Here is a 56,730-nt window from a genome sequence, read left to right as displayed (position 1 = left end):
ATAATCACACACTAACCTGTATACACACTTTTAGACAAATAATCACACACTAACCTGTATACACACTTTTAGACAAATAATCACACACTAACCTTCATACACACAATGACACACACAAACCTATGTACACATTTACACACACAAACCTAAATACTCACACACAAAAACATACGTACACATATTGACACACACAACAACTTGACACACACAGTTACAAACAAACCTACATACACACATTGACACACACACACACAAACCAACACACACACATTGACAAACACAATCAAACAAAAAAACCTAAACACACACACACAAACCTGCATACACACATTGACACACACAATCAAACAAAAAACCTAAATACACACACACACACACACACCTGCATACACACAGACTTACATACACACAATTGGAAAACATAATGACACCTAACCTTACCTTACCTTACCTTAAATAAATAAACTAAACTAAACTAAACCGGCATACACATATTTACATACACAAACCAAAATACATACACAAAAACCAACATACACACATTGAGAAAAACACAATCACAAAAAAACGAAATACACAAAAACACAAAGTTACACACACATTGACACACACAAACCTAAATACGCACATGAACACACAAACCTAAATACATACATTGACACACACACAAACCTAAATACACACACAAAAAACAACATACAGACATTGACAAACACAAAAAACCCAAATAAGCACATTGACACACACAATCACAGACAAACCTACATAACACACAAAATTGACACACAATCCTACAAAAACCCACATACAAACACACACAATCAAAGACATGCATCGAGTAAATTTGAGTCACAGGACTTTTAGATGAACAGGAAGTGATGTCATCATTCAGAAGAGAGAGGACTAATTGTTACTGAGCTGCAGAAGACAAGTTGTGTGTGTGTGTGTGTGTGTGTGTGTGTGTGTGTGTGTGTGTGTGTGTGTGTGTGTGTGTGTGTGTGTGTGTGTGTGTAAAGTGATGAGGACCTGAGGGAGAAATAACTGTTATTACGATGTCTCTCAGTGGACAAACACACACACACACACACACACACACACACACACACACACACGCACACACACACACACACACACACACATACACACACACACACACACACGCACAGGTCAATTTACTGTTGGCAACTGTAGACTTGTTCGCTTCCCAGTGGGCTTTATTACCGTGTGTGTCGAGCCGTGTCCTTGATGGCCTTTACACACACACACACACACACACACACACGTGTCAACACACACTTGCGAGTTTAAACATGCAACAAGCGTGTGTGTGTGTGTGTGAGCGAGAGAGAGTCAGTGATGGATAAAAAAAAAAAGATACACACTCCGTTGACCCTCATTCAGCGGCTCGTTCTTCTCCATCACCAGCAGGGGGCGCTTTCGTCCAGAGAGTCGCTTTTTCCATCACTGATGCAACTGAACAACAGATCTACTCCTTCATCTCTACTCCAGATCTTTGTGTTGTGACACCGAACAGTGGTGGTGGTTCTGGTCCACTCCAGGGCCCGTCGCCATGACGACGCCGATCGTCTCCCTCGACACCCCTCACGACTGTTGTGCCTCCGGGGCCTTCGTCGGCAAACTTTCTGCCCAAACGTTTTGAAAACAACCGGCAGCGAGTTTTCATCGGAACGACTTGGCTTTTCTTTTTTTTTTTTCTCTTTTTTTTTTTTTTTTTATTAACACGTCCCCGGCTTGGCGACACCCACGAGGGAGGGGCGGCGACACACCACGGGGGGTGTCAAGTCTGTCAGTGTGTTTGTGTCGCTGACAGATGTCTGCTTGTTAACTTTCTCGCCGCTGCCTTCGCTCGAGCCGCAGGTTTCCGTGCGGTCGCGGCTCCTGCACTTGTCAGGTCAGGGGTCAGAGGTCAGAGGTCACGGCTCCATCGGCTGTGACCAAAAGCTGTTTGTTGTTTTTTTTTTTAATTTCTTGACAAGTTTCTTTCCGACACGTCGACGCTGCAGCTGATGATGTTTTCAACACAACAGCTCACACGCTACACAACAGGTCACACACGCGCACACACACTTTCCCTGACCTGTGAGCTAGTTTTCTAACACTGTAGTGATGATGATGTATTGATTGGTGGAACACATTTTCACCAGCAGGTGGCGCTGCTGAAGTCAAGAAAGGAAAAAAAAGTCAACGTCAAAACAACATCTAAAATCTTCGTATTTATTGAGTTGTATATTTAGCTACAGGTTACAATACTGACGAGATTGTTGGTGCCTTTTTTTTTTTAAATTTTTTGTTTATTTTTCATAAATATGTATTAAATATAGAGCTTTCATCCAATCATATTTGAGCTGTCGCAGGAGAAATCTACCCGAGGCCTTCAGTCGTTTCAGAGGTGGCTCTTGTCCATTGAAATAAATAAGGCCGCCGAAAGGATCGTGTTAACCAATCAGATTCGAGCATCTTGGCAGCTTCCCTTCTGATAGCTGAACGCTTTGAACGCGTTGAACATGTGACGATTTAGGTTTTTTTGTTTGATTGTGTTTGTCAATGTGTGTATGTTGGTTTGTGTGTGTGTATAGGTTTGTGTGTGTCAATGTGTGTATGTAGGTTTGTTTGTAACTGTGTGTGTCAAGTTGTTGTGTGTGTCAATATGTGTACGTATGTTTTTGTGTGTGAGTATTTAGGTTTGTGTGTGTAAATGTGTATATAGGTTTGAGTGTCATTGTGTGTATAAAGGTTAGTGTGTGATTATTTGTCTAAAAGTGTGTATACAGGTTAGTGTGTGATTATTTGTCTAAAAGTGTGTATACAGGTTAGTGTGTGATTATTTGTCTAAAAGTGTGTATACAGGTTAGTGTGTGATTATTTGTCTAAAAGTGTGTATACAGGTTAGTGTGTGATTATTTGTCTAAAAGTGTGTATACAGGTTAGTGCGTGATTATTTGTCTAAAAGTGTGTATACAGGTTAGTGTGTGATTATTTGTCTAAAAGTGTTCATGTCTTCTGATTGGATGGCACTGAGACGAGTCACATGGAGCTAAAAACGTTGATTTGGGTTAATTTCACCGTTTGTTTTTCAACACGCAATGACTGAAGAGCTCGATCTGGTCGTCGATATACTTGCAAAGCCATTTTCAAGAAGGACTTTTCAAGAAAAGCTGGACGTTGTTAAGAAAGTTATGTTAACTCCGAGACGAGTCTTTCACGGGATTCAAAGGATTTATCTGCCACATTACCTCCATGAACTACGCAAGTAAATGCATTTTTTTCTAAATAATGTTGCGATTTTTGAGATCAATACTGGCGCTTGTGTGTGTGTGTGTGTGTGTGTCGCTGCAGTTTAATGAGACTCAGATTTTGTTTTCTCACTAAATACATTTATTCTGGTAGATTTCATCGGCGTCAGAGACGCTGCTGACGCTTCGTTCTGGGCTGTTGTGTGTCGATCATTGATATATTCGCGACTCTCAACGTGACGTAGCTGCTGATTTAATTCTAGCTTTTGTTGTTCCCCCGTGTGTTTCATGCAGTTTCCATGCAGAGCGTGTGTGTCGTGGCCATGGAAACCACACAGACTGTAGTGGGAGTGATATTTTGATATAATGCACTGATGTTGTGTTCATTTGATGATGATCTAAACGTCTTGTTGACCTATAACAGTACACGCTCAGATCTCTGTGGTGTATAAAGAGCCTAAAAGTAGTCATTGAGAGGTGGATTAATTCAAAGGTGCGCCACTGACTGGCCTATGTGTGAAATGCACGGCCCGCCACTGGATTTGAGTGTAGATTTGCTGATCATCCGATCCATGTCCACAAAAGCTCAACTTATTAATTAACACATATCAGATAAAAGAAAGTGATTAGTTCCACTTAAAGTGATAGTTCACCCAATATTTCACTCGATTTCTACTCACCCTCTTGTCGACTTAAGAGTTGGGATTATTTTCAATCCATTTCTTTTTAGAGTTATAGCCAAAAATGTATGTTCATTTTAATAAAGCGACTGAAGCTCAGTTTCTCGTCCGAAAAGACACTTAATTCTCCTTGAAAAAACAAACTTATATAAATAAGCCCAGATCCACTGATTCCTGTGTCGAGGCGACTCTACACATAGTCACCATGACATTGATAACAATGTGGAGGATTTACTGACTCGCTACACAACACGCTCAACTTAACTGCACCATTAACTCAAAGGACTGTAAACAGAAGGCGTTCTGCTCCCTGGTTTACTCAGAGAACAACTTTAAATAGACAACTATAAAAAATGACGTTCTACAAAAAAAGGATGAATTCTAGATGGTTAGAAAATGTACAGGGCAGCTCTATGAACAGCCAGAGTCAGCTATTACTCATCCCTTGTGGAAGAAAATAAGAATAACTCGGGGGGCCTCATGTACTAAGGGGTTGTACGCACAAAAAACGCACGTCATAGTCCATATGTATCAATAAGGAAAAGAGTGTTGAAAAGATCGCAATTCCAGACACGTTTGTAGGTGGCGTACGTCCTTATTTACTGCACACGACACACACACACACACACAAGTGTTTGTCGTTACACGAGTGGATAATAAATGATTCACAAACTTATAAATATGTTCACCAAAGGGATGATCTGTATTTATTAAGACAACGTCGATATATACTGAATGTTTTAATCCACCATTTCACGCTATTAAGAAAAAATGTAAAGGAATTTTGAGCTTTTTTTTTATAATATAGTGAAGCTGCAGAATGAAAGCAGTGAAAGTTTCCATCATGTGATCACATGATCAGAGCGATCTCCTTGAAAAACAAACTTATATAAATACTCTGTCACATGATTTGTTCATTTGTAATTTGTAAACAAACGCTCAGACTATCTTCACAACATCATCCATACTCAGTGCTCTAAGTGACTGATTTACAGTTTTATTCTTGTTAAACTCTAGTTTTACATGTTTCAAATAAGCCCCTGATCCTCCCTGTAAATAAAGTATTCGCGGTAATAACTGTGTATGTAAAATGTAATAATATATAAACATTTACACCGGAGCTGGTCTGCACTAAGTATGTGATCCACGTCATAAATGTTTAAAATGAACGAATATAAACTGTTAAACCAGTTTAAATTCATGTTTTCATTCGTTTTTTCTGATCGTGGAGAGAAAACTCACAGACTCTGGTTCATTTAAATATGATTAAAATATGTAAATGAGGACGTGGAAAGGGACAAACAAGTCTGCGATTAATTCCACGTTGATTGGATGTGGATTTGAGTGAAATTCTTCTACAAAGACTAAAACACAAAATAGATATACGTAAGTGGAACTGCTTTAAACTGGTTTACATCTTATCAGTCAGAAAGCTTTATGTACATGTCAACTGACTCTCATCGACACACACTCAGCTATGGGGTACCACAAGGTTGTGTTCTTGGCCCGATCCTATTCATGATCTATGTTTTTGTCAATGAAGTCAGATGAAAGAAATCAGTTACACGCGACTACAGTCCTGTATTACAGATATCTAGTCCTGAACTCAGACAAAACTGAGGTTCTACTAGTTTTGTCAACAACATCTCAGACAATCACCTATTTTCCCTTAATCTTCCCTCTCTCTTTTCTCCATCCCTTCTTCTACCCTCCTCTCCCTTCCAAGCCAGCAGGTCATAGCAGGAGGCAATCAACACCGTGTCTGGTTCTGCTCAAGGTTTCTGCGATCTAAAAAAATAAATAAAATAAAATAAACTTCGCCACTGTCACACTGTGATTCCCTCATTGTTGATATTTCGAAAACACAAATTACTAATCACAATATGATGATACACAAAATGACACAACATGATTCAACACATTGTGGCGTTACACAACATGAAACTACACATTTTAAGACAATCCTCCTTTTACATATGACACTACACACCATGACACGACACACCATGACATTACACAACATTTTAACACAGTGCTCATTTTACATTTGACACTACACAACATGAAGCTACACACCATGACAATACACAACATTTTAACACAGTGCTCATTTTACATTTGACACTACACAACATGACACTACACACCATGACACTACACAACATTTTAACACAGTGCTCATTTTACATTTGACACTACACAACATGACACTACACACCATGACACTACACAACATTTTAACACAATCCTCATTTTACATTTGACACTACACACCATGACACGACACACCATGACACTACACAACATTTAAACACAATGCTCATTTTACATTTGACACTACACAACATGACACTACACACCATGACAATACACAACATTTTAACACAGTGCTCATTTTACATTTGACACTACACACCATGACACTACACACCATGACACTACACAACATTTTAACACAATCCTCATTTTACATTTGACACTACACAACATGACACTACACACCATGACACTACACAACATTTTAACACAATCCTCATTTTACATTTGACACTACACAACATGACACTACACAACATTTTAACACAATCCTCATTTTACATTTGACACTACACACCATGACATGACACACCATAACACTACACAACATTTAAACACAATGCTCATTTTACATTTGACACTACACAACATGACACGACACACCATGACACTACACAACATTTAGACACAATGCTCATTTTACATTTGACACTACACAACATGACACTACACACCATGACACTACTCAACATTTTAACACAATACTCATTTTACATTTGAAACTACACAACATGACACTACACACCATGACACTACACAACATTTTAACACAGTGCTCATTTTACATTTGACACTACACAACATGACACTACACAACATTTTAACACAATCCTCATTTTACATTTGACACTACACAACATGACACTACACACCATGACACTACACAACATTTTAACACAATGCTCATTTTACATTTGACACTACACAACATGACACTACACACCATGACACTACTCAACATTTTAACACAATCCTCATTTTACATTTGAAACTACACACCATGACACTACAAACCATGACACTACTCAACATTTAAACACAATGCTCATTTTACATTTGACACTACACAACATGACACTACACACCATGACAATACACAACATTTTAACACAGTGCTCATTTTACATTTGACACTACACACCATGACACTACACACCATGACACTACACAACATTTTAACACAATCCTCATTTTACATTTGACACTACACAACATGACACTACACACCATGACACTACACAACATTTTAACACAATCCTCATTTTACATTTGACACTACACAACATGACACTACACAACATTTTAACACAATCCTCATTTTACATTTGACACTACACACCATGACATGACACACCATAACACTACACAACATTTAAACACAATGCTCATTTTACATTTGACACTACACAACATGACACGACACACCATGACACTACACAACATTTAGACACAATGCTCATTTTACATTTGACACTACACAACATGACACTACACACCATGACACTACTCAACATTTTAACACAATACTCATTTTACATTTGAAACTACACAACATGACACTACACACCATGACACTACACAACATTTTAACACAGTGCTCATTTTACATTTGACACTACACAACATGACACTACACAACATTTTAACACAATCCTCATTTTACATTTGACACTACACAACATGACACTACACACCATGACACTACACAACATTTTAACACAATGCTCATTTTACATTTGACACTACACAACATGACACTACACACCATGACACTACTCAACATTTTAACACAATCCTCATTTTACATTTGACACTACACACCATGACACTACAAACCATGACACTACTCAACATTTAAACACAATGCTCATTTTACATTTGACACTACACAACATGACACTACACACCATGACAATACACAACATTTTAACACAGTGCTCATTTTACATTTGACACTACACACCATGACACTACACACCATGACACTACACAACATTTTAACACAATCCTCATTTTACATTTGACACTACACAACATGACACTACACACCATGACACTTCTCAACATTTTAACACAAATGTGTTTTTTTCGTGGTAGTTAAGACGAACTTGTCTCTCATACATTAAGTAATATTTGTGTTTGGTTAAATAAAAACACACACATTACGATTATAAAAGATTTGTTTTTATAACTTGTGATGCGCGCGTGTGTTTGTGTAGCCGAACATGGCGTGACAATCAATATTTGATTGGTTTTGAAAAAGCAGTCTTGTGACGACATCAGATGATTCCAGGACTCACAACAACAACACAACGTTTGTTGTGACAACACAAGAGACACTTTTGTTTCCTTCTCGTTCCCTGAATTGAAGTTCTTAGATCCACTGGGACAAATAAACGATTGAATTACATTTTTGACTCCATTTTCATTTGCTCAAATAAACTATAAATAAAAAAAAGGTTGGATGACGTCACGGCTGATCGATATCAGTCAAGGTGACGTTGTGATCAGGAGTCACGTGACCGCGCCTCCACTCGCGCGCTCCCTCTCCTCGCTCGTTGACGTGCGCGTCTCTCGTCACCGCCTGCTCCAGCTTCCTGCCTCCGGTCCGGTCCAGGACTCGTCTGTCTGTTTTGGGTTCTGACCCGGATCATCATCTAGGGGGGGGGAAGGAAAACTCATCTTCTGCTGGTGGTTCCGACAGTTCCTCGACGTGATGGATCCCCCCGCGGAGCGCGTGTCCATGAGTGCGCCTCCGCTGATTCGGGCTCCGAGCCCGCTCCAGTTCTTCGGGGGAACACCCGGCACCGGTGGTACCGGCAACACGGCGGGGGGCAGCGGGGGAGGCGGCGGTGTCATCTCCTTCCAGATCCAGATCGGACTGAGTCGAGAGCCGGTTCTGCTGGACGCCGCCGATCTGAGCCTGAGCCAGGTCCGCGAGGTGGCGTGTTCCATCGTGGACCAGAAGGTACCGAACGTCCGAAGGTTTTTTACGCGTCAGTCGACTTTTACTCTTCCGTCAAACTTTGTCTCACTGACGTCAGAGATGCATACAGCGTTACCATGACGACAGATGCTGAGGCCATCAGTACAGATGACAGATTCACCATCTCACGCTGCAGTTCACTCACAAGTCACTCTTTCTGTTCTTCCAACACGTCACACTCTTTTACCTAGACGGTTCCACTCATCCATCCATCCTCTCATCCACCCATCCTCTTATTCATCAATCCACTCTTCCATCCATCCTCTTATTCATCAATCCACTCTTCCATCCATCCTCTTATCCATCTATCCTCTCATCCATCCATCCTCTTATCCATCCATCCTCTCATCCATCCATCCTCTCATCCATCCATCCTCTTATTCATCAATCCACTCTTCCATCCATCCTCTTATTCATCAATCCACTCTTCCATCCATCCTCTTATCCATCTATCCTCTCATCCATCCATCCTCTTATCCATCCATCCTCTCATCCATCCATCCTCTTATTCATCAATCCACTCTTCCATCAATCCTCTTATTCATCAATCCACTCATCCATCTATCCTCTCATCCATCCATCCTCTTATCCATCCATCCTCTCATCCATCTATCCTCTCATCCATCCATCCTCTTATCCATCCATCCTCTCATCCATCTATCCTCTCATCCATCTATCCTCTTATCCATCAATCCACTCTTCCATCCATCCTCTCATCCATCCATCCTCTTATTCATCAATCCACTCTTCCATCCATCCTCTCATCCATCCATCCTCTCATCCATCCATCCTCTTATTCATCAATCCACTCTTCCATCCATCCACTCATCCATCTATCCTCTCATCCATCCATCCTCTCATCCAACCATTCACTCATCCATCCATCCACTCATCCAATCGTACATCCACTCATCTATATATTATCCAACCATTCACTCATCAATCCAGCATTCTTCCATCCATCCATCCATCCATCCATCCAGTCATTCTTCATCCATCCATCCATCCATCCATCCATCGGCTCAATCATCCCTCCAGCCATCCACTAATTCATTCACTGTTTCATACAACCACTCATGCAACTGTCCGTCCACTGTTTATCCGTCCTCTCATCCATCCATCCATTCACTCATCCATCCGTCCACTGATTCATCCATCCTCTCATGCATAAATTCACTCATACAAACGTCATCCACTCATCTATCCATCATCCATTCATCCACTCATCCTTCCTTTCAGTCATTCATCATTCATCCATCCATCCATCCGCTCACTTATCCAAGCATCCAGTCATCCATCCAACATCCATCCATTTATCCATCCAAACACCATTCAATCCACTAATCCACCGACCAACGTATCCAACCACGTATCCACTCATCCAACCACTTATCCATTCATCTATCCATTCTTTTGTCCATACACTCATCCATCGAATTGTCCACCCATGGACTTTAACATCCATCTTATCACTCGCCCATCCACTCATCCATCTACTCATCCTCTCATCCATCCATCCATCTGTCCAACCGTCAATCCATCATCCATCCATTCACTCATCCATCAGTCCACTGATTCATCCATCCTCTCATGCATAAATTCACTCATACAAACGTCATCCACTCATCAATCCATCATCCATTCATTCACTCATCCATCCATCCACTTATCCAACAATACACTTATCTATCCATTATCCATCCACCCATCCATCCAGTATTCCACCTATTCCCTGCTCTATCGATCACTCTCAGTTCCTACACGTAGCCATCCACTCATCCAGCATTCAGTCCACTTATCTATTCATATATCCATCCATCCACATATCGATCCACTCATTCATCAATTCATCATCCATCAATCAGCTTATCCATCCATCCATCCATCCATCCATCCATCCATCCATCCATCCATCCATCCATCCATCCATCCATCCACATATGAAAGCAGATGAATCACGTGCCAAAATTCAGAAGTTTAGTGTCAACAAAAGTTTTTGCCATCAACAACACAACTGAGTAAACAGTGTGTTGTGTGTCGACTCTGCTACCAAACAACCCACAACACCTTGAGACAGCTCTCGGCAGAATGATAAAACACAATATTTTGCAACAGGAAGTAATACAGTTTAATACACAATGTACACACTGCACTGCAAAATGGCACAAAGGAAATGCAACACAGTGCAGAGTTGCACACTGCAGGTTAACCCAAAGTTGGTGCGAATTGAACTTGCAGGACACAAGACTCACACATCATCAAGCAAAAAATGTAGCTGCACAAAACACGGTAATACGTGTCACAGATGTGACACTGAAGTCTAACACTAGTGTACTGTGTGTACGTTGTTGCTGAGGAATATCGATCTATCCAGGGTCAGAACTGTCACAGTACATGTCAATCCATGACATGTTGACCATTGAACTGCTGTGTGCCCTGGTGGCAAACACACGTGTTTCCATCTGTAGTCTCTGCTGGAGATCCTGACGTGGGAGGTGTTTCCTGCAGACCTGGTTGCCCGAGGCACCGTGTGATATTAATAATCCCAAGGTCCAGTTCTCTGTTCCGGAAGTCTGGATCCACCAACTCTTTTGTTTTCATGGTGCAGACGCGTCAGACGCTGAGTGTGTGAGTCAACACAACAGATTTATTCTCTCGTAGGCACAACTATTTTTTCACTGAGCCAGAAATGTGCTCGGAATCATCATCTCCTGCTATGAGATGAGTAACCTGATGTGTCATTCCCTCACTGATGTTTCACTCTCACACTGATGTTTCACTCTCACACTGATGTTTCACTCTCACACTGATGTTTCACCCTCACACTGATGTTTCACTCTCACACTGATGTTTCACTCTCACACTGATGTTTTACTCTCACACTGATGTTTCACCCTCACACTGATGTTTCACTCTCACACTGATGTTTTACTCTCACACTGATGTTTCACCCTCACACTGATGTTTCACTCTCACACTGATGTTTCACTCTCACACTGATGTTTCACTCTCACACTGATGTTTCACCCTCACACTGATGTTTCACTCTCACACTGATGTTTCACTCTCACACTGATGTTTCACTCTCACACTGATGTTTCACCCTCACACTGATGTTTCACTCTCACACTGACATTTAACACAACCACATTTCATTCTCATTCGGATATATCACACTCATACTAATGTTCACTCTCAATGATGTTTACCACTCAGATTAGGGTTTAATTCTCACAGAAATGTTACACACTCACTAATGTTCAACTGATACTAAAATGTTAATCTCCCACACAGATGTTTCAGACTCACACTGATGTTTCACTCTCACACTGATGTTTCACCCTTACACTGATGTTTCACTCTCACACTTATATTTCACTCTCACACTGATGTTTCACTCTCACACTGATGTTTCACTCTCACACTGATGTTTCACTCTCACACTGATGTTTTACTCACACAATGATGTTTCACTCTCACACTGATGTTTTACTCTCACACTGATGTTTTACTCACACAATGATATTTCACTCTCACACTGATGTTTTACTCTCACTCTGATGTTTCACTCTCACACTTATATTTCACTCTCACACTGATGTTTCACTCTCACACTGATGTTTTACTCTCACACTGATGTTTCACTCTCACTCTGATGTTTCACTCTCACACTTATATTTCACTCTCACACTGATGTTTCACTCTCACACTGATGTTTCACTCTCACACTGATGTTTTACTCTCACTCTGATGTTTCACTCTCACACTTATATTTCACTCTCACACTGATGTTTTACTCTCACACTGATGTTTCACTCTCACACTTATATTTCACTCTCACACTGATGTTTAACTCTCACACTGATGTTTTACTCTCACACTGATATTTCACTCTCACACTGATGTTTAACTCTCACACTGATGTTTTACTCTCACACTGATGTTTCACTCTCACACTGATGTTTTACTCTCACACTGATGTTTTACTCTCACACTGATGTTTTACTCTCACACTGATGTTTCACTCTCACACTTATATTTCACTCTCACACTGATGTTTCACTCTCACACTGATGTTTTACTCTCACACTGATGTTTTACTCACACAATGATGTTTCACTCTCACACTTATATTTCACTCTCACACTGATGTTTCACTCTCACACTGATGTTTTACTCTCACACTGATGTTTTACTCTCACTCTGATGTTTCACTCTCACACTTATATTTCACTCTCACACTGATGTTTCACTCTCACACTGATGTTTCACTCTCACACTGATGTTTTACTCTCACTCTGATGTTTCACTCTCACACTTATATTTCACTCTCACACTGATGTTTTACTCTCACACTGATGTTTCACTCTCACACTTATATTTCACTCTCACACTGATGTTTCACTCTCACACTGATGTTTTACTCTCACACTGATGTTTTACTCTCACACTGATGTTTTACTCTCACACTGATGTTTCACTCTCACACTTATATTTCACTCTCACACTGATGTTTTACTCTCACACTGATGTTTTACTCTCACACTGATGTTTCACTCTCACACTTATATTTCACTCTCACACTTATATTTCACTCTCACACTGATGTTTTACTCTCACTCTGATGTTTCACTCTCACACTTATATTTCACTCTCACACTGATGTTTCACTCTCACACTTATATTTCACTCTCACACTGAGGTTTTACTCTCACACTTATATTTTACTCTCACACTTATATTTCACTCTCACACTGATGTTTTACTCTCACACTGATGTTTCACTCTCACACTTATATTTCACTCTCACACTGAGGTTTTACTCTCACACTTATATTTTACTCTCACACTTATATTTCACTCTCACACTGATGTTTCACCCTTACACTGATGTTTCACTCTCACACTGATGTTTCACTCTCACACTGATGTTTCACTCTCACACTAATAGTTCACCCTCACACTGATGTTTTACTCTCACTGTAATAGTTCACTCTCACACTGATGTTTTACTCTCACACTAATAGTTCACCCTCACACTGATGTTTCACCCTCACACTGATGTTTCACCCTCACACTGATGTTTCACCCTCACACTGATGTTTTACTCTCACTGTAATAGTTCACTCTCACACTGATGTTTTACTCTCACACTAATAGTTCACTCTCACACTGATGTTTCACCCTCACACTGATGTTTCACCCTCACACTGATGTTTTACTCTCACACTAATAGTTCACCCTCACACTGATGTTTCACCCTCACACTGATGTTTTACTCTCACTGTAATAGTTCACTCTCACACTGATGTTTTACTCTCACACTAATAGTTCACTCTCACACTGATGTTTCACCCTCACACTGATGTTTCACCCTCACACTGATGTTTTACTCTCACACTAATAGTTCACTCTCACACTGATGTTTCACTCTCACACTGATGTTTTACTCTCACACTAATAGTTCACCCTCACACTGATGTTTCACCCTCACACTGATGTTTTACTCTCACTGTAATAGTTCACTCTCACACTGATGTTTTACTCTCACACTAATAGTTCACTCTCACACTGATGTTTCACCCTCACACTGATGTTTCACTCTCACACTTATATTTCACTCTCACACTGATGTTTTACTCTCACACTGATGTTTTACTCTCACACTGATGTTTCACTCTCACACTTATATTTCACTCTCACACTTATATTTCACTCTCACACTGATGTTTTACTCTCACTCTGATGTTTCACTCTCACACTTATATTTCACTCTCACACTGATGTTTCACTCTCACACTGATGTTTTACTCTCACACTGATGTTTCACTCTCACACTTATATTTCACTCTCACACTGATGTTTTACTCTCACACTGATGTTTTACTCTCACACTGATGTTTCACTCTCACACTTATATTTCACTCTCACAATGATGTTTCACTCTCACACTGATGTTTCACTCTCACACTTATATTTCACTCTCACACTTATATTTCACTCTCACACTGATGTTTTACTCTCACTCTGATGTTTCACTCTCACACTTATATTTCACTCTCACACTGATGTTTCACTCTCACACTGATGTTTTACTCTCACACTGATGTTTTACTCTCACACTGATGTTTCACTCTCACACTTATATTTCACTCTCACACTGAGGTTTTACTCTCACACTTATATTTTACTCTCACACTTATATTTCACTCTCACACTGATGTTTTACTCTCACACTGATGTTTCACTCTCACACTTATATTTCACTCTCACACTGAGGTTTTACTCTCACACTTATATTTTACTCTCACACTTATATTTCACTCTCACACTGATGTTTCACCCTTACACTGATGTTTCACTCTCACACTGATGTTTCACTCTCACACTGATGTTTCACTCTCACACTAATAGTTCACCCTCACACTGATGTTTTACTCTCACTGTAATAGTTCACTCTCACACTGATGTTTTACTCTCACACTAATAGTTCACCCTCACACTGATGTTTCACCCTCACACTGATGTTTCACCCTCACACTGATGTTTCACCCTCACACTGATGTTTTACTCTCACTGTAATAGTTCACTCTCACACTGATGTTTTACTCTCACACTAATAGTTCACTCTCACACTGATGTTTCACCCTCACACTGATGTTTCACCCTCACACTGATGTTTTACTCTCACACTAATAGTTCACCCTCACACTGATGTTTCACCCTCACACTGATGTTTTACTCTCACTGTAATAGTTCACTCTCACACTGATGTTTTACTCTCACACTAATAGTTCACTCTCACACTGATGTTTCACCCTCACACTGATGTTTCACCCTCACACTGATGTTTTACTCTCACACTAATAGTTCACTCTCACACTGATGTTTCACTCTCACACTGATGTTTTACTCTCACACTAATAGTTCACCCTCACACTGATGTTTCACCCTCACACTGATGTTTTACTCTCACTGTAATAGTTCACTCTCACACTGATGTTTTACTCTCACACTAATAGTTCACTCTCACACTGATGTTTCACCCTCACACTGATGTTTCACTCTCACACTGATGTTTTACTCTCACACTAATAGTTCACTCTCACACTGATGTTTCACCCTCACACTGATGTTTTACTCTCACTGTAATAGTTCACTCTCACACTGATGTTTTACTCTCACACTAATAGTTCACTCTCACACTGATGTTTCACCCTCACACTGATGTTTCACCCTCACACTGATGTTTTACTCTCACACTAATAGTTCACTCTCACACTGATGTTTCACTCTCACACTGATGTTTTACTCTCACACTAATAGTTCACTCTCACACTGATGTTTCACCCTCACACTGATGTTTCACTCTCACACTGATGTTTTACTCTCACACTAATAGTTCACTCTCACACTGATGTTTTACTCTCACACTAATAGTTCACCCTCACACTGATGTTTCACCCTTACACTGATGTTTTACTCTCACACTAATAGTTCACTCTCACACTGATGTTTTACTCTCACACTAATAGTTCACTCTCACACTGATGTTTTACTCTCACACTAATAGTTCACTCTCACACTGATGTTTTACTCTCACACTAATAGTTCACTCTCACACTGATGTTTTACTCTCACACTAATAGTTCACTCTCACACTGATGTTTTACTCTCACACTAATAGTTCACTCTCACACTGATGATTCAACCTCACACTGATGTTTTACTCTCACACTAATAGTTCACCCTCACACTGATTTTTCACTCTCACACTGATGTTTCACTCTCACACTGATGTTTCACTCTCACACTGATGTTTCACTCTCACACTGATGTTTCACCCTCACACTGATGTTTCACCCTCACACTGATGTTTCACTCTCACACTGATGTTTCACTCTCACACTGATGTTTCACCCTCACACTGATGTTTCACCCTCACATTGATGTTTCACTCTCACACTGATGTTTCACTCTCACACTGATGTTTCACCCTCACACTGATGTTTCACTCTCACACTGATGTTTCACTCTCACACTGATGTTTCACCCTCACACTGATGTTTCACTCTCACACTGATGTTTCACTCTCACACTTATATTTCACCCTCACACTTATATTTCACCCTCACACTGATGTTTCACCCTCACACTGATGTTTCACCCTCACACTGATGTTTCACTCTCACACTGATGTTTCACCCTCACACTGATGTTTCACTCTCACACTGATGTTTCACCCTCACACTGATATTTCACTCTCACACTGATGTTTCACTCTCACACTGATGTTTCACTCTCACACTGATGTTTCACTCTCACACTGATGTTTCACCCTCACACTGATGTTTCACTCTCACACTGATGTTTCACCCTCACACTGATGTTTCACTCTCACACTGATGTTTCACCCTCACACTTATATTTCACCCTCACACTGATGTTTCACTCTCACACGGATGTTTAACTCTCACACTGATGTTTCACTCTCACACGGATGTTTCACTCTCACAAGGATGTTTCACTCTCACACTGATGTTTCACTCTCACACTGATGTTTCACTCTCACACTGATGTTTCACTCTCAGACTGATATTTCACTCTCACACTGATGTTTCACTCTCACACTGATGTTTCACTCTGACACTGATTTTTCACTCTCACACTGATGTTTCACTCTCACACTGATGTTTCACTCTCACACTGATGTTTCACTCTCACACTGATGTTTCACTCTCAGACTGATATTTCAGTCTCACACTGATGTTTCACTCTCACACTGATGTTTCACTCTCACACTGATGTTTCACTCTCACACTGATGTTTCACTCTCACACTGATGTTTTACTCTCACACTAATAGTTCACCCTCACACTGATGTTTCACCCTTACACTGATGTTTTACTCTCACACTAATAGTTCACTCTCACACTGATGTTTTACTCTCACACTAATAGTTCACTCTCACACTGATGTTTTACTCTCACACTAATAGTTCACTCTCACACTGATGTTTTACTCTCACACTAATAGTTCACTCTCACACTGATGTTTTACTCTCACACTAATAGTTCACTCTCACACTGATGTTTTACTCTCACACTAATAGTTCACTCTCACACTGATGATTCAACCTCACACTGATGTTTTACTCTCACACTAATAGTTCACCCTCACACTGATTTTTCACTCTCACACTGATGTTTCACTCTCACACTGATGTTTCACTCTCACACTGATGTTTCACTCTCACACTGATGTTTCACCCTCACACTGATGTTTCACCCTCACACTGATGTTTCACTCTCACACTGATGTTTCACTCTCACACTGATGTTTCACCCTCACACTGATGTTTCACCCTCACATTGATGTTTCACTCTCACACTGATGTTTCACTCTCACACTGATGTTTCACCCTCACACTGATGTTTCACTCTCACACTGATGTTTCACTCTCACACTGATGTTTCACCCTCACACTGATGTTTCACTCTCACACTGATGTTTCACTCTCACACTTATATTTCACCCTCACACTTATATTTCACCCTCACACTGATGTTTCACCCTCACACTGATGTTTCACCCTCACACTGATGTTTCACTCTCACACTGATGTTTCACCCTCACACTGATGTTTCACTCTCACACTGATGTTTCACCCTCACACTGATATTTCACTCTCACACTGATGTTTCACTCTCACACTGATGTTTCACTCTCACACTGATGTTTCACTCTCACACTGATGTTTCACCCTCACACTGATGTTTCACTCTCACACTGATGTTTCACCCTCACACTGATGTTTCACTCTCACACTGATGTTTCACCCTCACACTTATATTTCACCCTCACACTGATGTTTCACTCTCACACGGATGTTTAACTCTCACACTGATGTTTCACTCTCACACGGATGTTTCACTCTCACAAGGATGTTTCACTCTCACACTGATGTTTCACTCTCACACTGATGTTTCACTCTCACACTGATGTTTCACTCTCAGACTGATATTTCACTCTCACACTGATGTTTCACTCTCACACTGATGTTTCACTCTGACACTGATTTTTCACTCTCACACTGATGTTTCACTCTCACACTGATGTTTCACTCTCACACTGATGTTTCACTCTCACACTGATGTTTCACTCTCAGACTGATATTTCAGTCTCACACTGATGTTTCACTCTCACACTGATGTTTCACTCTCACACTGATGTTTCACTCTCACACTGATGTTTCACCCTCACACTGATGTTTCACTCTCACACTGATGTTTCACCCTCACACTGATGTTTCACTCTCACACTTATATTTCACCCTCACACTGATGTTTCACCCTCACACTGATGTTTCACCCTCACACTGATGTTTCACTCTAACACTGATGTTTCACCCTCACACTGATGTTTCACTCTCACACTGATGTTTCACTCTCACACTGATGTTTAACTCTCACACTGATGTTTCACTCTCACACTGATGTTTCACCCTCACACTGATGTTTCACTCTCACACTGATGTTTCACTCTCACACTGATGTTTCACTCTCACACTGATGTTTCACCCTCACACTGATGTTTCACTCTCACACTGATGTTTCACTCTCACACTGATGTTTCACTCTCACACTGATGTTTCATGCTAACACTGATGTTTCACTCTCACTCTGATGTTTCACTCTCACACTGATGTTTAACTCTCACACTGATGTTTCACTCTCACACTGATGTTTCACTCTCACACTGATGTTTAACTCTCACACTGATTTTTCACTCTCACACTGGTGTTTCACTCTCACACTGATGTTTAATTTCACACTGATGTTTCACTCTCACACTGATGTTTCACTCTCACACTGATGTTTAACTCTCACACTGATGTTTAACTCTCACACTGATGTTTCACTCTCACACTGATGTTTCACTCTCACACTGATGTTTAACTCTCACACTGATGTTTCACTCTCACACTAATATTTCATGCTAACACTGATGTTTCACCCTCACACTGATGTTTCACTCTCACACTGATGTTTCACTCTCACACTGATGTTTCACTCTCACACTGATATTTCACCCTCACACTGATGTTTCACCCTCACACTGATGTTTCACCCTCACACTGATGTTTCACTCTCACACTGATGTTTCACCCTCACACTGATGTTTCACTCTCACACTGATGTTTAACTCTCACACTGATGTTTCACTGTCACACGGATGTTTCACTCTCACACTGATGTTTCACTCTCACACTGATGTTTCACCCTCACACTGATGTTTCACTCTCACACTGATATTTCACCCTCACACTGATGTTTCACTCTCACACTGATGTTTCACTCTCACACTGATGTTTCACTCTCACACTGATGTTTCACCCTCACACTGATGTTTCACTCTCACACTGATGTTTCACTCTCACACTGATGTTTCATGCTGACACTGATGTTTCACTCTCACACTAATAGTTCACTCTCACACTGATGTTTCACCCTCACACTGATGTTTCACCCTCACACTGATGTTTTACTCTCACACTAATAGTTCACTCTCACACTGATGTTTCACTCTCACACTGATGTTTTACTCTCACACTAATAGTTCACTCTCACACTGATGTTTCACCCTCACACTGATGTTTCACCCTTACACTGATGTTTTACTCTCACACTAATAGTTCACTCTCACACTGATGTTTTACTCTCACACTAATAGTTCACTCTCACACTGATGTTTTACTCTCACACTAATAGTTCACTCTCACACTGATGTTTCACTCTCACACTGATGATTCAACCTCACACTGATGTTTTACTCTCACACTAATAGTTCACCCTCACACTGATTTTTCACTCTCACACTGATATTTCACTCTCACACTGATGTTTCACTCTCACACTGATATTTCACTCTCACACTGATGTTTCACTCTCACACTGATGTTTCACTCTCACACTGATGTTTCACTCTCACACTGATGTTTCACCCTCACACTGATGTTTCACCCTCACACTGATGTTTCACTCTCACACTGATGTTTCACCCTCACACTGATGTTTCACTCTCACACTGATGTTTCACTCTCACACTGATGTTTCACCCTCACACTGATGTTTCACTCTCACACTGATGTTTCACTCTCACACTGATGTTTCACCCTCACACTGATGTTTCACTCTCACACTGATGTTTCACTCTCACACTTATATTTCACCCTCACACTTATATTTCACCCTCACACTGATGTTTCACCCTCACACTGATGTTTCACCCTCACACTGATGTTTCACTCTCACACTGATGTTTCACCCTCACACTGATGTTTCACTCTCACACTTATATTTCACCCTCACACTTATATTTCACCCTCACACTGATGTTTCACCCTCACACTGATATTTCACTCTCACACTGATGTTTCACTCTCACACTTATATTTCACCCTCACACTTATATTTCACCCTCACACTGATGTTTCACCCTCACACTGATATTTCACTCTCACACTGATGTTTCACTCTCACACTTATATTTCACCCTCACACTTATATTTCACCCTCACACTGATGTTTCACTCTCACACTGATGTTTCACTCTCACACTTATATTTCACCCTCACACTTATATTTCACCCTCACACTGATGTTTCACTCTCACACTTATATTTCACCCTCACACTTATATTTCACCCTCACACTGATGTTTCACTCTCACACTGATGTTTCACTCTCACACTTATATTTCACCCTCACACTTATATTTCACCCTCACACTGATGTTTCACTCTCACACTTATATTTCACCCTCACACTTATATTTCACCCTCACACTGATGTTTCACCCTCACACTGATGTTTCACCCTCACACTGATGTTTCACTCTCACACTGATGTTTCACTCTCACACTTATATTTCACCCTCACACTTATATTTCACCCTCACACTGATGTTTCACCCTCACACTGATGTTTCACTCTCACACTTATATTTCACCCTCACACTTATATTTCACCCTCACACTGATGTTTCACTCTCACACTGATGTTTCACCCTCACACTGATATTTCACTCTCACACTGATGTTTCACTCTCACACTGATGTTTCACTCTCACACTGATGTTTCACTCTCACACTGATGTTTCACTCTCACACTGATGTTTCACCCTCACACTGATGTTTCACTCTCACACTGATGTTTCACCCTCACACTGATGTTTCACTCTGACACTTATATTTCACCCTCACACTTATATTTCACCCTCACACTGATGTTTCACTCTCACACGGATGTTTAACTCTCACACTGATGTTTCACTCTCACACGGATGTTTCACTCTCACACGGATGTTTCACTCTCACACTGATGTTTCACTCTCACACTGATGTTTCACTCTCACACTGATGTTTCACTCTCAGACTGATATTTCACTCTCACACTGATGTTTCACTCTCACACTGATGTTTCACTCTCACACTGATTTTTCACTCTCACACTGATGTTTCACTCTCACACTGATGTTTCACTCTCACACTGATATTTCACTCTCACACTGATGTTTCACTCTCACACTGATGTTTCACTCTCACACTGATTTTTCACTCTCACACTGATGTTTCACTCTCACACTGATGTTTCACCCTCACACTGATGTTTCACTCTCACACTGATGTTTCACCCTCACACTGATGTTTCACTCTCACACTGATGTTTCACTCTCAGACTGATATTTCACTCTCACACTGATGTTTCACTCTCACACTGATGTTTCACTCTCACACTGATTTTTCACTCTCACACTGATGTTTCACTCTCACACTGATGTTTCACTCTCACACTGATTTTTCACTCTCACACTGATGTTTCACTCTCACACTGATATTTCACTCTCACACTGATGTTTCACTCTCACACTGATGTTTCACCCTCACACTGATGTTTCACTCTCACACTGATGTTTCACCCTCACACTGATGTTTCACTCTCACACTGATGTTTCACCCTCACACTGATGTTTCACTCTCACACTGATGTTTCACCCTCACACTGATTTTTCACTCTCACACTGATGTTTCACTCTCACACTGATGTTTCACCCTCACACTGATGTTTCACTCTCACACTGATGTTTCACCCTCACACTGATGTTTCACTCTCACACGGATGTTTCACTCTCACACGGATGTTTCACTCTCACACTGATGTTTCACTCTCACACTGATGTTTCACTCTCACACTGATGTTTCACTCTCAGACTGATATTTCACTCTCACACTGATGTTTCACTCTCACACTGATGTTTCACTCTCACACTGATTTTTCACTCTCACACTGATGTTTCACTCTCACACTGATGTTTCACTCTCACACTGATTTTTCACTCTCACACTGATGTTTCACTCTCACACTGATTTTTCACTCTCACACTGATGTTTCACTCTCACACTGATATTTCACTCTCACACTGATGTTTCACTCTCACACTGATGTTTCACTCTCACACTGATTTTTCACTCTCACACTGATGTTTCACTCTCACACTGATGTTTCACCCTCACACTGATGTTTCACTCTCACACTGATGTTTCACCCTCACACTGATGTTTCACTCTCACACTTATATTTCACCCTCACACTGATGTTTCACCCTCACACTGATGTTTCACCCTCACACTGATGTTTCACTCTAACACTGATGTTTCACCCTCACACTGATGTTTCACTCTCACACTGATGTTTCACTCTCACACTGATGTTTAACTCTCACACTGATGTTTCACTCTCACACTGATGTTTCACCCTCACACTGATGTTTCACTCTCACACTGATGTTTCACTCTCACACTGATGTTTCACTCTCACACTGATGTTTCACCCTCACACTGATGTTTCACTCTCACACTGATGTTTCACCCTCACACTGATGTTTCACTCTCACACTGATGTTTCACTCTCACACTGATGTTTCACTCTCACACTGATGTTTCACTCTCACACTGATGTTTCACTCTCACACTGATGTTTAACTCTCACACTGATTTTTCACTCTCACACTGGTGTTTTACTCTCACACTGATGTTTCACTCTCACACTGATGTTTCACTCTCACACTGATGTTTCACTCTCACACTGATGTTTCACTCTCACACTGATGTTTCACTCTCACACTGATGTTTAACTCTCACACTGATGTTTAACTCTCACACTGATGTTTAACTCTCACACTGATGTTTCACTCTCACACTAATATTTCATGCTAACACTGATGTTTCACTCTCACACTGATGTTTCACTCTCACACTGATGTTTCACTCTCACACTGATGTTTCACCCTCACACTGATGTTTCACTCTCACACTAATATTTCATGCTAACATTGATGTTTCACTCTCACACTGATGTTTCACTCTCACACTGATGTTTCACTCTCACATTGATGTTTCACCCTCACACTGATGTTTCACTCTCACACTGATGTTTAACTCTCACACAGATGTTTCACTCTCACACTGATGTTTCACTCTCACACTAATATTTCACCCTCACACTGATGTTTCACTCTCACACTGATGTTTCACTCTCACACTGATGTTTCACTCTCACACTGATGTTTAACTCTCACACTGATGTTTCACTCTCACACTGATGTTTCACTCTCACACTGATGTTTCACTCTCACACTGATGTTTAACTCTCACACTGATGTTTCACCCTCACACTGATGTTTCACTCTCACACTGATGTTTCACCCTCACACTGATGTTTCACTCTCACACTGATGTTTCACTCTCACACTGATGTTTCACCCTCACACTGATGTTTCACCCTCACACTGATGTTTCACTCTCACACTGATGTTTAACTCTCACACTGATGTTTCACCCTCACACTGATGTTTCACTCTCACACTGATGTTTCACTCTCACACTGATGTTTAACTCTCACACTGATGTTTCACTCTCACACTGATGTTTCACCCTCACACTGATGTTATACCTTCACAATGATGTTTCACTCTCACACTGATGTTTCACTCTCACACTGATGTTTCACTCTCACACTGATGTTTAACTCTCACACTGATGTTTCACTCTCACACTGATGTTTCACTCTCACACTGATGTTTCACTCTCACACTGATGTTTCACTCTCACACTGATGTTTCACTCTCACACTGATGTTTCACTCTCACACTGATGTTTCACCCTCACACTGATGTTTCACCCTCACACTGATGTTTCACTCTCACACTGATGTTTCACCCTCACACTGATGTTTCACTCTCACACTGATGTTTCACTCTCACACTGATGTTTCACTCTCACACTGACATTTAACACAACCACATTTCATTCTCATTCGGATATATCACACTCATACTAATGTTCACTCTCAATGATGTTTACCACTCAGATTAGGGTTTAATTCTCACAGAAATGTTACACACTCACTAATGTTCAACTGATACTAAAATGTTAATCTCCCACAGATGTTTCAGACTCACACTGATGTTTCACTCTCACACTGATGTTTCATTCTCACATAGATGTTTCACAATTACAATATTTAGTAACTCTCACGAAAAAGTTTTACTCCGAAACAGATGTTTCACACCTGCACAAATGTTTCACTCTCACATAGATGTTCCACACTCAAACTAATGTTTCACTCTCCCATAGATGTTTCATAATTGCACGGATGTAAAACTCTCACAAAAATGGTTCACTCCCACACAGATGTTGTACTATAATTTTTATATTTGATTTACTATAAACACACGATACTGTTTCACTCTCATGTAAGCAGATTTAGACGACTTGCACTAACATTGTGTCTTATTTAATCTGCTGCAAAAGTGATTAAATGTATTTCTTTTTACAGTTGATTTCCCACAGTGAGAGAAGGACACCTGACGCTCGCACACACACACACACACACACACACACACACACACACACACACACACACACACACACACACACACACACACACACACACACACACAAACACACGTCACTGTAATAATAAATCTGTGTTTCTATCAGTAGCTGTTTCTTCTTGTTGCCGGGCAACTGATGATGATTGCGCGGCTGTGAAGTGTCCTCCTGCTATTATGGCCATTATGACACAGGCGCACACAAGCGCACACATGAGTGTGTGTATTCTCTCTTTCATCTGTCATCCATTCATCCCTCCTCATCCTCCTCCTCAAACAGAGTAATGAGTGTCAGGCTGCTGTTCACAACTCCAGAGCCATCATGGTCTTTAGAGAGTCGTGGGACCAAATCTGAGTTTCCACCAAGTGTTGTTTTTGCTGTCAGTGGAGAATACAGAGACCACATTACCCACAAAGCATTGCTGCTGCAGGACACCGAGTCGAGGACACTGAGGCCTTGAGTTCCGTCGTCATGACAACAGCTCACTGCTGCCTTGACGACCAGTCACATCAGTACCAGAACTCTTCGGGAGAGAGATGAATCATCTTCATCATCATCATCATCACATCCGTATTGTCCTTCTCAACATTATCATCCTCACCATGACTGACAGTCCTGTGTTTCTGCTCGTCAGCTTCCTGAGTGCGGCTTCTACGGAATGTTCGAGAAGATCCTTCTGTTCCGTCACGACCAGGGTTCTGAGAATGTTCTCCAGCTGCTGAGCTCCTCCTCCCAGATCCAGGATGGGGACCTGGTGGAGGCTGTGTTGTCAGGTATCAGACTGTGGCGGAGGGGGTGATTCCATTAGAATCTCGAGCGGCAGGAAGTGATGTCACAAGCACCCTTTGGGTTTTGTATTGTCAAGAACCAGGTGATACCATACACGGGCAAAGATACGATATAATGCAAAATATTTTGATACTGTAATTACAAGGACATAATTGTAGTATTGTCCAGTACTTGACTCTGGTGTTGCAGGATTTACAGATCACATGACTCTTGACGAAGTCGTAACTGCTTTCATTTGTTTTGAAACCAGAATATGGAGTCAACGGCATCCTCTCGTCCTCAGTCATCAAAGAATTTCATTGTTCCTTTGGCTTCGGGGGACATAATGGCTGCTGCCATCTAGTGGCCGGACGTTCAATTGCAACTCAAATATGAACAAACCTTGTGAATCTTTGCAAAATAATTCTAAATAAAAACTTTTAAAAGTTAGATTTTCTAATTTTTTATTTACACAAACCTTATCGAAATATAAACCATAAAATAACTATGACAAACATAAAACACACAGTTGAAAGCCAAAAAACGTAAATTTATTTAATAAATAAATTGAATTCAGTATCGTTGAAGTATTGATTAAAGAAAATATTGTGATATCGGTATGTCAATATTTTCTCACACGCCTATCATTCACTCACAATTTTTAGCATCCAATCGGACGCTTTTAGTGACGATCATGACTATGATGATGATGTTGGTGATGAAGAAAGACAGTTCCATGTTAGCACCTCTAGAACAAAACTGAAATGTGAGGATGAAGCCTTCAGACCATCTGTGTCCGCAGCGGCAGCGACCGTCGAGGATTTCCAAATCCGTCCTCACGGCCTCTCCGTCCACTCGTATCGAGCGCCCACCTTCTGCGACCACTGTGGCGAGATGTTGTGGGGTCTCGTGCGACAAGGACTCAAGTGTGAAGGTGATATCCCACCCATGTGACCGATGACCACGTAGCTGCTGTAGTCGACTCTCTGTCGCCCCTGCAGGTTGTGGCCTTAACTACCACAAACGCTGTGCCTTTAAAATCCCCAACAACTGCAGCGGCGTGAAGAGGCGCCGCCCGTCCACCGTCTCGCTGACGAGCATCAACGTGGGACGCCGTCTCTCCGCCGAGCCGTCGCCGCCTCACTACACAGATGACGCCCTGCTGGTCAGTGACCGGAACTACTTTACTTAATTCAGTTCTTTTCCTGACCCGATCTGTGTTCTGGTCCAGTCGCCGGTCAGCCCCAACATGGAGGTGAGTCCCCCACCGATGACATCACCGACATGACACGACAAGCCCTTCTGACCTGAACCGTTGCCCTTCGCCAGAAGAACCCGGGCGACTACTTCCCGGGGCGGGAACGCCGCTCCAGCTCTCAGTCCTACATCGGCCGTCCCATCGAGCTGGACAAGATCCTGCTGTCCAAGGTCAAAGTCCCGCACACCTTCCTGATCCACTCCTACACCCGACCCACCATCTGCCAGCACTGCAAGAAGCTGCTGAAGGGACTTTTCCGACAGGGACTACAGTGCAAAGGTCAGACCGATGACATTGTCGCAACCTTGTTGTCGTTGTTGATGTTGTCGTGTAACGTCGTTTGTCTTCCCCTCAGACTGTAAATTCAACTGCCACAAACGGTGCGTCGCCAAAGTGCCAAACAACTGTCTGGGAGAGGTTTCTAGGAATGGAGGCAAGTACATCTGAGAACCTGCAGGTGGCGCCAATCTGAGAGTGAATCAACAACTGTGTTACGATTGAGTTAATGTCAGGTTAATTCCCCACTGACGTCTCAGGGGCCACCTAAATAGAGTCAAAGTGGTACTTAGCCCAGGTGTGGCTAAGTTGCTAATTGCTGAGCTCGCGAAAAAACATGGCCGCTCTGTAAGTAAGTAAGTAAGTAAGTAATATTTATTTATATAGCGCTTTTCGAGACCAGGGTCACAAAGCGCTTAGACAATCAAAACAATACTCAAAAAAGTACATACTTTAAAGGTCAAGATAATACTGAGAACAACACAGGAGTTCGAGAAATTCAAGGAAAAGCCTGAACAAATAGAAACGTCTTAAGGTGTTTCTTAAAGGAGTCAGTAGATACATCAAGCGCAAAGAGAGAGGAAGATCGTTCCAAAGCTTAGGAGCAACAGCCTGAAAAGATTTCTCTCCTCTGGTCCTGAGCCGTGTGCGTGGAACCATAAGTAGATTCTGATCCACAGACCTCAGAGCCCGAGCTGGGGTGTAAGGCTGGATCAGATCACTGATGTAAGGAGGAGCCTGACCATGAATAGATCTGAAAGTAAGAACCAGAATTTTAAAGTTGATCCTGAAAGAAACTGGAAGCCAGTGAAGAGTTTTAAGGATCGGAGAAATGTGAGTTCTTCTACTAGAGCGGGTCAGAATTCTCACTGCAGAGTTTTGTATCAACTGCAGACGAGACAGATCCTTCTAGTTAAGACATGAAAACAAACTGTTACAATAGTCCAGACGAGAGGAAACAAACGCATGGATTACAAGCTCCAGATCATGTTCCGACAACATTTTCCTAAGTTTAGAGATTTTTCTCAGTTGAAGGAAACAGTTTCTGGTCAGTTTTCTGCAGTGTTGAACAAGAGACATGTCTTTATCAAATACAACACCCAGGTCTCTCAGGCTCAGTTTGACAGACTGACCTAAGTCACCCAAGTACTGACTCAACCCTGGAATCTTATCATCAGGAGCAATCACCAGAGTTTCAGTTTTGTCCACATTTAGCTGTAAAGTGTTTTCACTCAGCCATTGTTTGATTTCTAGCAAACAATTGACTCTGTGCAGAACTCCTGAGTCCGGGGGCGGAGTCAGACAGTGCCATGGGGGAGGGTTGCCTGGACGACAACGACGGCGACCGAGGCGGCGGTCTGCTGGACGACATGGACGAGGCGCTGACGCCGGAGGCCGTGCTCCTGCTGGAGGCCGGGCCGGTCGACCTGTGCGACCTCCACGATCCCGACCTGGACGAGTCCAACAGAGCCATCAGGTGACCCGTCCTTTATCTGCCCCCCCCGTTACTCGCAATGAGACGTTCACCTGTTGACGTCACTTCCTGTGCGTTCAGTCCGTCCACCAGCAACAACATCCCTCTGATGAGAGTCGTCCAGTCGGTCAAACACACCAAGAGGAAGAGTAGCAGCGTGATGAAGGAGGGATGGATGGTCCACTACACCAGCAAGGACACTCTGGTGTGTGAGAGTCTTGATGTACAGTGTGTGTGAGCGTCTGGCTGCAGGCGTGTGAGATAGTTTGTGTGTTTGAGGTGTGTGTCAATGTGTATTTGTGTAGTTTATTGTGTGTCTTTGTATTGTGTGTTTTAAGTGTGTTTCTGTGTGTTTGAGGTGTGAGTCTTTGGGTTTGAGGCGTGGGTCTGTGTGATTAAGGTGTGTGTCTGTGGGTTTGAGATGTGCATCTGTGTTTGAGGGGTGCATTTGTGTGTTTGAGTTGTGCCTCTGTGTGTTTGAGGTGTGGGTTTGTGGGTTTGAGGCGTGCGTTTGTGGGTTTGTGTGTTTGAGGTGTGCGTCCGAAGGTTTGAGGTGTGAGTCTGTGTGTTTGAGGTGTGTGTCAATGTGTATTTGTGTAGTTTATTGTGTGTCTTTGTATTGTGTGTTTTAAGTGTGTTTCTGTGTGTTTGAGGTGTGAGTCTTTGGGTTTGAGGCGTGGGTCTGTGTGATTAAGGTGTGTGTCTGTGGGTTTGAGATGTGTATCTGTGTTTGAGGGGTGCATTTGTGTGTTTGAGTTGTGCCTATGTGTGTTTGAGGTGTGGGTTTGTGGGTTTGAGGCGTGCGTTTGTGGGTTTGTGTGTTTGTGTGTTTGAGGTGTGCGTCCGAAGGTTTGAGGTGTGAGTCTGTGTGTTTGAGGTGTGCGTCTGTGTGTTTGAGGTGTGCGTCTGTGTGTTTGAGGTGTGCGTCTGTGTGTTTGAGGTGTGCATTTGTGTGTTTGTGGTGTGCGTCTGTGTGTTTGAGGTGTGCATCTGTGTGTTTGTGGTGTGTGTCTGTGTGTTTGAGGTGTGTGTCTGTGTGTTTGAGGTGTGTGTCTGTGTGTTTGAGGTGTGCATCTGTGTGTTTGTGGTGTGTGTCTCTGTGTTTGAGGTGTGCATCTGTGTGTTTGTGGTGTGTGTCTCTGTGTTTGAGGTGTGCATTTGTGTGTTTGTGGTGTGCTTCTGTGTGTTTGAGGTGTGCATCTGTGTGTTTGTGGTGTGTGTCTGTGTGTTTGAGGTGTGCATCTGTGTGTTTGTGGTGTGCGTCTGTGTGTTTGAGATGTGTGTCTCTGTGTTTGAGTTGTGCGTCTGGATGTTTAAGGTGTGTGTCTCTGTGTTTGAGTTGTGCATCTGTGTGTTTGAGGTGTGCATCTGTGTTTTTGAGGTGTGCGTCGGTGTGTTTGAGTTGTGCGTCTGGGTGTTTGAGTTGTGCGTCTGTGTGTCTCACACGTGTTCTGCTCGTCCTCAGAGGAAGAGACACTTCTGGCGTCTGGACTCTAAGGCCATCACGTTGTTCCAGAATGAAACAGGAAGTAAATACTACAAGGTGAAGTCCTTCTCTCAGAGTGAGAAAGTTTGCCGTGTCATGTGACCTCTCATCATGTGACCCGTCCGTGCTGTCTGCAGGAGATCCCGCTCTCAGAGATCTTGTCTCTAGAAGCGGCCCAGAACCTGACCCTCCTCCCGGACGGGGCCAACCCTCACTGCTTCGAGATCGCCACCACCTCACTGGTCTACTACGTGGGAGAGAACGTGTCCCGGTCCGAGTCCTCCTCATGCAGCAGCGCCCTGGTGAGTCTGGTCTGGACCTCTGGGTCTGAAGTGGACTTCGGAGAGAGAGTCTGATCTGCTGGTCTCTCTGCTCCAGGTCAGCGGAGCTGGGCAGGATGTGTCCCGCATGTGGGAGATGGCCATCCAACATGCACTGATGCCAGCGGTTTCTACAGGAGTCTCTCACAGTTCCCATCGCAGTGGACACAGTAAGACCTTCATCATCATCATCTTCTTCATTACTGCCGTTAACATCACTATCACAATCATCATCACCATCAACATTATCTTCATCATCATCATCTTCGCCGTCCTCATCATCTCTATCCATCATCTCAACCACCATCTTCATCATCTCAATTCTCACCATCATCTTCATGATCGTCACCATCTGCACCATGTTCATTATCATCATCTCAATCATCGTCATCTTCATCATCACCATTTTAAACATAATCTTCATCCCCACCATTTTCACCATCACTATATCCATCCATCATCTCAATCCTCAGCTTCATCATCACCATCTTCATAACCTCAATCATCACCATCATCTTCATTATGATCATCACAATCATCATCATCTCCACTATCTTCATCATCTTCGCCATCAACACCATGTTTATAATCATCATCTCAATCATCACCATCTTCATCATCACCATCTCGATCCATCATCTCAATCCTCAGCTTCATCATCACCATCTATATCATCTCAATCATTACCATCATTTTCATTATCATCATCATCATCATCATCATCATCACCTCAATCATTATTTTCAGTATCTTCATCATCTTCACCATCTTCATTATCATCATCTCAATCAGAGTCAATTTCATCGTCACTATCATCATCATCCCCATTAATATCATCATCACCATCTTCATCATCACCATCGTCATCATCATCATCTTAATTACCATCTTCATCATCATCACTATCTTCATCACCTTCACCATCAACACCATGTTTATAATCATCATCTCAATCATCATCATCTTCATCATCATCATCTTCACCATCTTCATCATCAGCTTGATCCATCATCTCAATCATCATCATCACCTCAATCATAATTTTCAGTATCTTCATCATCTTCACCATCGTCATCATCATCATCTTAATTACCATCTTCATCATCATCACTATCTTCATCACCTTCACCATCAACACCATGTTCATAATCATCATCTCAATCATCATCATCTTCACCATCTTCATCATCTTCATCATCACCATCTCCATCCATCATCTCAATCATCAGCTTCATCATCACCATCTATATCATCTCAATCATTACCATCATTTTCATCATCATCATCATCATCATCACCTCAATCATCATCTTCACTATCTTCACCATCTTCATTATCATCATCTCGATCATCGTCATATTCATCTTCACTATCATCATCATCATCATCATCATCTCAGTTATCATCTTTACCATCATAATCAATATCTTCACCATCTTCATTATCACCCTTATCTAAAATTATAATCATCTTCACAAACAACATCATAAACTCTTTGTTCGGTGTCTCAGGTTTGGTCTCTTAATACACAGCCATTATCCCAGACTGGTTCTTGGTCCCGTGCTGTGTCTCAAATCGCATACTACTCTTAGTACACTAGAAGTTAGTATGCATCAGGATAGTGTACGTACTAACTAGTACGCAAATTCTCCACAGATAGTATGTCTCAAATCAAACTCTGCTGCTACACACTAACAGGAAATCACATGACAGCTTCTTCTTCTACTTCTATTTAATGATGTTTCAACCAGCTGTTTGAACGCTATCGCCACCTGCTGGCAGCACGTTTTGCAACTTTGGAAAAAGAAATAAAGAAAAAATATGAGAATCTAAATATTCACGAGATATTTAAGCTGGTATCAGCAGCGAAGACGTGTTTATCCTTCTACTGCTGCTGAATATACACCTGTAAGTATATGAATATATATGCATTTATATATGACGTAACTTCCGTTTAAAACGTCACTAAGATGGCGGCTGTTTAGTGTGTTTAGTGTCCATCGAACCATGCTCAGTTTTGTGGGCGTGTTAGTACGCCAATTTAGTATGCATGGCGCACTCAATTTCGCATACCAAGAAATGAGACGCACTAACGCACTAAAAATACTAACTTTTAGTACGCTAGTATGCGATTTGAGACACAGCACTGGTCTTGGGTCATTTCCTTTGTTTTCCTCTTGCTTCTCGTGTCAAAGAAATCTGAAACCCACTATCCCTCCACATCACAACTTTTTTATCTGTCCGCCCCGTGTCTCTCACAAATGACGTTAATGCTTCCCGTTCAGTGTTGACCAAGTCTCCCTTGTGTCCACAGAAGAAATCTCCATCAGCATCTCTGTGTCCAACCGGCAGATCCAGGAGAATGTGGTAAGAAAGCATCAGTGACCTGCTGTTATCGGACAGTTGGTGGGTCGGAAGGGTGTCGCCTCCTAGCTGAAGAAATGATATTGCGGTCTATTGAAAATGTTCTGGTTGCTTTACAGGACATCAACTCCGTCTACCAAATCTTTCCAGACGAGGTTCTAGGCTCCGGACAGTTCGGGATTGTCTATGGAGGTTAATATACTTTTTTAAGTCTCTATGACTATCCAATCTGGTTGGGTTCTACTCTGGACCTTGTCTGGTACTTCCATCATCACTTAAGTGGATGTAGTGTTAAGTAACCACTAACCTATCTGAGCAGAAACCTATCATGTGTGTGTCTGCAGGTAAACACAGGAAGTCGGGTCGAGATGTTGCCATCAAGATTATAGACAAACTTCGATTCCCAACAAAACAAGAAAGTCAACTGAGGAACGAAGTCGCCATTCTGCAGGTAACTAACACTAACAGACCCACACACAGATACATAGAAGTGTGCTGGCCTTCACAGAGCCTACACCATCCCGGCGTGGTGAACCTGGACTGCATGTTTGAGACCCCGGAGCGAGTCTTTGTCGTCATGGAAAAGCTTCATGGCGACATGTTGGAGATGATTTTGTCGAGCGAGAAAGGCCGACTGCCTGAAAGAATCACCAAGTACCTGGTCACTCAGGTGAGGGTGCCACCTTAAAGGAGTACGATAATGTTCATTCACAGCTCATCTCTTGCAAATGTCCAGATACTGGTGGCGCTACGTCATCTTCACTTTAAGAACATCGTCCACTGCGACCTCAAGCCTGAGAATGTCTTGCTAGCATCCTCAGACCCACTACCACAGGTGCAACTCACCTTCTAGCATTGTTGGTTTTTACACCTGGGTTCAACTTTGTGACCTGTAACGTAACTCGCATCTTGTCGGTTGGTCAATGACTCCTGTCTCGATCCTGCAGGTGAAACTCTGCGATTTTGGCTTTGCGCGTATTATCGGGGAGAAGTCTTTCCGCAGATCAGTAGTGGGCACGCCGGCGTACTTGGCCCCCGAGGTCCTGAGGAACAAAGGCTACAACCGATCCCTAGACATGTGGTCGGTGGGCGTCATCATCTATGTCAGGTACGGGTAACCCGGCGAGAGTCGTCTATCGTGACGGTATTCTGTTACACGGTTGATTCTTCTTGCAGTCTCAGTGGTACGTTTCCGTTCAACGAAGACGAAGACATCAATGACCAGATCCAGAATGCCGCCTTCATGTACCCACCGCACCCTTGGAAGAAGGTCTCCCAGGAAGGTACCAGATTTGTTAAAGCATTCGGTACTAAGCAGATGAGAGAGGTTTGCTTGATGTTTGTACCATAAGTAGAACAGAATCTGGTTCAGACTGTCCAAAGGAATCAAGCCTTAGGTAAGGGGCGCCATGGCAAGATTTATTGGCAGCAGGGAGAGTAGAGCGTGTGAAGAAGGGGGAGGAAGTAAGGGGAGGTAGTGAGAGTGATGTGGGAAGAAGACGCGGGACACTGGTGAAAAAAACGAGGGGTCCTGGTCCTGGTGGTATAACGGCATCCAGAAGTTGTATCATGTGATTGCTTGGTCTTGGGATTGGAGGGGGTGGGACGGAAAGGGGTCTTCGGGGTTTGGGGTCTATTCAGCCGGCAGTGCATTCAAGTGTGTAATAGCGGGCAAAGAGGCCCCAGCGTCTGCAGGGGCCCTGAGGTCCCGGACCTGTTCAGTCCACTGACCCCTGAAGAAATGTTAACATCATGTTAGCTTTGCTCATTAGCCTGCTGCGGCCCCTCGCAGCAGGGGGTATGGAGGGGGGGGGGGTAGGTATTCTCTCCTCCTTGTCTCACACACTGCCAACAAAATCTTTCTCTCCTTTCAAATCTCTCTTTCTTTCTCCCTCCTGCTCTGCCTCCACTCACAGCCATAGACCTGATCAACAATCTGCTGCAGGTGAAGATGAGGAAGAGATTCAGTGTCGACAAGACGCTCAGTCACCCCTGGCTACAGGTAACCAGTTGTCATCGCATCACCCACTCACCTTTGACCCCTCGGTCACGATGATGTCTTTGCTAAACTCCGCCCCTCTCCTCTCAACTAGGACTACCAGATGTGGCTGGACCTCCGCAGCCTGGAGTCGAGGCTGAGCGAGCGCTACATCACGCACGAGAGCGATGACATGCGGTGGCACCACCACGCCCAGCTCAGCGGCCTAGACTACCCCGGGTACTTCAGCGGAGGGGGCGCGGAGATGTACCAGGAGCAGGCAGAGGAGTTGGAGACCCTCAGCGAGCGCGTCAGTGACCTCTGAGACCAAAGAAACGGGGGGAAAATATCGTTTATGAAAATAGACTTGTTGTTGTGGGCTGTCAGGAGCTGCTTCTGTGTGCGACTCATGAGCACTTCCGCACATGAAGTTCCACCCGTGGCCTCCCAGTCACCTGGCAGCACCTCCACTCAGCAGTTCAGGGAAGACCTATCGCTGATCTGGTACTTCGTGAGCTCCGACTGAGCCCGGAATGTTTTAAAATTGTGCCGTCTGGAATCAAATCTGTGACCTCAAAGCTACTATCACTTAAGCAGCTTAGAGTCACAGATTCTAAGCCATATCAGGGTTCTTGCTCAAGGGCAGTCTGACAATCACCGACAGAGCCTAGAATCAAACTAGCACTACCTGACTGCTGCGTTGCCTTGACTGGAACCTGTGTGAAATTTCATCCAGGTATTCCAGGCTCCACCCCCCCCCCTCCCCCCCAAGCAGCTAGATGGGCAGGTAAACGGTGCCCAACCTGTGTTGCCATGACGACACCATCACAGGTTCCCCCGGCAAAATTCCTCCAGCGGCTCGACGTTGAAGCCAGTCGTCTTGCATAAATGAGATTTTACGCACCTGCCGACGGAATGTTAAGAAACTAATATTATAGTAAGAATAAAGACGAGGTCATGTGACTTGAAAAGGCTGATAGTCGTGACGAATTCCTGAGCTGTGTCTCAAATAGCATACTCCGCGTACTCAAAGTTAGTATTTTAGTGCGTCTCAATTGTTAGTATGCACCATGCACACTAAGTTGTCCTACTAAAACGCCCACAAAACTTAGTATGGTTCGATGGACACTATCTACCCCAAAAAAGGCCGCCATCTTAATGACATATACTTACAGGTGTATTTTCAGCCAGCAGTAGAAGGATGATACCGCTGTAAATGTCTCGCGAATAATTTGTTTCTCATATTTTTTCTTTGTTTCTTCTTCCAAACTTGCAAAACGTGCTGCCAGCAGGTGGCGATAGCATTCCAACAGCTGGTTGAAATCATCATTAGATAGCAGTAGAAGAAGAAGCTGTCGCACCATCTCCGGTAGCAGCAGTGTTTGATTTGAGACATACTATCTGTGGAGAATTTGCGTACTAGTTAGTAGGTACACTATCCTGATGCATACTAACTTCTAGTATACTAAGAGAAGTACGCGATTTGAGACACAGCACTGAACTTTTTGTGCATCATGCTAGCTTCGTCCGTGTGAGCGTTAGCTCCTCCATCGCAACATTTGCTCTCTTCTCTTGTGGACAGAAGGCGCTAACGGCTAGCTAACACACGAAACAACTGTCAGGAGACAAGAAACACGCACGTGTCAAGTGTGTTGTTGGCTGTTCATGTTTTTTTTGTTGTCGTGAAATAAAAAAAAAATGCTGCTACTTGTGAAAAAAGATGGGATTTTCTTTTCATAGACTTCACAAACATATCACAACATTCAAATACAGGTACAAATAAATGACACACGAATAAAAAAAATCAACTGGAATTTCTTACGTACGCTCCAGTTCTGGGCCCAGAAGTCGAGCAGAACCTCCGTGGCCCCCCGTGGAGACCCGCGGCTTGAAACGCTTCCGGTAAGAAAGGTGCAGTGACCGTGGCTTCCACTAGATGGCGCCCAACGAGAAGGAAACTCAAGTGAGTGTGTTCCTGTCTCTGTCGTCATTTTGTGTTCGTGTGTGTGTGTGTGTGTGTATGTGTGTGAGTGTTACACCTACCGCGGCGCTTGTTGGGACATCGAGGGCCACATGAACACGAACACACACATTTAAGAAACAGCAGACAACAAAAACAAACAAGACTCCCTCTACGCCAAATTCGTAGACACACACACCCACGCAGAGACAAAGACTAATAATTATATTTATATTTATATTTATATATCAGAGGCTTAATCAACGGAAGATGACAAGAGCGGGGTGACACACACACACACACACACACACCAGGAATCCCCGAATCAACAAATGAAGATGCGCAGGTTCATTTTTTTTGTAAAGGTTGAAATAACCAAAAGTATGAATCAGAATTAAATTTATCTTATCGGAACCAGCGTTTACACTCACACACACTGTCTTATCACTAGTCCGTTTTCTAAGTCCGTATCTGCGTTTATTTTAATTTAATTTAAAGTGCATTTTATTTATTTATTTTAAAAGTGAATTTTAACATTTGGAGGATTCCAAGCTGATTTTTTTTTGTTGGTTTCGTCACTTTCTGTTCCACTCTCCCGTGATACCTTCAGTCGATCAACGAAGATCTTTGTGTTGTGAGTCATCGAGCAATATTTTATCTGGAGAAGTGAGAAGAAGAATAGTTTCCATCAAACACGCCACACGACAAGCGATATCCGCCTGTTAAAATCTCTAGTTTTTATTTATTTTAAACCAAATTGTTTGCTAAAATTAAGCGATTGTATATGCGTTAGAATAATGTTAATTTAACTATATATGTATTTTTATTTTATTTTTACGGTGAATTAAAACCGATTTAATCTCGCCCATAAAATAAGAATCGCCGATAAAATAATACGTTAGAAAATACAATTAAAAGAGCACGGAAATATAACATTTTACAGAAAAGAACTTGCTTTCTATCTTTTGAAGTAATGACAATTACTATAAAAAAAATAAAATATATAATATTAAAATGAATCGTTTGTGTAAAAAATATTTCATTTATTTATTGCTATTATTATTATTTTATTCGTTTTATTTTTGAGCATATTATTACTTTCGTTTGTGCGAGTTATTCGTCAACAGTCGTTGACAAAAGCACCAATTCTAGTAAATTCAAAGATTTTTTTTTTTTTTTGTAGAGGAAAAACAAAAATATAAAATCAATGTTTGATGATTGTTTAAACCTTTACTTTGACAACATTTAAACATTTTTTATTAAGTGTTTGTTAAGATTCATAATTACAAATTCTGAAAAAATAAATAATTAAGAATACCGAATAATACATAAAAAGAAAATACATTCCAGCGTTTGACTTTGAAATTGTACATTTTATTTGCAAATCCAACGTTTTTAAATTGCCAACACCGGGACGACAAATACACACCTTGTGTTGTGTTGCTTCTCCACGTCTTCATTCCCGCAGAACACAAACTCCCTCTCCAACAAAAGCAGCTTTTGATTTGAAACAGCAAATCTCGAACCTCCTGAGAGAAACAGCACGAACTCAGCCGGTTCACGAACCTCGCAAAAAAAATAAACGAAGGTAAATATTGTCCATGAAGAACAAAATCATTTACGTTTAAGATCAAGTTGTATTCGGAAATAAAAACTGCGAATAAAAGCTTTAATAAAACAGAAGCAAACGCATTTAAACTGGGAATTACAAGAGTAAAAATAGTAGGTAAAACGATTCATAAGATTATATAAATAAATGTAAATATAACGACGAAACGAAACGGCCAATTTAAATAATATAAAATAAATATTGTTCGTAAAACCGTGGAATAAATATGCAGAGAAAATAAAGTAAATTCAATTTTTTATTATTATTAAAAGCTGTGATTCAAAACGGTTAATGAAAGCTGTGATCAAAATTGTAAATAATAGCTGTGAAGAGGAACAGTGTGGATTAAATATTATATAAATAAAGCTGTGAACTAGTCATGTGAATGCGACGATGAAAATAATGCAATAAATACAAACTGTGAATTAGAATTATAAATAAAATATCTTGAACGAAACTCTTCAATAAAATTCTGCTTGAACCGTGGGAAGAAAAATGTAACAATAAAGAACGAAAATATAGAAAGTGTCTATTGATGTGTTAAAAAAAACTGGATCTAAATTCGGGAATTAAAACTGTCTATTTAAACCTTTAATAAACATTTTCAGTAAAATAAAAATGTCATTTTTAAACGTAGATAAATAGGTTTTGTAACCGCATCTGCTGTCGTTGGCGAAGTTATTTAAGTCATCAATTGAGGAACTATAAATAATTGAACATTTTTCTTTTCTTTTTTTTTGTTTCGTTCGGATACTTTTTTTGTTTTTTTTTATCTCGACGAGGCAGTTGTCGGTTCGACACCTCGAGGAGGCAGAAGAAGACGAGAGGCAGCAGCCGCCATATGCCCGTGCACCCCCCTTCACCCCTCTCTTTCTCACAGAAGTCCGCTTCACCCCTCAGACCTGGAGCAGAATCCGTCAACACGTGACTCCATCACGTCCACGTCATCGTGACGATTGTTAGCATCGCGGGGTTTGTTAGCTTCTGTGCTGGTCAAGGATGGAAAAGTTCTCTCTACGAACACGGTGTAGTAAACCTTTTTTTTTTTTTACTGACCAAGTTAAAAGTGAATACTTTTTACTTATTTATTTATTTTTGTTAGTATTAGAAAGTTGTCCGTTCTTTTTCTGTAAAACTTAAGTTTGCGGTGGATGTTTTTCCTACAGACGTCGTTCTGTTGCTACGGAAACATTATTAATTTTTAAAATAACTTTAAAAAAAACAACTTTTTCTGAAGTAGAAGAAGACTTTTATCTCCGAAAAGTGAAGCTTGTTAAGTAGTTTATTGAGTTCCGTTGCGTGTGAGAGGAAAAAAAAACAGACGTAAATTTTTGCGTAAGTTAGGATAAAAAATGTGACATGAAAAGTGGAAAAAAAAGTGAAAGTTTGTTCATTATTTCGACAGATATTCTAGAAATAAAATCGAAGAGCTCACGTGATGCGCGTCACCATGACAACAATGTGTCCCCAAAAACATCAACTTGTACGTGACCTCCGAAAAATTCTCGAGTGACCAAACTTCTTACCCATCTGTTGCCATGGAGACCTGACGCTCAAGGTCGAGCGTTTTTTTGTTTTTGATGAACCTCATCGTCTCCGTTTTCATTTCGCTTGCTCGTCGGGAATGGAAACACACAACAGTTTTGACTCGTTAGCTTCGGAACAAAAGATGAGACGTGACAGATTGTTTCTGCCGACAGACGAGGATGAGAGCTCTGTTGCCATAGTAACGCCATCATCCCCGCTGCCGTGACGACACCCCGGATCCGGGGTTTTTTTTTTTCTTCTCACGTGGCGACGATTTCGCTGGCGTGTTAGGAAACAAAACCAGACAAACACGGAGCCCCCCCGTCCCTCCCCCGTCTGTCCGCTGATCACACCGGCAGCGGCAACAATCTCTCGTCTGGTCTCCGTGGCGATGATGTTTGTTGTTTGTTGTTTGTGAGCAGAGATGAAACATCATTGATCGCTGCAGGAGGCGACGCAGACGAAGACGAGTGGCGAGAAAATGTGTCCGAGAGGAAACGAGACGATGGAGGCGGCGTCGCTGACAACAACACAATGAGAGTACTCGGTGGAGTACCGGGAGATGACCAAGATCCACACGTCGGGGGGGGGGGGGCTCTTTCGGGGTGTGTGGCTCAGGGGGGGCGACCCGGGTGGACCTGAATCCTGGGATTAGGGCCTGAGTCGGAGCACGATCCTCGCCTCCTCTCTATCCTCTTTCACGACCAGAGCCGGATCGATCCGGTCCTCCCGGGGAGACATTGAGGGCCTTCTGAAAAGACTGTCGGGTTTGAATTCACACCAGCCGACAGTTTTTCACCGCGAGGGCCCCGTGCGGACGCGGCGGTGAGCAGAGAGCATGCTGGGAAAATCTTCAACGTTCATGTGAGAAATCTGATGGGGGGGCGAGAGAGGGATCTCTGGGTATTGGGATCTTGTTTTTGATGGGTAACTTGAAAATAAGTTCATCTACAGAAAGTTACGATTCATGAGCACCTCAGCTGTCAATCATTGAGGAATGGTGGAGGATGGGTGAAGGTCCGGGGGGGAGGGGGGGGGGGGGCTCCATCGCCGCTGATTGGCTGAATAAGCAACCGTTAGCAAGTGTGAGCGAGCCTTTCCAACTACTTAATGTCTCTATTAGCACTAATGGAATGTAATTTCAGTTCGCCGCCGCCTACAGCGGCCTCGACCCTCCCCGACACGCCACCGGACCGTTGCCACGGTAACCGCAATCACCACCACAGACCTCCCACCCAACCCCGGTGAGGACTGGAGGAAATTAGACATGAACTTAATAAGATGCTGATGGAGGGAGAGAGAGAAGAAAGAAGTGGTGGTGGAGGTGGTGGTAAGAGGGCGGGGGGGTCCGGGGGGTCCGGTGGGGGGGGGGTATCTTTGTTTAAGTGGAATCAGACCTGAAGAGGGAAGTCGTAGGAGGGAGGGGTCCGAGTACATGAAAACCGTTCCGACGAGATCCATCAAACAAACATCAGATTACTGGAATAAACAAGATGAATCCAGCTCCCAAAGCAGCCATTGAAGTAGATTCACCAAATACCTTCTTAAAAAGAAAAGTATCTGAATTATTTATTACCATATTTTACCACCAAGTATACTATGTGTCATGGAAACATGTAGGTTAGAATTTGTAGTTGATCAATCACCAGACATCAGATTACGGGTCTATAATCTACAAATAAACAAGTTGAATTGTGAAGCAGGTGATTGACTCAAATATTCTGGGTTTAACTAAAGTGATAATCTGGTGTCATGGCAACATCCAGGTTAGAGTTGTCAGTCGAAACAGACTTGATCAGACGTAACATCAGATTACGAGTCTATAATCGGGATTAGATTAGAAACAGGTAGAGTTTTGAAGCAGGTGTGAAAGTGGATTAAAATCTGGAATCAACGACAATCCTTTGTTTTTTAAACCCAGATTACGAATAACCTTAGATATTCTGGATTCAACCAAAGTGGGTTAATAATCTGGTTTCATTGGAACATCTACACAGGAGCTCCAGGTTAGAGTTTTCAATTTCAACAGACCTGATCAATCAAACACCAGATTACGAGTCTGTAATCTGGAATAAACAAGATGAATCCAGCTGTGAAGCAGGTGTTGAAGTCGATTGAAAATCTGGAATTGAAGAATAGTTTATTATCCTTTTAAACAACAACCTGGTATATTCTGGACTGAACCAGAGCAGGTTAACGATCCGGTGTCATGGAAACACCAGGATTAGAGCTCCAGATTAAAGTTGTGACTATAAACAAATAAACAACTCGCTCATGGATCGACCGGTAAATCCACCAGCACGACTCCTTAATCCGATAATCCGCAGTGTGTCGTCTTCTCCCGCACTTTTTCTGACACCCGGGATTCCTGTGACCCCCGCCATTATCACCCCCCCTCCTCCTCCTCTCCCCCAGATTAGGAGGTCTTGTGATGGGCGGGGCTAAGCGCTGTCACAAGGTGGCGAGGAAAGTTTCCACATCAAACACCTTTCCGGTGAACTGCTGTGACAGCCGAGCGGCCCCGGCTGACCCGGGGCGACGACGACGACTTCGGATCATCGTCGTGATCACCTGGTCCAAACTTTCGGCGCCAAAGTTCGATGGCGTCGGCGCGGCCTTCCTGACCGCCGGATGGTTTTCGGGAAAAAGGGGGGGGGGGGGGCGGAGAGGGTGAGGCGGGTGAGGAAGGAGGGGGAGAAATCAGAGCTAATCAGCTCGTTGCTTCTTCCTTCGTTTCAAATCAGACAAATGATTACGAGCATTCAGACCAAGAGAGCCGCCGCAATCAGCTCGCCGCCGCCGCCGCGAGCTACGCGCCGCCACTGAACCCTGCTTTAAAAAAAAAAAAAAAAGAAAGAAAAAAAAGAAGCTAATTAAGCATGATTATGATTGACGGCTGGCCCCGTCCAAAAACTTCATCAAGTCATTCCCTGCGTGGATGTAAATAAACAAACAACACAAATAAGAAAAAAGTAGAAACAAACAAACCGCTCAGACGTAAACAAACGGTCACAGAGGTGGCTCTGTTGCCGGGCAGGTTAGCGGCAGGAAATGTTTCCCACGCTCCCGCCAGGTGAGGGATTCGAGGCTCCCAAGGGACCAGCGGTGGTTGAGGGCCACGCTGAGAAAGGGGGTGAGCGGCTTCTCCCAGACTCCACCGGTCGACTCGTTAGTAAATAAATGAAAGCAAACACAAACAAATTAAGTTTTTTTTTTTTCCTCTGTGAGGACGGGGGAGTCGATGGGGGAGGACGGGGGAGGCATCCTGGTAGAGTGTGGATCGCACCAGGTCGGAAGTCCAGGTGACGGCAGATTTAGTTTCTCGTAATTGCAGAATCAGTTTGGGTCCGATGGTCAGGTGAGCCGAGGTCACATGGTTCCACGCTCTTCTCCGCAGTGATTTTTTTTTTTAAAGAACCAGGCTCTCCATCTGACTCACGGTGACCTTACATCCCCGATATACATCAAACAAACAAGTAAACAAAGGTCGGCTTTGGTTTCTCAAAAAAAAAAATGGACAATCGTCCTCCCTCTGTTTCGGGTCTAAACTTTCAGGAAGTAAACAATCCCACGACCCGTCCGCACCCCTGAGTCATAACTCTGCGGGGTCGAGCCCCTGGGGGACAGCGATACCTGCTGGCCCCTCCCCTCTCCTCCTGATTGACAGATGGTGGATCCATTAGCGAGCTTCCTCTTGACTCCTGACCCCAAAACTCTTGACCCCCGCCACGTCCACAGGTGAAAGAGATCCCCACTCTGAGATCCGGGACTCTAATCAAACTCTCAAGACCAACATCGGCACCTGAGACTTCGGGGGAGCGGAGAGGGTTTTTCCTCGGACGAGGGTCGGGTGTCTTGGGGGGTACGGGCGAGACCAAGGATGCGAGATGAGCAGAAGGTGATTGACAGTTGTCATTTAGGAAACATTTACAGTTGCGGGGAAAATATTTCACACGTGCCCGCTTGATTGACAGGGAGCAGGCGCGGTGAGGCTGACCCCTGCAGGACGCCCGCATCACTGCATTAGCCGTGGTCCCGCGAGGGTCCGAGCTCCCGAAATAGTCTTCGCCGTTCGTCACCTGACGTCTAGGTTTGAAAGGTTGTCTCACCAATTTTTTTTTTCTTCTCCTCATTCGACATTTTCCAGATAAACATAAACGGCCGACTTTTGAAAAATGAAATGTAGCTTATCGCCGACACCGGCCTCTACTTCGGCGACTACCTTTCCAACCTTCGGCGTGACCCCGACGCCCCACTCCCTCCCACTGCCTCCCCCATTAGCTGCAACAGCTATTACAGCCTCCGACGGAGAGAGAGTCATTACCGCCTCCGTCCACCGTGATGAAGCTCTCAACGCCGACGACTCGAACCCACTGATTGGCAGAATACAAGGAGAAGGGGGGAGGCCCGGGGAAGGAAGGGGGTGAGGGGGGTGGGGGGCCATACTTGTAATGTGAATCGTATGTGTGCGTCTGCATATGTATCTGTGTGTGTGTGCGTGATTGACAGGATACAGGAGTGGGGTGATGGTGTGATGGGAACTCCACTCCAGACGTGAAAGGGCTTCGACACTCCAATCAGGATGACAAAATGAAGTGTGTCTCTCTCTCACCCATCCACCCTCCTCCCCTCTATATGCCTCACCCACTCGCCCCAACCTCCCCCCCGCCCCCCTCTCCCTTCACACTTCTCCACTCGGCCTGGACCCCGAAAAGAAAGAGGGGGGAGTTCATGTGGGAGCGCTTGACAGCAACACAATCACATCTCTATTCAGCTCTTCCAGCCTATTTTAGCTTTTGCAGCTAACACACACACACACACACACACACACTCACACACACACACTCACACACATGCTCCAGCACCAGCCGGCCAATTAGAAGTTAGAATCGGTGAAAGACACAAAAGGTCTTTGGAGGTTTGGACAGGTGTCTCATTTGGCCGCGGGACATGTGAGGAAGGTTATTTGTCGCGCTGTCATCGTCCACCGCCGCCCCCCGCAGGCCTCCATGGGAATGACGGTGAATCAGAAGCGGCCCCGCCCCCTTTTTATCTCACTCACCCAAGACAACAAGAGATAATTGGTGCATGTGTGTGTGTGTGTGTGTGAGATTTACCAGTAAATAAATATTTTCTCTCACCATGACTCCAAGCAGCCAGTAGGTGGCGATGAGCGTCAGGTGGCTTTGGAAGCCGAAAGGCCTCCGTATGACACTCGGAGTAGAGCGTCTTCAGGTGGGAGGAGGTCCCGGGGCAGACCCAGAGTTCTTCTCTCGGAATCCTGAGTCAGAGGTGAGATGGAGGTCACGTGATCCGAACTCCGAACTCTAGAGATCAGGTGGAGTGAGGAGGGGGGGGGGGTGAAGGGGGGAGGAAGGGGAGAGGAAGGGGGGAGGAAGGGGGGAGGAAGGGGAGAGGAAGGGGGGAGGAAGGGGAGAGGAAGGGGAGAGGAAGGGGGGAGGAAGGGGGGAGGAAGGGGAGAGGAAGGGGGGAGGAAGGGGAGAGGAAGGGGGGAGGAAGGGGAGAGGAAGGGGAGAGGAAGGGGGGGTGAAGGGGGGAGGAAGGGGAGAGGAAGGGGGGAGGAAGGGGGGAGGAAGGGGAGAGGAAGGGGGGAGGAAGGGGAGAGGGCTGATGTGGGAGAGATGGAGGTGACAGCTATTGTGAGGAGGTGTGAACGGCTGAGAGTGGAGACAAGAGCCGGGGACGAGGACTGAAAGTGCTCTCCTTGTCCTGAGAGGAAGAGAGACCCTCACCCTCACCACCGACCCCCCACCTCACCCTCCTCGCCCCCCCCCCCACCCGCCCCCTCACCCCCCTCTCCAATTAGACAAACATTAACATCAATTAAGGCCCTCACAGGAACACGGCTCCAGATAATCACCTCAATGGACCGGGCTTTTCTCTCCCTCCGTCTCTTTCACTGGACCCTCGAAGTCTTAAACAAACTCTGAGTGGGAGGGGGTGTCCCAGTGAGCCGGGGGGGGTGGCGGGAGGTGGGGGGTGGGGGGGGTTGTAGGTTGGAGGCTTTTGTACAAGTTTCTTTAACAGAAAAGAAGGAACCAGGATGAATTGGACTTTAGTATTGGCCGACAAACACGGGAGACGTTCCCACAGAGTCAGTGAGGGGAGGGGGAGAGATAAGTTATTTCCTAACTCATCATACATATATGTGTGTGTGTACATGCACACAAACACACACACATATATATATATATATATATATATATATATATATATATATATATATATATATATATATATATATATGTAGTATATAGATATATAGATATATACAAACATATACATATACATAGTGTCACCACAAACCATGATATCTGAATTTCTTTTACACATACTTGCTCACCATGACGACAATGTTGTTTCACTCACACACCTGTAACTATGACAACGTTGATGTTTCACTGACACACCTGTAACCATGACGAAAGAGATGGTTCACTCACAAACACCTGTAACTATGACAACGTTGATGTTTCACTGACACACCTGTTATCATGACGAAAGAGATGGTTCACTCTCACACACCTGTAACTATGACAACGTTGATGTTTCACTGACGCACCTGTAACCATGATGGAAGAGATGGTTCACTCACAAACACCTGTAACTATGACAACGTTGATGTTTCACTGACACACCTGTAACCATGACGAAAGAGATGGTTCACTCTCACACACCTGTAACTATGACAACGTTGATGTTTCACTGACACACCTGTTACCATGACGAAAGAGATGGTTCACTCACAAACACCTGTAATTATGACAACGTTGATGTTTCACTGACACACCTGTTATCATGACGAAAGAGATGGTTCACTCACAAACACCTGTAATTATGACAACGTTGATGTTTCACTGACACACCTGTAACCATGACGAAAGAGATGGTTCACTCTCACACACCTGTAACTATGACAACGTTGATGTTTCACTGACACACCTGTAACCATGACGGAAGAGATGGTTCACTCACAAACACCTGTAACTATGACAACGTTGATGTTTCACTGACACACCTGTTATCATGACGAAAGAGATGGTTCACTCTCACACACCTGTAACTATGACAATGTTGATGTTTCACTGACACACCTGTAACCATGACGAAAGAGATGGTTCACTCTCACACACCTGTAATTATGACAACGTTGATGGTTCACTGACACACCTGTAACCATGACGAAAGAGATGGTTCACTCACAAACACCTGTAACTATGACAACGTTGATGTTTCACTGACACACCTGTTATCATGACGAAAGAGATGGTTCACTCTCACACACCTGTAATTATGACAACGTTGATGTTTCACTCACACACCTGTTATCATGACGAAAGAGATGGTTCACTCTCACACATCTGTAATTATGACAACGTTGATGTTTCATCGACACACCTGTAACCATGACGAAAGAGATGGTTCACTCTCACACACCTGTAACTATGACAACGTTGATGTTTCATCGACACACTTGTCAACATGACGACGATGCTGTTTCACTCACACACCTGGAACCAAGATGAAAGAGATGGTTCACTAACACACCTGTTACTATGACAACATTGATGTTTCACTGACACACCTGTAACCACGACGACAGAGATGGTTCACTCACACACCTGTAACCATGACGAAAGAAATGGTTCACTCACACACCTGTAACTATGACAACATTGATGTTTCACTGACGCACCTGTAACTATGACGACAGAGATGGTTCACTCACACACCTGTAACCATGACGAAAGAGATGGTTCACTCTCACACACCTGTAATTATGACGACATTGATGTTTCACTGACGAACCTGTCACCATGACGACAGAGATGTTTCACTCACACACCTGTAACTATGACTACATTGATGTTTCACCGACGCACTTGTCACCATGACGACAGAGATGGTTCACTGACGCACTTGTCACCATGACGACAGAGATGGTTCACTTACACAACTGTCCCCATCACGACATTGTTGTTTCCCTCACACACTTATAAGGTAAGGTAAGGTAAAACTTTATTGATCCCTCAGGACCATGACGACAGAGATGTTTCACCGACGCACCTGTCACCATGACGACAGAGATGGTTCACTCACACACCTGTCCCCGTGTCTACGTCGATGTTTCACTCGCACACCTTGTCGCCATGACGACGGCGATGTTTTTACTCAGATCTCACACACTTCAGTTTGAGTTTCGAGAGAACAACGGTCTTCTGTTTCTCTTCTTACAGTCTTCGACTCGGCGCCGGTGACTTGGAGGAAACTCCTGCAGGTCAGTCTCTGGCGGCGACGCGTCGTCGGTGGAACACTGCAGTCATTTTCACAGTTGGCTGCAGCCGCTCGTCCCGACACAGCTGTGTCTGCCGCCGCCAAGTCTGTTGTGGGCGCTGCTGCAACCAACTGGCCACTCAACAATACACCCGGCCTGTCAATCAGCCAATCAACAACAAATGTCGGCGTGTGAGCGACGGCGGCGACGCGTGTCGGGCGACTCCAGGTCCGTTTGCTCTTTCCTCGGAGCCAGGAAAGCAGCAAACGGCGTCTTTGTTTGTCGGAGAAGTTGTTTACTCGCCGGCGTGTTCAGGTGATGACGACGTCCGGAAAAATGCTGTTGACACTTTTTTTTTTTTTTGAAGGAAAAATAACACGTATGACCGGTTACAACACCGCTGATCCGGTCAGACCTCCACTCCACACCAGCCTGCTGCTGTGACCTTTGACCCCTCAGCCCAGTAACCACTGATATTCTCAGTTACACACTCACACAAATGCATGCTCAACACACACACACAGGTTCACACACAGCCACATACTTTAAACACATACAGAAAAAAAAGAAACACACACATACACACACATGCATGCAACAAACATATACACACAAAAACACAGACAGGCATATACTGTATACATTAACGCATCAAAATAAAGAAACACAGACTAAAACACACAAATGTATACACAGTGACACTTAGACAGGCACATGATAAAAAGCTTACACAAACAAAGAGATAGAAACACACATGTACGCACAACACATATACACACAAATGCACACATATACTCACACACAGAGACACATATTGTGATTACAATAGAAAACAAAGAAAAATAGAAACACACACATACACACACATGCATGAAACAAACATATACACACAAAAACATACTGTAAACACTAACACATCCAAATAAAGAAAGACACACTAAAACACACAAATGCATACACAGAGACACAAACAAAGAGATAGACACACACATGTACAAACAGCACATATACACACAAATGCAAACATATACTCACACACAGAGACACATATTGTCAATACAATAGAGAACAGTAACAAAAAAAGAAACACACACATACACACACATGCATGCAACAAACATATACACACACAAACACAGACAGGCATATACTGTATACATTAACGCATCAAAATAAAGAAAGACACACTAAAACACACAAATGCATACACAGAGACACAAACAAAGAGATAGACACACACATGTACAAACAGCACATATACACACAAATGCAAACATATACTCACACACAGAGACACATATTGTCAATACAATAGAGAACAGTAACAAAAAAAGAAACACACACATACACACACATGCATGCAACAAACATATACACACACAAACACAGACAGGCATATACTGTATACATTAACGCATCAAAATAAAGAAAGACACACTAAAACACACAAATGCATACACAGAGACACAAACAAAGAGATAGACACACACATGTACAAACAGCACATATACACACAAATGCAAACATATACTCACACACAGAGACACATATTGTCAATACAATAGAGAACAGTAACAAAAAAAGAAACACACACATACACACACATGCATGCAACAAACATATACACACAAAAACACAGACATATACTGTAAACACTAACGCATCCAAATAAAGAAAGACACACTAAAACACACACATGCATACACAGGCACATGATAAAAAGCTTACACAAACAAAGAGATAGACACACACGTACGCACAACACATATACACACAAAAACACAGACACACAATCACATAAAAATGCACACACTACACACAGGTACTCACACACACAGACACTAAGAGAGGCACCAACTGTATATAAATAAACAAAGAAAGAGAATGAACAAACGCACACATACTATCACACACACAGACACATATTGTAAACACACTAGAAGACAAAGAGAAAAAGAAACACATAAATGCACACACAAAAACACACACACATACAATTGGACATACAACACACAAACCTCGGCACACAAACTTAGCCAGGAATATACTGTACACACTTAAACATACCAAGATAGAAACACACACAGACACACACACACATGCACGCACAACACATATAAACACAAAAACACAGACACAAACATATGCGAATGCTTTATAAACATACTTTCACACACAAAGACACCTAGAGACACATTCTGTAAACACGTATCCAAACAAAGAGAAACACACACATGCAGGCACTACACATAAACACAGACACACAATCACATTAAAATGCACACACAACACACAGGTACTCACACACGCAGACACTAAGATAGGCACCAACTGTATATAAATAAAAAAAGAAAGAGAAAAACTCACACACACACACATGCACGCACATCACATACACACACAAAAACACACTAACACACACACACAAAGCTGTCACTGTTGGAGGAACATTTAGAGCAGTTTTCCCCGACACACCTCTCTTCGGCACTGACAGCCAGCAAGCTATTATTAACACACACACACTCACAAACACACACACACACGCGTACACACGTCAGACTGACAGGTGAGTTATTAACCTCCACCCTGACTGTAGCGAGCAGTGTTCGGATGATTGACAGGCGGTGATGTCAGTGAAACGTGGACGACAAAACGAGCAGTGGTTGTTGGAAGTAAACACCGGAGTAAACACCACAACAAAAACAAACACGGTAAAATAGTTGACAATAACAACTGGAACACACACACACCGACGGACACACAACTCGTCGATCGATTGGAAACTCATCAGAAGCCCCGCCCCCCCTCTGTCCAGTACAGGTGGGTCGTCACCGATGATGACATCATCACCGATGATGACATCATCAGCCGGTTCCCGGACAAAAATTCCCGGTTTGGACAGAAAAGTAGAAGGAATGGAAATAAAATGTACGTTTTTAACACAAGGGATTAAATAAAAATGAGCATCAACACCCATCCACCCCTTCTCCTCCCCCGCCACACCCCCCCGGCACCTATGCCGCTTGTCAATCACACTCAGGGGGACAGATGGAGGTTATGGAGGGATGCGACTGGCGCCGGTCCAGTCTTTGTGCACGTTCTGGTCGGCGCTACATTTAGAACCCCGTCTCGCAAGTGGGGTCGAGGATTGAATCTGCTCGAAAATGTTGAAAATGAAATTTTTTTATAAACAACTTTCCCTTTTTTTTTCATTATTCCAGGAGTCAAATTGGGTCAAACAGTGATTTACTGTCGCACATGTGCGAGTGGAACCTGCACAGGTGTGAAGGTGATTTGTTCAGGAAGTGGTTTTACACGTTGTTGCTGCGAGGAGAGAATCTCTGAGCGAGAAATCCACTATAGTTGACAAGGGAGAGGTTCCGATACTCTTCGCTTCGATATCAGGTTTATAATTGATTTTTAAGAACAATTTTGATAGTTATATGAGCAGCTTCTGTGACTTAGAACTTAAACTTACTGTTATATAATAAAGTAGAAAAGCACTCAGAGAAGAAAGACCCCCTCCAAGCAGCTAATTTCCAGCCATTCATTATCTATTATTAATATCCTCAGAATTTAGGTGGCAGTAGTGCTACTCGCTTGTACAGCACACACAATAAAAGAAAAGAGGAATAAAAGTTCTATCTGCACAACTGATGGTGATTTATTCTTTTAAAAACTCTTGGCTCCAGATGATGGTTTGGAATACAAACAAAATTTTGATTATATTTTCAGAAAATTATCATAGAAATTAGATTAGACTAAATTGGAAGGGATTTGAGGGACCCGAACCCGGCTCATTGGGATAGATTTGCCAAGAGTATTATGACCCTGATCCTAATCATAATCCTGATCCTGACTACAGATCTTTATCCTAAATCCATTCCTGATCCTAGTCATGTTCCTGATCTAGTTCCTGTAATTTTTTCTGATTCCAAACTTTATTTAAATACTTAGCCCATTTCCTGATTCCATTCCAGATAAATTATCCTGATCCTGATCCTGAACTGGATCCAGATCCAGATCCAGATCCAAATCCTGATCCAGATCATGATTCAAATCCAGATCCAAATTCTGATCTAAATCCTAGTCCAAAACCAAATCCAAATCTTTGTTCTAATCCTGTTGCTGATCTCGTTCACATCCTTGTTCCTTATCCCAATCATGAAAGTCATTTTCATTCTGATCTCAAACCAGATTATTATAACCGCTTACAAATCCTGATTTAAATTCTGAACCTTGTCCTATTCCTGATATGGTTCATGTTCTTGTTCCGGATCCGAACCCTTAACCCAATCCAAATCTGGAACCTGATCCCAATCATGACAGTTATTCTCATTCTGATCTCGAACCAGATTTTTTCCTCTGATTTCAAATCCTTATCCTGGATCCTCATTGAAATCCGGATAATTATAAAAATCCAAAACTGATTCTGATCCCAATCATGACAGTTTTTCTCATTCTAATCTCAAACAATGTCTTTTTTCCCTGTTACCAAATCTTGAACCCAATTCCTGATTCCAATTCAGATAATTATCCCAGGCAAAATCCTGATTCTATTCCTGATCCCAGTTCTTGATCTCGTTCCTGTTCTTGCTCCTGATCCTGATCCTGATCCTTATCCAAATTAAAATCTTGATCCCGATGCCAATCATGATCGTTATTCTCGTTCTGATCTCAAACCAGATTATTTCCTCTGATTTCAAATCCTTATCACAGTACCAACCGGATTATTATCCAGATCCAAATCGGATTCTGTTCCTCAATCCAATCCTAATCCCGATCAGTATCTCAATCCAGATAACCAAATCCTCAACCAAATTCCAGTCCTGATTCCAATCCAGATTAGTACATACAATCCAGTTTGTTTTCTGTATCCAAATCTTGATTCTAATTTTGATTCTGATCCTCATATCAATCAAAATCCTGATCCATATCCAAATACTTTCCCAGATCTTAATCCTGAAGCAATTCCAAATTATGATGCCCATCCACATTCTAATCCAGATCAATTTATCAATCCAGTTTGTTTTCCAGATCCAAATCCAGATCATGATTGACACCCTCTAACATGTGATGACAGATTACAACTCAGATTCCGTCTGGATCAGTCGAGTCTGATTCACACCAAAGTAAATATTTAGTGGTGTGATCGCTTCCGATGTATTAACTCTGGAGTGTGTGTGTGTCGCAGCGTCTTTGTATCTCATATGTTTATTGTGTTTGTTTACCGAGACTCGTCTCATTAACACACTAACTTTGTTCTTGTCGCAGTCGTGACTTTTACGTACGTGTGGTAAACAAATGAAAGTAAAACAACCATTTTAATTTTGTCCTGGAATGAACACACACCGAAACATACACACACCAGCTTATTGTCTGCACAAAGTGAGAACTTCAGCTTTGGCTACGTTCACTCTTCAACTGTGTGCGTCTGTGTGTGTGTTTGTGCGAGTGTGTGTTGAGAGTTTGTATGCTCTTATCACCTTTGCATCTTACACACTGCTCTCTGTGTATTCTCAGTCACACATTTTCACACACACACCAAAAGACACACACTCACGGACCAATAAAAACACACACTCACAAGACGTACACACATCGACACACCGTAACACACAACCACAACGAAAGCACAGATGGCCGCACAATCCTGTCTCCTGCCAAACAGATGGACCTGGATTCATTCAGCGACGGACACAAACACGCACACAGTCACACACACTCGCAGACACACATACAAATACACACACACACACACGCAGAGACACACATAGTCGTCATGCACACTTTGACGCTGGTTTATTTCAACAAACACAATCCCTGTTATCGCACATCGCACTTACAAACACACGAGGTTGCACACACACACACACACACACACACATGGACAGACACACACAGTGGCGCTGGTCCAGTCTCGCTGCCCTCAGTGTGTTTGAGATGTGAAGTCTAATTAACAGAACAGCATCAATATTGATGAGGGCCACTTCATCCGTCTATTCCCGGTTCTACCGCTTCAGACGACTATTCCTGTCGGTACGGTGGCTGGGAAGGGCAAAAACTAATTCGCAAACTCCGGGAAACAAATAAACAAAGTCTTGACGCTTATTTTCAACCTCGTGAATTTCCTTTCAAAATTGTCATTTTAATTTTCACAAACAAGTTTACAAAATCTTGAAACAAATTTACAACATTTTGAAAAAATAAACGTGTTCAAACTGTTTAAGAAAATGTTTAAACAATTAAACAAAATCTTGAAAAACTTTGAATTATTTATTAAACAAACGCTGAACTGAAACAAATGTACAAATTCTTGCAACAAATTATGAAACTTTTGTTTAAAAATCTTCGAACTAATTTGGAAAATCTTGAATCTATGAAACATTGACGCAAATTTAAACAACTCTCAAATAAATCTACAAAACGAAACAATTTGACAATGTAAGTAAGTAAGTAAGTCATTTTTATTTGTATAGCGCTTTTCCAGACCAGGGTCACAAAGCGCTTAAACAATCAAAACAATATTCAATAAAGTATATACTTTAAAGGTCAAGATAAACTGATAACACAACAGGAGTTCCAGACAATCAAGCTAATATAAAAAAAATTATCAAAAAATATTGTTGTTTTTTTTACCAACTCTGAAACAAATACACTTTTTTTTTATCAAGTTTTTAGCAAAATTGTGGAACAAATAAATGTTTGAATGTTGAATTTTTTTATTTTTTTTTAATCTCTGAAATAAATCTACCAAACATTGAACCAAATTTGAAAAACTCAAAATTAAATGTACAAAATGAAACCGTTTTAGGTTAGTTTAGGTAAAACTTTGTTGATTGATTATTGAAAATAGTTTTTTCCCAATTAGACACAGCAATACAGCAATTATTCATAAAAATAAAAATAAGAACAAAGAGAAATAAAGAGAACGAACAAGATGATAAAATCTAAGTCTAAAGATAAAGAACATCTTTAAACTCATTTACAAATTATTGTTTTTTTTTCCACCAACTGTGAATCAAATCTATAAAATCTTGATACAAATTCACAACTAATTTACAAAATTGTGGAACAAATGTATCGAATTCGTTTATTACAAACTACGAAAAAAAACTATAAAATCTTTAAAGATTTAAAGAAGTCTTGAAACAAATGTACAAACTGAATGTCATATTCAAAAAGTGTTTTTTTTTAAGAATTATATATGTATTTCCGAGTATTTGCTTATAGATCTTCTTGATCCGTTCATAAGTTTGTGAATATGTTTCCAAATTAGTCTCAAGGATCATCAGATATTTTCTTTAAGTAAGTGTGTTTCAAGATTGTGTAAATATACTTCAGAATTTGAAAAAAACGAGGAGTTTGTATTTTTGTTTAGTACTTCCCAGCCATCGAAGACTCACAAAAACAATTGTGTTTGTCAAAGTTTCTGACTTTTGT

The 56,730-nt window shown here is 42.4% G+C and overlaps 1 protein-coding gene across 1 annotated transcript; it reads left to right on the top strand.

Annotated features, from left to right (window-relative positions):
- Positions 1-8,614: 8,614 nt before the first annotated feature.
- prkd1 (protein kinase D1) lies at positions 8,615-37,547 on the top strand. Its single transcript, XM_087780586.1, has 21 exons — positions 8,615-8,999; positions 26,606-26,744; positions 27,542-27,673; positions 27,741-27,904; positions 27,971-27,994; positions 28,069-28,276; positions 28,353-28,430; positions 29,549-29,750; positions 29,829-29,952; positions 31,213-31,290; positions 31,371-31,535; positions 31,612-31,723; positions 33,868-33,920; positions 34,037-34,109; positions 34,262-34,368; positions 34,426-34,587; positions 34,654-34,752; positions 34,865-35,025; positions 35,094-35,200; positions 35,834-35,919; positions 36,011-37,547. The coding sequence occupies exons 1-21, from the start codon at positions 8,748-8,750 to the stop codon at positions 36,218-36,220; spliced, it is 2,736 nt and encodes a 911-aa protein (XP_087636712.1). The 5' UTR covers positions 8,615-8,747; the 3' UTR covers positions 36,221-37,547.
- Positions 37,548-56,730: the final 19,183 nt, after the last annotated feature.

Source organism: Callionymus lyra, chromosome 18 (assembly GCF_982586985.1).
Source record: "Callionymus lyra chromosome 18, fCalLyr1.hap1.1, whole genome shotgun sequence".
NCBI lineage: Eukaryota > Metazoa > Chordata > Actinopteri > Syngnathiformes > Callionymidae > Callionymus > Callionymus lyra.
This window is presented reverse-complemented; position numbering and strand designations above follow the sequence as displayed.

Coding starts and splice junctions, on each gene's coding strand:
- prkd1 (XM_087780586.1), top strand. CDS start 8,748: ATGGATCCCCCCGCGGAGCGCGTGTCCATGAGTGCGCCTCCGCTGATT. Junction 31,724..33,867: donor TTCCCATCGCAGTGGACACA/GTAAGACCTTCA, acceptor TTGTGTCCACAG/AAGAAATCTCCATCAGCATC. Junction 35,920..36,010: donor TCAGTCACCCCTGGCTACAG/GTAACCAGTTGT, acceptor CCTCTCAACTAG/GACTACCAGATGTGGCTGGA.